Raw genomic sequence first — 72,089 nt, 5'->3', positions numbered from 1 at the left:
TCCATTCAGGATGCCTCTCAAAAGGAGGAGGACACTGAAGTGTGTTGGTGGGCTTTCTTCAAACTAAATTGGTGGATGAAAAATTGGAATGCAAATCCAATTCTGGTTTAATTTTTATAGTCATGCTTTCAATAATAAACAAAAAGCCTTACTTTTTTGCGGGGGGGGGGAAGGGGGTAGTAATCTGTGTTTCTGTTCATGGTATGTAAAGTGACCTTTAGTACACTTCTGAATTATGAGTAGCTCTTTGATATGGTGTACTTTTTAAAAAATGGGAAGGCTCATAACCTAACATTTCAAAACACTTTGGAACTCAGCCTGTGAGAGCAATTGGTGCTGCAAAGGGCATGCATTTTAAGCTTTATGACAGTTAACAATTTTTCAGGGGCCAGCTTGGCTAGCCAGTGCTAGAAGCTGGAAAGTGCATAGATTCCACTGAAACTGAAAATCCCTCAGTTTATATGTAACTCTTCTGCACCTCTGTGATCCCCCCCACCTTGGACACTGAGGATGGAGGGGAGATAATATAAAAGTGTCAGCATAGAAGTTCTTATCTAATCATTTCCCAGCCTTCTGTTTCTTCTGTAAGCTGCATATTTTGTCAACTGCCTGCAACAGTAATTACCCACCTTTCCAGGACAACCCTAGACAGGCCTACTCAGTAGCAAGTACCACTGCCCTTAGTGGGGCTTACTTCTTAGCATGCATGTACAGGATTATGCTGTTAGTGTTTTCTATATAGGTCAGCACAGAGCACGGTATAATGCTGACCCTAAATAACTGAAAAGAACTACTAGGACAATGTACCTTTATCAGGCCAGCCAACATGTTGCAAAACACTGTGCATGCTTTTGAGTTCTCTAGAACTTTTCATCAGACTAGATGGTAACTAAATTGCGGGTGGGGGAGGAGATGGCGGGGGCAGGGAAAAAAGTTGGCTGATGGTGAAGCCATGGAGTCTGCCTCTGGTCGCAGTCTTCATGAGGAATGTGGGAAGAGGTAGAACATGAACAGTTCTTGAGAACTGGAAAGTTGGCACACTATTTTGTGACATTTTTGTTGGTCTAATAAAGATGTTGCCCTACTATGGATTTTAGCATTTTTCTTGTGGGCCAAAACAGCTCCGTTTACTTTTTGTGCTGAGAAGTAGTAACAGCCGTATTCAATCCACTGAAGTGAGTCACCATACAGGATATTGGATACTATTTCAGTTAAGACAGCAGTGGGTGGAGGAATGAATTGGCGCAAGCTAGCCATGGAAAGGGTGGGAATGAGAAGATGATTTCTAACTCTATTAGAAATGTAAGATTCTAGGAGAACCCCTGAGAATTGGGTTTTAAAACAGTGTTGCCCTCTTCCTGTTAACATGATTGTTCTTACCCTTATTAGTACAAAGGCAGCAGCATTCATTAACTTTGTCATATTAATCAGAACAGAGAAGTCGCAAGTCTGTAAATAACCATTTACATGAATTTCAATATTTGTTCCACATATTCCAGAAAATAAACATGGACTTCAGTTAGATCAGTTCAAAACAAAGTTTAGTTGTGGGTTTTTTGTTTTGCTTTGCTTTTGGTCTCTTGTTTAAAATGACTAGTGGTACCAAACATGCAAAACTGAAACCAGATTGCGTGAGCAGTAATTCCTCTCTGGGCAACTTTCTGAGCACCACATGTCAGTGTTGGGCAGGGCCAGAGGCAAATGCGAGAGGGGAGCAAGAAATGTCAATTTTACCTTTGTTTAGTAGGCAGACTCTACACACACTTACCCCTCTCTATCTGCTATCATGAAAATAAAGAGGCTTTATCGAGCAAGAGGCATTATTAGACCTGACAGACACACTCCAGCCAGGCAAAATCATTCGGGTTGCAAAGCAGGCCAGGAGAGGGCTGTGGCCTAGGAAGAGTTCTGAGGGCCATACAGAGAGGCCTGGGAGGCCACATTCGGATCCCAGGTCTGCGGTTCCTCAACCCTGCTGAAATGTTTTGAGGGCTATTTTATTACCATGCAATGTTAATATGGCAATACTGTGGGCTGCCTATGGCACATTTTAATTTGATTAGTATCAATTGCCACACTAAACAAATCATCAACAACTTATGGCAGGGCTTATGCACAAGCACCTAGTAGCAAAAAAAGATAGATTCAGTTTTGCAAAGATATGATTTTATCCTTTCTTATTCTGTTATCAGCTTCTAATAGTCGTCCATAAAAAGGAAGCAGGAATCTAACAGATGCAGGAGACAAATTCATTAGATGGAATGCATGGTTGTAAGGTTTGGTTAGCTACAATTGCAGGGGCCAGAGCTGTTTGTGGAGCTAGTCCAAGCTGACAGATTGTTTTTTAAAAAACGATCAGGACTAACTGTTTATTGTCCCTGATGAAGAACCCAGTGCTTAAAATGCATTGGGACTGGGATTTATGCATTCATTCTCATTCAGCAGTTCTAATAAAGAATCAGAGTGGTGTAGTGGTTAGAGTGCTAAATGAGAACTAATAAGGCCCGGATGCAAATCTCCACTTGGTGAACTTGGATCATTCATCAACTGTCAGCCTAACCTACCTCACAGGGTTATTGTGAATGTAAAATGAAACTGAAGGAAAGGACTATGTATGCTGCCTTGAGCTCCTTGGAGGAAATCTGGGATACAAATATAAGAAATGCAACATAAATAAACTTGTCTCTTGCATCTACTGGTTTTCTGCTCCTTATCCTGTTTTCTTGTGTGTGTGTGTGTGTGTGTGTGTGTGTGTGCTGTTGTTTTGGTGTGTTCTGTAATACTGTTCCATGTAGATTATTTTGCTGATGTCAGCACCACAAGCAAAATGCAAACATTTGCTGTAATGAAACATAGCAACTAGGGAAAGTATCAAAAACTTTAATGAATGGTGGCCAACTGCACAATACAGAACGAGTACAAAGTCCTCCGTTTCAGTCTGTGCCACAATGACCTTGCAACTGACCTTTTTCAAGGTATGCAGTGTTACACTGACAAATCACATACTTGTAACATAATATACACCTCTTTCTGGCTAGCTGGCCTCTGAACAGTTGCAACAAAGGTCAACACCTTTCTTGTTGGGTTGGCAAATGTGTTCCCACAGAGAGACTGCTTCTTATTACCTAATATCCCAAAACAGCTGTATCTTGTTGAATATCAACCTGAGGAGCATTTCCTATAGCAGAAGGAACCAAGATGTTGGATTTCAGAAAGTTCAAATGTTGTAAAACTACCCATAACTCCAAAAGCCTTTATTTTGGGAACCTTTCTTTGTTACATCTGGGAGAGAATAAGCAGAAGGACACAATCAGACTGAATCTACATGGCAGTATCCTATTGCTCTCAGTTCAGGGCTTTTTTTGCTAAATCAAAATGAAAGCATACTAGGAAATGTTCGGTACATCATTTCCCCTGGAAACCCCTTGTGTGGACATCCAGAAGATGATTATACATTACACTAGCCCATGAGATTTCATCGTAGCTTAGCAGCAGAACATCTGTTTTGCATGCAGAAGGTCCCAGGGTCAGTCCTGAGGCATTTCCAGGCATTGCTGGGAGAGACCCCTGCCTGAAACCCTACAGACCGACTGCCAATCAGTGTCAATAATACTGGGCTAGGTGGACGAATGGTCTGACCCAATGTAAGGCAGCTTCCTATGTTCCTCTTGGCCACATGTCTGATAGGGACCACCATAGGGTGCTGTCTCCATGCCTCTGCACTGTGTGATTCAGATGCACACTAGATTATCATCTGAATTGGCAGCTGCCATTGGGATCCAGCAAACCAGGACGTCATGCATGATTGGGGCTATTCCGTTGTTAGCTATGGAAAGCAAAAGTTCACAGTGCACTCACTTATAAGGCACCGGGGTGCTGAAACGGAGGTTACCAGCAAGACCCAGGCACCTTTATTTCCTCACCTCCATGGTAGCTAAGCAATTAAACCAGAGGCAGGGAGCCTCCAGGCTTCTCTGTGTCTCTATCCTCGCTCTCCAGGCCCCGCCCTTCATTGGTCTTGTTGCATATCCTCCTTGAGTGTTTTAGCCTGGCTTGAATGTGTCTTCAGACTCTGATAAATGGCTATTGCTTGGATGAAGGATAGAAAGAGGTGGGTGAGTGTATAGAGAAACTAGTCTAGTATACAAGCGTAAAATTTACATTGTTGCTTTGCCCACTTTTTGCACCTGGCCCCACCTGTGACTGTCATGTGGCCTCCCAAAGGTTACCCAGCAGGGAATGAATCCCTTAGACTGAAAAATGTTCCTCAGCCCTGAGCTAAACAAATGAAGGAACTGATCACCCGCTCTCCACTACACTTCAGCGCCACCATGGCAGATGGCCAGAAAGCGATGCTGCAGCCACCAGCTCAGTGGGGGTCAGGTGATACAAGGGACCAATAGAATTAAAGGCAGCCCTTTCAAGTTGCTGCCCTGCCTCCTCAGTCTAAACTATTATATGGGAATTTAGGTTACACTTGCCTGTCAGTCTGAGTGCCTAGGACACACTATGCTCATCCTTTTTCTCTTATGCCCAACCTACCTCACACAATTGTTGTGAGGCTAAACTGCAGGGAGGGTTGGGAGGCAGAAGAACTAAGTACATTGCCTAAATAAATAATATCTATATCTGAAAAAGTATTGCGTAAAATAGCCCTAAGGAGGATTCTCTCTAATTTAGTAATCTGAAAGCTTGCATGCTAATTTACTAATATTGTATAACGTAGCACAATGTGTTTAGCTCTATACTTTGAAAATGTGCTGTACTTCAAATCTTTTAAATCAAAGCTGTGTGTGGGCTCTCTTGTGCACAAGCACCTGTTTTAGAAAAAAAATAAGCAGATGTGGGTTTTATACTGAAGTGGAGCCAGTTAGCACTCTTCAGTTTCACATTTCAGATCCTTGTTCAACTTGTGCAGTTGTGAGAGGGACAACACTGAGCCATATATTCTACAAGCTAAGATACAGAATGAGGTACACTCGTGCACACAAAAACAAATTCATACAGGTTGTTTAAATGGTGAGCAGCCATTTTGATGTATATGGCAGACAATCCAAAATGGCACCTCTCTCTCTGATGGAAAACGTATAAATTATGAACTTAGTAGTTGACAGTTTGCTGCACTTGCTTCATCATCAAATAGTTCCATATGCTGTCAAGAGCTTTTCTAGATTATCATTTACTGAACAATCAATATGCAGTTGTTACTCAGTTTTATTGCAGGCAATTCAAATGAGTTTCCCCCAGTCACCATATTTTGTTGTCTGGGCAATAGGATTCCCTCTAGTTGCTAGTGTACTCATTGCAATTCCGAGCATCATATGTGCTATGAATGGTATCTATTGGCTAGCGTCCTTGGCATATCTGTGATAATTGACACCTCCATCCCTGCCTCTCATGCCATTTTGATCATTTTTATTCAGGATCATCATATTTAAATATTAATTTTTATGGCTCTTTTAGTGACTAAGCACTCTCCACTATGACATTCCAATAGCAATGTTCATGTTCACTTTTAAAAAGTTGAATAATAGTTTTCAAACTATTTTTAAGGGCAGCCTCTTATCTGTGTAGATCAAGGGTGGGGAACCTATGGTGTAGTTGGACTCCAGCTTCCATTAGCCCCAGCAAGCATGGACAATGGACTCAGGGATGATGGGAGTTGCAGTCCAACAATATCTGGAGGGCCCTTGGTCCTTCACCCATTGGTTCCACAATTGTCCTCATGGGCAGAGCTTGGAAAAGTTACTTTTTTGAACTACAACTCCCATCAGCCCTAGGCAACATGGCCACTGGATTAGGCTGATGGGAGCTGTAGTTCAAAAAAGTAACTTATGTGGTTTAATGAGGGGGTAACATAGGCTCTAGCCCTCAGCATATGTGCTGTGTAAGGACTCTGAGGAAAGGTTGCACTACGTTGGCACATATCTAGTTCCTGAAAATAAATAGATGTGTAGATGTGCTCTTAAATTTACCTGCATGCTTCTATAGTTGATTGTAGATTCATAGAGGGCAGAATTTCATTAGCCTTCTTTAAGACCTGCATAGAAGGCAGGGTTCTATTAGCTATGTCTTTGACCATCATATCCCTACAACTCTTACAATCTCATCCTATGCACATGTGCATAAGAAGTAAGTCCCATTGAGTACAGTGGATCTTACAAGTGCATAGGGGTGCATCCTTAAAGATAATGGAGCCCATCTCAGGGTCTGAATCTTTTATAGACATGTCATGTCATATGACCTGCTTTTTAAAACCTTTGCGGAATAGTGGAAAGAGCTCCATGGAAAAAATGTAGGGTACTTGAGATACCTGCTCCCACAGTTCTTGATTAACTCTTCTTGTCTTTGTGTGGGTTACTGTCTCCTTAAATAGCATTGTGATTCTAACTGGAGACAGGATGAGATATTATTAATGCAGGATCATTGTGAAATTGCGGTCAATTCTATACAAGGAACTCTTCAATGAAAAATAAATATAATATTGCAAGTGAATGTAGTACCTATAGAGTCATCTAAGCTAATGATGAAGCTGGGAGTAAAAATCCAGCTGGGCTGTCTCTGCTCTTGATACGTGCCCATTCCATAACGTAGGAATTTCTCACACAGTAAAAAAGAAAAAAAAGGATATGAAGTTTGAAATCTGAAACTACCATGTTAGTAGTTTTGAATAAGTAATTTTAGCTGTACAGTGAGACATATTATTTAGCTGCCAAAGATTACCCTTGCAGACCTTAAAACAAAGCAAGACACTGCAAACTCATGAGAAAATATTGAACATCTCAAATTGGTTTAGAATGGACTTAGAAGACAAATAACTGTTACACTTATGGAATGGGGTTTCATCAAAATGAAAGTGATATAAAGGTTATATTTTTGTTCTTTCCTTGTCCCCTTTCTCTCTACAAAAGTAGTTTTAGAGGTGAACCAATAGATTTACTTAGACTGATAGCGCTCTTGTTTGGTCTCTTATTAGAATTACATTTTGTTGCTGTCTCATTCCATGCTTATAACTCTCATGATGTACACACATAGGATGGCATTCAGTGTTAGCCCTACTCAGAGCAGACCCATTGCAGTTATACATGGGTAACTTAGATTTATTAATTTCTGTGAGTCTACTGTGAGTAGGATTTAGCTGAATACAACAATTTTGAAAATGTCATGGTAATATATGCTAAAGTTTCAAAATAATATGGACAGTGTAAAAGAACTCTTAAATAATTTTTGCAAACAATGTAATTATTTTTAAACCAATATCATTTTTCCAGCATTGACACAAGAGTGTTTGCATGTCAAGTTAACTGTTCTGGACTAAGAAAATCATACAGTAACTGGGGTTTGCGCATATATGAAGGAGGTGGAGAAAATCATACTATTAAGGAACAAGAAACACACCTGATTCATTTTCTATTCTTATATAGTAACATTTGTATTGTTTTACGATATAAGAAACTATAATTAGTATTTCTCTTCAGTGTATTAAGCAACAAGCTTAGCCATCCTTTCTTTTTCTCCAGAATATTCTAACTTCCAGCACTCACTTGCTTACCTTGCTTGGAAGAAAGAGTTGCCAGACGGAATGGTATCAGAAGCAAATGGGTTACAAATTCTCTTTAGAGTCAGCAAATGATTAGCAGTCTTTAGATGTTTTATTTATTTCATTATATTTATTGCGTTAAATGTGTTTAGATGTTCTAAACATTTTTAATGGTTGTAGATGGTTTTTAATTGTTTTAAATATGTTCTTATTTGATTTTAAATTGTACTGCTTTAACTTTTTGCTGTTTGCCACCCTAGTCTCCTTTGGGAGGAAGAGCGGGATATAAATTTAATAAATAAATTGTTGTTGTTGTTATTTCATTTATATCCTATCCTGCTTCCAAGGAGTTCAAGGTGGCATACAAACATGGTTGTCTCCCTCCTGATTTTATCCTCACAATAACCTTGGGAGGTAGGCTAGGCTGAGAGATAGTGGCTAGCCCAAGGTCACCCAGTGAGCTTTGTAGCCAAGTGGGGATTTGAACCCTGGTCTCCCAGGTCCCAGTCTGACTCTCTATGCCTTTTCTCCAGGAAGGGAGCATACACAGAGTTCACATGTGTTCTTTCATCCAGCAGGCACTGACTAGGCTCAGACCTGCTCAGTTTCATCAAGGTCACTGCCTCATGTGCCTTCAAGCCATGTTTTGTGATGTATTATCTATAGGGCATTGTGTGTTTTATTTTGTTTTGTTTTATTGGTGTGACTTTCTTTGAGAAAGTTTATGTTAAAGGGCAGCATAGATATTTATGAAATAAAATAAACCAGTGGGGTCTGAAAGAAAGTGTTGCAGTGTGAAGTGTTTCTGTTCATGGCTGACTGCTGTGATGGCTGGAACTCTGCCCTCTTCTGGGACACTCCGTTCAATTCTTTCACCACCACCCCCGGGCCCCCAGCAACCAGTCAGCATTTTATGATCACTGGATATGTCACTGAGCTATTTTTTGTGGGGGTTGGAGGGGGCTTTCCCTAAATTTCTTTTTGCACATCTGCAAACCTTTTGTTTCCGCCAGTCTGCTGATGCCTCCCTCTTGTGTATGGATGATGCACAAGGATTGTGTTACAATCACTCTGGTTTAGGAAATGTTCCCACTCAGCTTAATACTAGGCCTTTGTTTTTGTTTTAATCACAGCTATCAAATTCAAATTTATAGAAGAGGACACCTACTGGCAGGATTTGGCACCACTATTTGTTTCAGAGGAAAATGTAAGTGCATATGCATTGACAATTTGTTGGCAAGAGGCTCAGGTTTAAAAGCAGAACTGAATGGCATGAGCTAGCTTTTGAATTCATGCCAACGAAATGTGCTATAACTCAGTGGCCTGGTGAACACCTCACAGTCTGTGATGTCATTTGAGCCATTTCAAGGGAAAACCTTATGGTGTTTGGAAGGAGGTGTTTGTTTAGCTGTGATCTAAGGACTGAATTGCTTGTTTTATGATGCAGTAAAAATCTCATGTGGTAACTTTACCACACTGTTTTCATGTGGTGAATATGTTAAGTGTGAAATATCCTCACATGGAACAATCATCACTTACCATACCAGAACAAATGCTGTGGTAACTGTTGATTTCTCAAAGTGTTGGGTGATTCACACAAACACCTCACCACAAAAAAGGGTGTGGTAAAATCACAGGGTGAACCCATGTTAAAAACAACGACATGTGAATAAGTTCTCCGTTTTCACTTACTATGCTTCAACAGTCAATAACATTCAAGGGATTTATTTCAGAAACTATTTTTTCAGTGCCAGGGCTCAGCCCTGGAATATCCAAAGTAATAATAGAAAGGGTATATTTGAGCATATGCTGAATACATTTACTTCACTAAATAAACACAAGCTATCCCTTCCCAGTTCCATCCCTTTGAATATGAAGAAGACTCCAGATCAGTATGTGAGCTTTCCAGATAGATCTGGAGTCTAACACCTTTCATTTTAGAATTTGAATACTGCTTCTTGTTAATAGCTGAAGGATTTTTTGAAAATGGTTAAAACGTCATAAAAAGACCTCATTTCCCAGTTGACATTCCCAGTTGACATTTTGCTTAATGGGTAAAAGAAAACTAGTGTAAAATCTGTAAGCTCTGTTTTGAAGATCACATGACCAATTTAACACCCAATAATAAAACATAAACTTGGTTTATTTGGACTTTTAGAATCTATAGACAATTGAACCATAATACTGGTTGCATTAATTTTAGGGCGCTATGTTCTCTTTGAACACTAGGTGGCTCTCATAATTTGTGACATTTTATGGCCTACCTTTTACTCTGCTCAGCAAGCTGCCTAGAAAATATAACATGCATGCCTTCTGTTAGCCATAATGAAAATATATAAACCTGGAATTCACATACTTCTTAACACAGAATACTTTAACTGATGACAGTTTGTACTTCAGTGCTTTGGACATTAAAATATAGAGTGTCTACCGCAAACACAGAAGGTAACAGGGAAAGTATTTGTTTGAAGATCAGAATAGCTGTCCCATTGACCTCAGTTGAACTATTAGGTTAAACCTGAATAGTCCATTTGACTTGTTCATAGACAGGGCTGTAAAAACCTTTAAAGTTAATTTTGAAGAATAGACTATGGGCAGACTGACATTGATCATGTATTAAGCTAGTAATGTGACAGAAAAAAACATGTTGACTATTGACACAGATGCTGACCAGCAATCCTTTGTTAGGGAGATTCCTGGTCCAGGACTGCCACTGGTTATTTCCTCAATAGAGTTGATGGATGGGAAATAGTGTCCTGGTAGCTGGGAATTCTTCTGTGAGCCCATCTGAGCCTTGAGAAGGAGATATCCCTGCAGTTTGGGAAAGGGGGCAGAGAAACTGCAAAAGAGCAGTTCAGCAGCATTGCATTTAGAGGCACAGAGAGAAGTTTGCAGAGCAGTGAGTTGGCTGAGGATGAAGATCAAAGTCTCCCCTTAGGGTTCTGATATGTTAGGGATAGGGAACCTTAACCTCAGGGGCTGGAAGTGGCCCTCTGGGTCTCTTCAATTGGCCCTTGAGACTTTCTCCAGGCCACTCACTCTCCCCAGGCTTCAACGTTCACCAGCTCTGCTCCACACCTTCCAGTGTTTTTGCTAGAATGGGTCCTTAAAGTGTGATAACGCCTGGATTTGCTTGGATGAGGGATGGAGAGATGGGCATGTGTCTGACTTTTGCGTGGCTGGAATGTAGCCTGTTTTACAATGGTAAGAGTCACATCCATTGTGCCACCTTCTTTTGGCCCCTGGCCTTAACCCCTCACTGGCATGCAGTACTCAGAAGGTTGCTTATAAGAGAATGTGGTCCTTGGACTGAAGAAGGTTCCCCACCACAGTGGTAAGAGATAGCAGATTTGCTGCCTTGCTTTGACTCCCCTTAACCTCTGCTTGTACATTTGTACACAAAGGAAATATGAATGCTGCTCTGATGTTTTCACCTTTGATGTTTAATTTATGTTTTAAATTTTGTATGTTGCATGTTTTTGGGACCCAGATGGTGAAATTACATTCTGTCACATGTGGCTTGGATTGAGATATCCCACTACATATATCAATTTGCTTACCAATCGTGAGATGTTTGACATCAACACTTCTTGAATAGGTGCTGGAACACGTTTGCAAACTTTTAGGTAATTGTCACAGTTTACACTTTTCCCATCTCATTATCCTTTGACCTCACTCCTCACCATTCCCTCTCCCACTTACAACCATATGCACATACACCTGCAAACTTTGGATAATACTTCATGCATCTGATGAAGTAGAGTGGACTGTTGTCCAGGTGCGGGGAACCTTTGGCCCTCCAGCTTGCTGGGGCTGATGGGAGTTGTGGTTCAGAAATATCTGGAGGACCAAAGGTTACTCATATCTGCTCTGGTCCATGAAAACTTATGCCATAATATGTTACGTCTTTAAGGTTTCTCTGGATCTCTCTCTGTCATCTGCAAGAAACCAAACTCATGTAGTGTTGCCCTTAGAACTTTGTTCAACTTGTAGAAGTGGGGAGCATATAAAGGTCTTTTTTGGTCCTAGAGCAAAGGTGAACTACTAACCTAACCTCACAAACAATTTGCATGTGTCATCTTGGTTTGACCTAGTAGAGATCAAGGTTCTGATCCTTACAAACTTGTTCGGTGTTACAACACTGTTCTACCAAAATAAAAAATAGACAAATTCCAATGTAGCTTTTGATACTACGGCAGAGAACCAGTTGCAGGAGATGGCCCAAAGCACGCACACCCCTTCCCAAAGAACAGCATAGCTTTTAATGTGCTGGGAGTTCCTTTTCTTTCAATAAATCCGTTTTGCCCTTATTGATTCTCTTATTTTTAATCTCCATCGATTGGTTGCCAGAATGGGTTCATAATGATAGCAGAGCTGTAAATTATCCTAATGTAATTTTGGCCAAAACGTATTACGGCTGTGCCAGACAGCTGGCTCTGTGTACGAAACTGCTTATTAATGGACTAGCAACTGGCAGGTAGCGTAATAAGAAAAATACAGTTGCATTGTGTGTGTGCATCTGCAAGAGCAGAAGGTTGCCTCCAACTATGTCATACTCACCCATTGAAATTAATGGACATGACTTACTTAGGGCCAATAATTGCAGTGGGTCTACTCTGAGTATGACATAATTGGATACAACCCAGAGTATTAAATATTGATCTAGCGTTCAAAGGCACTGAATTGCATTTACCATTTTACTGCACATACCCCCAGTTTGGAGGTTTGCAGAGGTTTCTTGATCAGGATCTATCAGTCAAAGCTGTCCAGACCTTCTCTTGACTACTGTTGCATCTTTTAAAAAATGAGGTTTGAATTTGATTCTTTATGTTTCCTATGTGTAGATTTCTGAAATATTTATGATTTCCAGCAGTTTTACTTCTCCCAGATGGAAGATGGTATTTACCGAGCAAGTATCCTTACTAGTTTCATCCACCAAGTGTTACATAACCAGGAATATATCTAAATGTTAAATTATGCTTCGGGGACCTCTGACACAGTTGAGGTAGACATTGAGACTTAAGAATTCAGGTAGTCTGCACTTGCTTATTACAGAAGCTAAAAGACAGAAAAGTTTTTTAGATCAAACAGCTCTTCTTGCTGCTTATGTGGGTTGAAAATATTTGAAGTTGCTCAGGAGGGACTAATTTTGAAACTGAAACTTCTTGGATTAATTCCTGAGTTGTCAACTGAGCCAGAATAAAACCTAGCAGGCTCAACATAATCTCTGTATATGTCAGGCCATGCTTTTATTCAAGCAACTCTGCACTTGGGGCTTAATTTTGTACTGAGCTATTTATGGATAATTTTATGTGCATCATAAGTGCAGAAATGTGCAAAAATGAAGCTTTGCAGTAAGGACCAGCCAGGCAGCCATCTGCAGTGCCAACATTTCAGAGCTCCTGCTTCAGCTATTTAAATATCTTGGAGAAAGCTGCTCTCTATCCTTTTTGGAAAAGGTGAACAGGAAAACCTTAACACAATGTTGTTGTTGTGTAAATTTGTATATTTGTTAAGGAGAGAATGGCAACGGACTGAAATGTGCATGTGCCAGTGTGTGCATTTACCTAAGAAAGCAGACTTTTACCCTGCACTGAGATCACTGAGACTTAAGCCTTAGTAAAATAAGAAAAGCTACTTTATTTATAGAAATACATTGTAGATAGAAAGGCATACCTAGTTCTAACTAACTAAGTTGGAGGCACAATGCCCAGGCTTGGGAGTTGCCCTCATGACTCAGGAGAGAGAGAGCAGAGACAAAGGTGTCTCCTCTCTCTCGGACAGTCGAACAAGAGAAGAAAGGGCGGAAGGAGGAGGGGCAGATGAGCTCCCTAAGACGTATCAGTCTAGCGATGGAAGGAAGTCAGTCAGAGCATCACAGGTAAAGGTAATCAAGTCTATCCATCTGGAGGACCCTAACTCTATCTCCCTTCTGGAACATAAACAAAAGAACAAAACAGGAGTTGCTCTTGCCCCACTTCCAACACCCCTTCTCAACCAGTGCTGGTGCCAGGCTATTTTGTGCCCTAGGCAAGGCTAACTACTTGCACCCCCCCAAAAAAATTGCTAACTTCAATTTTCAAAAACAGCTGTCTTACAGAAAAAATGAAAAGCACAAAACTTGAAACTGCTAAATTTATTTTAGTTGCATTTTTTCCAAGGGTTAAAAAAACTAATCTGTACAAAACTGTGCCTCTCAAAGGTCAGTACTGCACCCCTCTGAGGTCTGCACCCTAGGAGGCTGCCTAGTTGGCCTAATGCTAGCACCGGCCCTGTTCTCAACAAGTGGTTGGTTCAGTCTACGAGGTTCATCTTGTCTCACAGCTTGCAATGTCTGACTTTGCCCAACGCCTTCTTGAGAGCATCTGCAGTCATGTCTTCTGTTGGACAATATTCCATCTTGAGTAGTCCTTTGCATATCCCACTAGTTTGGGATCTCGGGTAGCTGCTAGCTTCAGCTTCATGGTTGTAGTGCCCTTTAGATATCTCACCACTCTCTTTATTGCTTCCCAATCCTTCTTGGTTGGAAAGCTGGTTTTTCTGCAGAGGAATCCCACTCCTACCACTACATTTGGCCTGGTAACAGTATTGATATACAAACATTTTTTGATGGCTTGTCTTGTATCTCTCAGCACTTCCTTTAGCATCTGGCTTTTTGTTGATTTTTTCTCTTGTAGCCTGCAGCTTTGCTTTCTTGAGAAAGTTTGGTCAGTGTCCAAGTTTTACTTTTGTGTAGAGCTTCCAGCTCTTCCTTGGTTGCCTGCCTCCACCTCTCAGCTTCAGCTTTGGATAAGGTTTCAATCTCTTTCCAGGTCTCTGGCTCTGGACGTTCATCTCTCACAAGGTAAGCAAGTCTTTCTGGTGGTACACCTTTGTTGGTGCGTTCAGAGCATCTGGGTGCTGGCGTTTCAGCTGCCCCTTCTGGCTCTGTTGCCTCTTCTGGCTCAGACTCCTCGCCTTCCTCTGCAGGTATATTATTGTTATACCTTCTGTGGTGGAAGAATAACTCAGCTTCTTCCTCCATTTTGCTGTCAGCTTTTTGGTGTGGCGCCACTTCTGGTAGGTGTGCACACTTTCCTTCATCAAAGTTGACAGCTCTGCATACCTCAACTTCGCCAGTTTTGGGATCTATGACTCGGTATCCCTTCTGCATTGAAGAATATCCAATGAATATTACTTTCCTGGCAGTGTTGTCAAGTTTTGACCTCTTTTGTTTTGGGATGTGCACAAAGGCCTTGCACCCAAATACACGAAAGTGAGATACGCTTGGTGTCCTATCATGCCATAGTTCAAATGGTGTTTTGTTGGTTGCAGATGCAGGAAGTTGGTTCTGCAGGTAGGTGGCAGTAACCGCAGCTTCTCCCCAGTACTTTTGTGGTAACTGTGCATCTTCCAGTGAGGAATGAATCATCTGTCCAAGAGTCCAGTTCATGTGTCCTGCAACCCCATTTTGTTCTGGGTTGTAGACAACTGTAGTCTGGTGCTCTATGCCTTCCTCATGGAGAAATTCTTGCATAGCCCTGGACACATATTCCCTATTGTCAGATCTTATGATGTGTGGCTTTCTGCCAAATTGGGTGGACGCAATTCTGACATAGTCCTTCAATTTTTGAAGTACTTGACTGTTCTCTCTTAGCAGGCACATTATAGTATACCTTGAGCAGTCATCTACAAAAGTCAGCATGTAAAAATTTCCACGCTGGGATGGCACTTTCATTGGCCCACAAAGATCTGTGTGAATTAATTCTAGAGGCCTTTTGGTTTTCCTCTCACTTTTCTTAGGAAATTTTGGTTTCACACTCTTTGTTCTTATACAGCATTCGCAACTCTCTTTGCATTTGCAATGTTTCATTTTAATGCCTCTAGCCAAATTCTCTTTCTCTAGAGCACTTACTCTGGCTAAGCTGGCATGTCCCATTATTCTATGCCAAATATGCAAACATTCAGAATTACAGGTTTCCTTGACCATATTTGCATGCATAGCTTCAAGGTATTCTAAATGCCAAAGTCCATCTTTCAATTTTGCAGTGCAACATATTTCTCCTTCATCTAAAACGGGCAAAATTCTCCAGTTGTATAAAGTTCAACCCTCAATTCCATTATCTTAGTAGCACTTATTGTCTTTAAAATCTGGAACATATAGGCAGATTTTAAGTTCAAGCTGTCTTTGGCCTTCTGGCATTTTGCAAAGCAGTTGCACTGAGCCTATTTCTTGACAATAAAAAATATCTTGGGAGGCAGTTTTTATTTCTTGTGTAAAGTTTTTGTAATACTTAAAACAAATTTTTATCCTTTATTAGGTGGCTTGTACATCCTGAATCAATTAAAAATCTGTTTTTATAATCATCTTTCCTTTAATCAGATGCATGGTAACTAGAAGCCTTTGTTTTCGCCTTTTCAGTCTGTCTTTGTTTAAAGTCAGGCTTTGCTCCTGTCTGATTTGGAGTTTTGCATATGAAACCTCTGTTGCTGTGTTTGTCTATGCCCTTTTGTGGATTCGGGCGATGACTCATGTTGCTACCCTTTGTTTGTTTGTTCCTGCCTATAGTAAGGTTTGCCTTCTCCGACAGAGCTTCTTTAAAATCTTGGTCTTTTAAATATGATATGATCTGATGCATGTTTTGTTCGGAATTTTCTAGCACACAGGAAATTAATTTATGACGCTCATGGAGAGATCTCATGAGTAGTGCCTTTTTCATTTCATAATCAGCCAGGCCCCTCCCCCATCTCTGAAGTTCAAACAGCAGTTTTGTGAACCTTTCTATGTGTGTATTCAGACTGTCTGCTTCCTTCTCTTTCAGGGTAAACAATTCCTTGTAAAGGTACATCACATGGTTCTTAGACTTTCTATTATATATTTCTTCTAGCTTCTGCCACATTTGTTTTACATTGTTACATCCTATGCAAACATTTAGTGCCTCATCTGATAATGCAGAAATAAGCAGAGACTTCACTTTTGCATGCTTACATCTCCAGGATGCTGTAGCAGTTTCACCCTCTGCCAGGGGTTCAGGATCGGTCAGGATTCCGTTTAAATCTTCCCTTTCAAGGATTGCAGTGAACCGAAGATTCCACACCACATAATTATCTTTTTCCAGCCTTGGGATGCTCTTAAGTGTTGATTCTTCAGCCATCCTTCCCTATCTTTTGTTCTGCTTTTCTTTCTCTAACTTAAAGTCTCCGTTTTGTTGATTTCTTTTGTAAATCACACACAGTATTTAGCCTTTTTATAGATTCTAGGCACAACTTGCAATTCAACTTAGTTTACTGGGGCAGCATAACCCTTGTTGTCAGTCAGAGCAACACAGGTAAAGGCAATCAAGTCTATCCATCTGGAGGACCCTAACTCTATCTCCCTTCTGGAACATAACAAAAGAATAAAACAGGAGTTGCCCTTGCCCCACTTCCAACAAAATGTCAGTTGGGAGATATTCTCTTACATTCCAGGGGACAATCAAGAGCCATCTTATCTCCATCTGTTTAGACAAGGTTGTAAAGGAAAATAAGTAATGTTATGCATTAAAATAGTATCCTTCTAGTCAGTTCTCAGTCTTCTCATCTGCTGTTATGTTGCTCAGAATAAAATAAGATGCAAAGAACAACAAAACCTTAAGTGGCCTATTTATGCTTCATCAAACATATTAGAAGTGTGTCAGGTGTGTCATGATTATCCTTAACTGAACTAATAACTAACTTCTTACACCATAGTGATTCTCAATTGAAATGTCTGTGTATTGAATTTTCAAGGGAACATCTAAAATGTTGGTATTTGAACCATAGAAAAAAGGGCCAATGCTCCCAGAATGAAGGAACTTCCCACACTTATTGTGTCACAGTGTGCATTTGAATTATTTTCTAGAGACTATGGCCACTGGAGTGCATAGTTAATATGCATTTCTTTTCCACTTGCAGTTTTCCATCAGGTTTGTTGGCTTCCCCCCATTGTTATGCCACGGATACGTATTTCTAAAGAAGATTAAGGCAGGGCATGTCTACATTACAAACATAATTTGAAGACAGTTTAGTCATCACTGTTTCTTCCACAATCACCCATGGGATCTGTAGTTTTTGGCCAGTGCTGTGAATTCTGTATTTTTTTTTTTAAAGTGCAATTTATGTCCCCTGGTTGGGAGCCATGACAACAAAACAGGTTTGAAAATTTATGAAAAAAGAAATGGACTGCCTTCAAGTCGATCACGACTTATGGTTTTCATGGTAAGCGGTATTCAGAGGGGGTTTACCATTGCCTTCCTCTCAAGCTGAGAGGCAGTGACTGGCCCAGGGTCACCCAGTGAGCTTCATGGCTGTGCGGGGATTCGAACCCTGGTCTCCCAGGTCGTAGTCCAGCACCTTAACTACTAGCAAAGATCTATATTGGAAACACTTTTCATACCAATGTATACTGTGCATAACAATCTATATTGTGGATTCTGGTAACAGAAGTAATATTGCCTTTTGGGGTAGTTTTTAGACATCCCAACCTTTTTGCACTAGCTCCTGTCTTGTCAATTCCTGCATAAATTTAGCCTGGCAATTCCATTACCAACATATCAGTGATTTTTTGGAAGCTGCCATGACATTTTTTAAAAACTCTTAAAGGAGGCATATAAATATTGTAAAGAAATAAAAATGTTGTGTTGTATATACAGCTATCAGAGCTAGGGATGGCTAGCAATATGCACAGCAGCTTGTGCCCTTCAGTCATTTAAGATTAACAAAAGAGAAGGTTGCCAAGCATGCCTCCTTTGTCATCATGAGGATTTGGACATAGAAAGTGAACTAGAGAGAGAAATAAAATATCACTTAAAAAACCCTTTTGTCTATTTTGTGACAACATGCCACTCCAGCAATAGTGATCTGAGCTCAAAAATATAGAATGAGTATATACATATTCTTACAAGTACCAAAAAGTTACAAGACACACATCCAAAGTTACACAAGTGCTCTTTCCTTCTGCAAGAGCCTCTAATGCTCTAGTCTCTCCCTTGTAGCAATTCTCATCCTCTTCCTTCCTTCCTTCCCTCCCAGTGGGGTCCTATGATCTCAAAGGACCCCATGCCTGCAAATGCCATCCTACAATTCACCTTGTAAAGATGCAAGCCAATGGCTTCTGAATCTATTTGCATTTACTTTTTAAAAACTGTCAACTGCAACATATGTCTCTATAGCCACAGTTTGGACACTTCAGTATGTCATCAGCTCATTATTTAAGAGTAAACCGGAAGAAACAAGTATTCTGCGTAAATAATTTATTCAACTATAAGATCCAAATTATGTTGATATTCACTACTGAAACATGAGTGACATTTCATTTTATGATATTTTATGCACTGCCATTTTATCAAAATCTTTATTTTCTGGTGGAGTTTGACGTCACAGTATGCTTACTATATAACAACATTTTACAGGGCAGACTATAATTGAGTTTTGTATTAACATAATACAGTGTGTGTGGGTGGTGAAAATAGCTTCTATACACTCAATACTGACATATACCCTTAAATAATATAATTTAAAAGTTAGATATTTCATAAGACACATCACATTTAGTAAGCACAGCAAACTAAAACCTAAAACCAAAATTCCACGCATAAGGTTGGATGACACAGGGGCATAACTCCATTGTCCTGGTTCCAGACGTCACTGAAACAATCCTAAACACAATTTCACAAATTTTTGTTTAGTCTCATATTTTCATAAAAACTTGATCCTAAATCTTATGTCTTCTGGGGTCAAAGAGCTGTGGCTATAATTTAATTTGGTCTTGAACACAACTTTCATAATATTTACAGAAAGTTTGCAGAAAGCATTGTTTGACTTCCCATGAGAGAAAAGGCAAGTTCCTGCATGTGAGTTCATTCATCAGAGCCCCACTGAGCACTGGGCATATTTGTATGGCAGTTCTTCTTTAAGCAGGTATTTTATATCCAGAATGATTCTTGAATCAACTTTATTTCTAAGGAAAATAAACACTCTTAGCAGTCTTTCAACATGACTATTATTTAAATGGTTCTGAAACTACATGTAAATTTTATTTGACATTTTAATTTGATTATTTTCAAGTTCTAAACTGTCACCTAAACTGATTTAGATGGAAGTGCACACATTATAAATTACCCTGATGTTGGTGCAGCAGGTGCTGGCACATCTTTTTATATTTTTGGGTCTCAGAGAGGCTTGCTATGATGATGGCATTTGAAATTAGTGCTGGAGAACTTGCTTTGCATGCATAAGGTCCAATAAATCCCTGGCACTGCCAATTAAAGAATATTTGGTATCAAGGCCGGGAAAGAATCCTGCATGAGACCTAAGGGGGGGTTCCATCAGGGTTCACAGAAAAAGGTATGGGCAGACTGACTTTATGTCTAAGGCATGGGGATGAAAAATCCTTCCCTGACTACCTATCACCAGAGTGAAGCCTGTGCTACACATGCTGTAGAATGAGGTGGTATAATCCTGAGCTGGTAGATCGGACTGTATAGCTTCAGGCTAAAAATAGACGATCTCATTTTTGACTGCTGCTTCATGGTTTTTTTTCCTTAAAACTTCTTGGAAGAAAAAAAACCTCCACGGTGTAATAAAAAATCTGCTCTGTTAGGTGTCTGTTTGAAGGGAATTGCAGGGGGGCATTCAAAAATATGTTGTATCACCTACAGCTTGAGGGGCAGAAATGACCCCAAACATTTTGTCATCTGATGTGAAGAACAAGGTGATCCCCTCTCCCTATTGCACAAAGAAGCCAATTGGACTGGTTGTTGAATCTTACTTCAGTACTGGTGATGGGACAGCATCTTCCACCACACCTGATCGCAGCAGGCTAGCGTAGAGGGTGCAGGGCAAGCCACATGGCCAAACAGTTCTGTCCTTCAAGAGTATGTCACAATTTCCCAATATCTGCTACCTAAGGCAGCCACCTCACTCTGCCCAGTAGTAGGGCCAGCTGGGAGCCAAACTACAACAGATGACATTCATGTAATTAGCAATTTTGGAAATGGCTTTTTAAAAGTTGCAGACATGGACTGGAACCCTGGCATGGGGTTGCAGGGGACTTTAATCTAGTGCCAATGGAAACTTTTCTTCCAATGTAAACAGCAGGCACAGGGTTCCAATTCAAATTGGGAATGCAGACAGTGGCAAAGGGTTAAAGCCCCTTACCCTTCTTGCCAGGGTCCCAATCTGGATTGACCTCATTCTACTTCATTTGTAAATCAGTTTTATGTTGTAATGTTTCAGAAAAAGCTAGTATTATCTTAGCAATCATTTGTGCCTCTTTGGGGAGGCCTGCCTCCCACTATGGTCTAATAATAATACTGATAAAGTATAACACTTTCAAGTGTTCATTGTGCTTCACATGAACTATCTAGTTGTAATCCTTACAACAACCCTGTAAGGCAAATCAGTATTATTATCCCCCAAACTGTAGATGAAGGGACTGAGAGAGACTGATTACCTAAGGCCACCTAGTAAGTTCATAGCAAAAACTGGAGATTTGTAGCTCAGTCTCTTAGCCACTTTTCTAGACTAGCTCTCAACTAAGTGATTTGGAATATTAAACCTAACAACAAAAATGAAATAAAGAATATATTTGAAAAAATACAGAAAATACTGATACCCTGTTATATCTATTTTTTCCAAATGCAGGTTCGTCTCATTAACATTATCTCAAAACATTTGCAATACAGTAGGGGCCCGCTTTTTGGCGTTCCACTTCTTGGCATTCCACTAATGCAGCGGTTTTCAATTACAGTAGGGCCCCACTCATCCGGTGCTTGTTCCGCTTTTTCGGCATTCTTCGGGCATCGGGCGCCATTTTATTGTCGGTGTTCCACTTTTTGGCACTTTTCGGCGGGGGTCTGGAACCTAACCCACTGTATGAGTGGGCCCCTACTGTATACAGTAAGTACAGATCCTACTTCTGGAACACGTACATTTTGACGAATATATGTGTGTGGATGTGGATGTATAATATATATATATTTATTATATTATATCATATATATCTTATAAATATACTGTATACTCCATTATAGATTTCTGGATAATTATATATAGTAGATATACTAGCAATATCTATATTTAAAAATACAGTTCAAGGGTCCTCTAGTCTTACTACTAACAAAAGACAGAATTAAACCTGCTCAATAGAATATATGAATACACCAAGAGTAAAAATGCATTTACCAATAAAATTCTGTATAAATTAGGGCTGTCAATTAATTAAGGAAAGTTTAGTTGGTTAATCAATTGATCAAATCTGCATAAATTTTGCATATGGCGCATAGTGCAACACTATACATGTCTACATGGAAGTAAGCTCCATTGTGTTCAGTGGGACTTACTCCCAGGTACATGGTTACAGTCCTATGCCCGCTTACCCGGGCCTTACTCCTGAGTAGACATGTATAGCACTGCACTATAAGGCTCCATAGTTCCATATAGGTTCACAATTATAGTTGAGGGGGAGGATCCTCTGTTGTTTATAGGTGATTCAAGTATGTGGTGCAGCAGTTACAATCTCAGAAGAGCCACTCCTTCCTATCATGGTGAGAAGGAGGAATACCCCTTCTAAGAAGGAACCTATGAATTTATAAGCACCTGCATTAAAAATAATTAACAATTCAAAAACAAAACAAAAGTAAACCAGGAGCATATTTTTCATCAAGTAAAAATATTCAGATTTATATCCAAGTGATTAACCAATTCAACACTGCAGCCCTAGTATAAATATTGTAAAATAACTTCCAGGAAGAAGAAAGTAGAGAACTATTACAAATTGGATTTCAGATTAAAACAGCTGTACAAGATTGTGATGTGAAGATGTTATGCAAGATGTACAAGTGGCAAGACTTTTATAACTGATGCAATTTTCCCTCATATTGTTACATCTTGAACACGGTCCTCAATCCAGATAAGGAGTTTTGTACATGAAAGCTGGCTCCCTCCCATGTATCACTTACTGGATAAGGAACCGTGGACATAAAAGGGATGGCATCTAAATGTGAATGTGTCTATCCATACTGCATTGCTTTCAGTGTGCAGTCTAGAGCACTTTCCCATCTACAATCTGAATCAACTCGTTCTGATTCTACATAAATACCTTTTAAAAGCATGACTTGAGCTAGATCTGGGCCACGAATGCTGGACAGTCTTCACTCTCAGCAGTGGTTCATCTTGCATCCATCTAACAAATTCACATTGAAGTGTTGTAAAGACAGCAGGACTGGATTGCACACACATTCATTCATTCAGAAGATATTAAAACACTCAATTTCACAGAGTGTTCGTTTTCTGGTTTTTTAAAAACAACTTTTTCTTTTTTAAAAACCTTACCATACAACAGGAGTAGAGTCTAAGAAACCTTTCATCTTAGGACTTCAGTAGACTGAAAAACCTCACTGGAAGGATTTATTATGTTGGCTTGCCAAACACGTCTGGCAATCTTTCAGAGTTTGCTGGTGACTGCAGGTGTATTGTCATTGCTGCTGCTCTTTTACTGCATGTTGACATACGAAACACAGCTTTGCTGCTAAATTGCTGAATTCTTGATTTAGAATTTCTTCCTTGAGAACAATCTACAATTGAACGACAACAACAACAGAAACCTTAAGGAATTAACCAACATGACTCCCTTCTGTTGATTTCTGCACTACCCTTTTTTATCTACAGTCTTATCTTACAGCTGCTAGGGAGTCACTACACTAGTATTTTGCCAGCATTAAATAGCCTGGGGCCATTAATAGCCCCAGCTTCAATAAAGTGAGACCATTAATAGCTTCCCTAGCAGCTTGGTATCTTAAGGGCCATTCAGTTGGTCCAGCAGTTGAATGTTAAATGCAGTTTGCTCTTTTTGCTATGTATTTGAATCAGTAGTAACGAAGTGGTGGGGTGGCTCCAGTTGGTTGCATTGCTGCTGCTTCCTGAAGGTAGAGGGGGAGGTGTGGAAGTGATGGTAAGGTCAGCAGAATGCAAATGGACCAGTGAGAGCACTGGATTGGCTCTGCTGGTGCATCTGACTTGCCAATGTTGCCCCTCTCTCTCCCAGTAAGCAGCAGCAACATGACCAACCAGAGTTCAGATGCATGGTGGTACCCCACCATACCGTCCATTACTGATTTGAATGTTAAGGAGCTTTTCATGGCAAGTGTAATAATGCTGGATGGGCCTACTATATCTTTCTGTGTTGGTGCTTAAGCTGCCATGGAGCCAAACCACTGTCTGATAACAAAAGAAACTGTATTGATAACAGGGTGTCTTACGGAGCACTCCTATTCCGGGTGCAGCTGAGGGGCGCAGACTGGGCCCGTTAGGGTGATGGAACAGCTTTGGTTCCACAGCTAGTTCTGCTCCGCACTGCCCATATTGGGGACATACACTTGCTATCATTGGTGAGAACACTGCTGATGGTAGCTTCTCAGCCCCAGTGCTTTCAGCAGGAATAGTGAGCTCCCTTATCTCCTGCAGAAGTCAGTGATCAGACACTGCTGCCATATCCTAACTTCTGCTAGCAGCACAGATCATCAGGTTAGGATTGCTCTGTTAATTCTAAATGACTGAGTCTGTATTCCTGAATTTTGAACTCGAGCTTTTATTTGAGACTGCTACATAAACTCTAAATTATGAAATAATCACCTGCTACTCTAATACCAATCAAGAGGATCTCAGGGTATGGCATGTCAAAGCAAATTCTGGATTACTGAAGTTGGGCCTGCAAAATGAGAAGCAGGATATGGATCATATGAACAGTCATAAACAAGAAGTAGTATGATTTCCGTTAACTTCTAATATTCCATGAAAAAAAATGGGATGGATCATAGCTCTGCTATAGAGCATCTGCTTTGTTTTGTATGCAGACGGTCCCAGATTCAGTCCTCAGTCTCTCCAGAGCAGGGATAGAATCCTGCCTGAAATGCTGGAGTGCCACTTCCAGTCAGTGTGGACAATACTAAGCCAGAAGTACCAATGGTCTGACTTGGTATAAGGCAGTGTCCTATGGAAGATTGGCTGAAAAGAAAAATATTATAGTGCCATTAGGCAGAGACAACACCAAATCATGCTTATGACTGAGAACCAGCTAACTTCACTTGATTGTTTTTGAAATGAACAAAGCTGGACTCGGAAATTGATTGTTTGCCTCTTCCTTCCAGTCTCCCTTCTTCCTTTTGTGTTTATTCTAGTAAACTCTATTCCTACTGTATTAGAGTTGTATTGGTAGCAAGAAGCGGTCAGCAGGGCAGGGTGCTGTTGCTTACTTGGCTTCCCAATGTGGAGGTTGCTGCCAGTAACCAATTAACAGAGGCTAAAATTACAATCGGGGGTGTGTGTCACACAATTTTGTGAGCTTATAAAGGGGCTCCTGTTCTCATGAAGGTTGGGAACCACAGACCTAGAGGCTTCCATGAGGTGACAGCAACTATGCCACTTTCCGTAACATGCAAAGCAAGCCTTACATGTAACAAATACTCATGGCATGCCAAGCCTTTTCTGATAGCAGGCTAAAAGCCAGACCAATGGATTCTCTCACCTATGACATATGGTTTTGTTGTGAATTTTGCTGCTGCTGTTGCTGCTGAATCAGCAACTGCTGCTGCTGCCTGCGTCGTGCTGTCCTCAGCTTCTCAAAGCGAGCCTCCATCTCATCCAACACTTTGGGAGTATAGCGTACCACCAGCTTGACACAGTCCTTAGCAGCTTTCAGAAGCTCCACAGCTTTTTCATGGTGTTCTCCTTCCACACTCTGATTATGAAAAGAATAGTTAACATCACAAATGGCAAGAGATGCCTCTGACCCCTTTGGGTTTGGAAGCAGTACCTGCACCAACGGAGGGTGTCCAAGGGAGAGTGAAAAGGCAAGAGAGTGAGAAGGCAAGATAGCAGAGCCCAGTATCAGGGCAGGAAACACTATTCCTGAAGCTTAATAATATGAAGGGACATGTCCTATTGTGATGCAGCACCACTGAAGAAGCAGACAGGCAACACCAAGATCCAAGAGTATTGCCGCTAGCAAATAATATACACTGTGTAAATGCAGCTGTGCACATGAACAGTTAATACATTTATTTGCCGACAACTTCCACTGTTTTCAATGGGACTTGCTTCCATGAAAAGGAATGTTCAAATGAATTCTCCCTCAAGGCCTGTTGGGAAAGTGCCAGCTGGGCATGCCCCTTTCACACTGATGTGCCCACTTGCCACATGTCTTAGCATCTGTGCATTTGGAATGAGTGGGGAAAGGGCTCTATACATGTGCAGCTCAGGCTGGCATCATCGGTTGGCATCATCAGGCACGTGCCATGATCCATGTCCCACTAGAGAACAAGATGCCAATCCCTGGGTTCTTGTAGCCTGTTGCTGCTCCACCTGACCATTGCTACCTGGTCACCTGACCTCTCCAAGTGAATGAGCAAGCACTAAGAGGAATGAAGAAAAGGAGCAGTTGTCTCTATGTGCCTTGCCCTCTCTCTCTGGGAAGTGATGCAGCTTGGGCCAAGGGAAAGAGAAAAGCAAATAGGCATGTGCATAGACACGCATACACACAAAGGTATATAGAGAATAAGTTGTAAACTGGAGATAAGGGGGCATGAAATGCAAAAAGTACAGCCTGATATATTTCTATGCAAAGCTCAAATAAAAAAAGTACATACAGCCTGCTGGATCAGGCCAGTGGCTCATCTAGTCCAGCATCCTGTTCTCACACTGGCCAACCAGATGCCCATGGGAAGCCTGCAAGCAGAAACTGTTTGCAAGAGCTTCCTGTGGCTTCCTGTAAGTGGTTTTCAGAAACATATGCCACTGACTCTGCTGGCAGAGCATAGCCATCATGGCTAGTAGCTCAGCGACCAATCACAACAGCAGAAACTGGTGAAAACACAACTCCTGTTCACATGATATACATATTAGGTATGGAAAGGGAATTGGGGCCATGGTGCTGGCTCCATCTCAAAGTTGCGTGCCTTCCTGCCCACCTCCCATGCACTGAGCATGAAAACCAATGCATGTACAGCTCTATGGAGGTAGGTATTCCATGTGGTCAGGAACCATGAATAATTGTGTTTCAAATACACAATTTATGTGCATAGACTTTCCTACTCAGACATCGATGCTCAATGCTTGGACATTGGGGGGTTGGGTTGGGAGGAATGTGACATTGGGGATGGGGCAGCAGTGCTGCTCTCTCTATGTGTGGAGCTCTCTTCATGCATACAATGCACAAAGGAGATTAGTCTTCCTAGCTTTGCTATGCTAATTTAACTTCTATACTGGGCGAAACCCCCACAAACCATGGTTTCACCTGAGTCCTAAACAAATAGAATCAAATATTGATACATGCTACTTCAGCAATTTCATGTTGGAGTCTCCTTCTGAATTTCTTGTTTAAGAATGGTGACATTCAGAGCAGTGCAGAATGCTTTGGGAAAATGAAATGTTCTCTCCTGGTTATTATTTTTTGTAGTGTTAAGATTTGTTTCCATTTATTCTTTTGCTGCCTGGTTCATGTGCTACTACCAAAAGAGCTTCAGTTCTCAAATCAGAGGAACTTACAATCTCCCCCCCCCCCAAATAAATAAAATATATCTCAAGATATGGCTACACAGGACATCCATTTCTCAATTGGTGTATCTGAAATGTGATATTATGACTAGCTGTTTATTTTTTAAATATTGGCTCTTTTTAATATTAATAATTGACTTACAAGCTTTGTTATTTTTTGAAAACTGGTTTGTAATTTGCATTTGGACCAACTAGGACTCAGGAAGTATATATAATGATTTGGATCCAGATTTTGCTGCCACCAGTGGGAGCAACCTCAGAGTTCTGCTCATGGAACAGTATCGGAAGTGGCACTGGTGGCCGCAGTGGGGAGAGGGAATTGACAAAAGTCAACAAGGAATGGATTAAAAACCTTTTCATCAACAGAAGGTAAAGTTTGGATGCAACCCATAGCATTCCCAGTACTTCCAGTATGGGATATGAAACTTCTTGAAAAAGCAGTTTATAAAAATAAACATAAACATAATGTGTTCACATACCACTCCATTAACAGAAAGCAGCTGGTCTCCCCGTTTGAGTCCTCCATGTCTCTCAGCTACTCCTCCAGGAATTATGCGAGAAATATAAATAGGAGAATTTTGTTCCTTTCCTCCCATTACATTAAAGCCAAGGCCTTCATCAGTCTTTGGCAGTTCTACCACTCGAGGGTGAGAATGGCCTTCACTTGCTGCAAAAGCAGCAACTGTTGCCTGGAAGAAAGTGCAGCTCTTCAGCATATAGTGAGCACAATTACAAGCACTGATGCTGATTTGGTTTAATATTAAGTTGCACAAAGCAGTTCTTAATTTTTCAAACAAATACTTCATCCTCCTTTTGAATAGAAAGCAAAGAGGTGTCCATGGCCCTCAAGCACAATTATGTGCTAGCTAAGTTGCTATTAGGACTACCGTGCATGAATCCTGAGACTGGAGTTTCATATGTGCTCAAACGTTCACATGAAGCTCCAGCACATGTGGGGATCCCCATTCCCACTGATGCAATCCATACACACAAAGGAAAATATGAAGATCACCTCTGTGAAATACATGGGGAAGCTTTTCTGGGAGGTGGAACACATTGAGTTCATTAGAGTTTCTAAATCTGTAAACAGCTTTCACAGTGGAGTTGTCTTCTGCGTTCTCTAGAATGTGACTTCAGTAGTAAACCTGAATATTTATAATGCAAACTCAGTAAGACTACTGTGAATAAAAGAAAAATGTAAATGCTGCCAGACTACAAAAAAGGTTTTTTTTTCTTAAATAGATTTACATTATATTTTCAAAGAAACATTGAAAAAAAGTTTTAAAAACAGTTTATAAAAAACTGATTCACAATCCAAAGCATTGCAGGGCTTTTGTGCACACACAAAATACATACATGCTAGCAGGGGCATGTATGCAACATCCCTCAGCAGTGGAGTGAGATCTGCATGCCAGAGTGTTTACATGTGCAGTGGAGCCACTGGATTCTAGTGGTAGTAAGGAGCTGAAGTAAAATATTTCAGTTAAGGCAGTTTAGTTTAATAACTGTCTCATACAATTTTAAGATGCCTAAAATTCTGATAGTAGCTGAAATAAGAACAGCAGGAGACCAGGAATGCATTGCTTAAAAAAATAGAAATATACCTTAACATTAAACATAAACCAGTAAGTTTGCATTATAAAAACAGATGTTTTCCTACTAGCAACTGTCTTTCAAAGTGTTTTGCATGATACTTTGACATATTAAAATATAGGGCAGAATCTAGGCGGAATATGGAAAATGGACTGCCTTCAAGTCGATCCCGACTTATGGCGACCCTATGAATAGGGTTTTCACGGTAAGCGATATTCAGAGATGCTTTATCATTGCCTTCGTCTGAGGCTGAGAGGCAGTGACTGGCCCAAGGTCACCTAGTGAGCTTCATGGCTGTGTGGGGATTCGAACCCTGGTCTCCCAGGTCATAGTCCGACCTCTACACCACACTGATTCTCAGGCGGAATATAGTTCCATTAATTTCAGTAGCAGAGATGTACACCATAATCCTGTATTTGTCTACTCAGAAGGAAGTCCTACTGAGCTCAGTAGGATTTAGTCCCAGTATAGGATTGCAGCCTCTAGCACATACTGAACTGTCCTACTGAAATAAATGCACACAATTCTTAAAGTTCTGATAGTGAGAGGGCAGTAAACATTCCATCAGAGATTGTTCTATTAGGGATGTTTAATGGATGGAACTAGGTAACATGAGTACGATTCCTGCATTGAGCAGGGTACGATTCCTGCACTGAGCAGGGGGCTGGACTTGATGGCCTTATAGGCCCCTTCCAACTCTACTATTCTATGATTTCTTAGTTGCATAAACAACATTTGTTATCACGCAAAAATTGTAATCATGCACACATTAAATGCCAGACATAAATGCACAAGAAAAATGCAATGCAGACAGCCCAGAAATAACCAGGAAATATTGTGATATTGAAACATTTTTCTACAATCCTGCTGTTCTATATGAATAAGAAATGAGAATGGCAAACCTTCTGGAGAGTTTTTCACCTTTAACTATACTTATTCATCCACAGCAAATATAATCTACAACACACCTTTCTTGGATCAGTAGTTAAGAAGCTTAATAACTGCAATGCTCACCTAGGGTCAAGCTCAAACCACTCTAGGATAAAGGCAGTGTTCTAGTTGATAACAAAATGGAGGAATTATACTTAAATCTACATTTAGCTTAATTAACGTTAGAAGTATTGCATGGCTCAGAATGTTTTTCTTTAAAAACTCTTAATAATTTAATGGCACACTATTTTAATGTCTTTAATAATATATTTAAAACAACGTTTTCCCTTCATCAAACCTTGGCTTACCTCCATTTCAAATCAACAAGATTCTTATATTGGAAGTGTGGAAGCAAGATCAGCATTTATTGCTCTGATTTGCAAACAATGCTTTTAAGTTGTGCATATATGCTTTGTAGAAGTTCTACAATTTTCTTAGTTTTCTTTCCCTTGCCTCACTAATAGAGAGAAAAAATCATTCAAGTTTTATCAACAGCATAGGAAGAAATTTTTCCATGAGGAAATATATTTTATTGCAAACATTTATTCCTGTACAATTCAAACACAAAAGCACATTTCAGATTTAGCTACAAAAGCAATGGGATGGTTTGGACATAATGCTAAACAACAGTTTAGTATTGCAAGAATGAGTCTAGCCTTCCACTGGGCTTGCCCTTGCCCTTCCTTTCCCACACAGAATTCCTGAGGAGTTCTGAAGCTTTCACTTCTGTTTTTGATCAAGTGCTGCACAAACTGTGGGTAATATTAACAATGGTTAGTGGAAACAAGCTAACTTCAACCCATAGTTTATGAAGTTGACTTATTTATAATAACCATAGTTAGGATTAACCACAGTTCAGGATTTGGATGCTAAATTTTGTTTTATCTAATGTGGAAGAAAAAGCTCCCAATCTCTTCCTTGCTGTTGCACCAGAGGGGGACAAGGAGGGGTCAAGCCTGGAGGAAGCTAGACCATGTTAAACCATGGTTTAGTGTTGTGACTTAATGAAGCAATTTTTTAAATGCAGGAAGCATACACAGATTTGTAAGGAATCTTCATGAAATTTCATCAAAGACCCTACTTTTCAGGAATGATGAAAACACAAGCTCCTGGTGTTTTCTGTTGAAGTCTCTTGAAGTCTCTACTGTTCTGAAGGTAGGCCTGCTATGTACTGTGAAGAAAAACTGTTATAGAACTTAGCTAAAGAAGCACTAATGGTCAGTGTATTGCTCTATACAATGAAATAATAATTTGATTTGAAGCTGCCCCCCACCTTGCAAGCCTGTTAATTCTATAAAGCATTCTCTTTTCTTAAGCTACAGAAGCAGCAGCACAAAGGTTGAATTTGCCATTATGGTTGTTACCTGGAAAGTAGCACTGGTTCTAGACTCTGGGCTGCCACTGATGTCTAAATTTTCTTACAGTGTACACACGAATACCTGAAACATACACGCGCACAGTCAATTACTAGGCCACTTTAGGAGTACATATTTTAAAGCTGCAAGTATCCTACCTTTGCAGTTGCTCTTGCACGGAATTCTGGGCAGCCATTAACATTTATGGTTTCATGCATATATTGATATACCTGAAGTGATTGAAGCAGAAGAAAAACAGAAGCAAAATAAATAATCCAGAGTTTCTACAAAGTCAGAAACTTTGAACAGAATTTACTTCTTCTTGCCCTAGCGGTTTTTATTGTCCTTAAAGCTTCTAATTTCACAGTACAATACTACCTCCAAGAGCCTTTCTGTACTATAAACTTAATAATGCACATCTATCTCTTGGCTGGCATACACAATCCACATGCCTCCCCTCAAGTCCACTCAGAGGATACTGCCATGATACAAGTGCTCAAACAGCAATATTTTATACATGGGAAAAATGTAATACTTCCTCAGATTGCCATACATGAAACACCTGAGTGGGCTAGGGACCCCAGATACATGTAAACAGGTGTACTTCATCCACACTTTACATATATCTTGTAAGAAACATGAGTGTAACACTGGTGTGTGCAAAGCAAATACGTCTGCCACATAAAGTGGGCAGCTGCCTGGAATGCTTCATAGTAACATTTTCCCATTCAGTCACACTTCCATTCAAAACATCCCTCTCCTGGTTTTGCCTGTCTTTTTGTCAAGAAGCTGAACATGTTGGCAATGCTAACTCTGGAAATAAGACATCAACAAGAGCAAAGAACAAAGCACTGTCTTCCAAACACCACTTTCCTTTTTTCACACACAGCCTTTTTACTGTCCAGTACCTGGATGGGTGAATACTTGGGAACTGTATATATATCACCTTGGATTCCATGGGATTTAAATGTAAGAAAATAAATAAATAAATAAGCTGCACTATTAATTTACAGTAGAATCTTGTACATCTCTGTGCAGAAGTAAGTCCCATCCAGTTCAATGGAACTTACTCCCAGGTAAATGGGAATAAGGTTGCTCTGTAAAGCAACAAATGGCCCTTTAGATCAGGGTTGGAGAACTATTGGCCCTCCATCTGTTGCTGGATTGTTGTTGTTATGTGCCTACAAGTCGATTATGGCTTATGGCGACCCTATGAATCAGTGACCTCCAAGGGCATCTGTCATGAACCACCCTGTTCAGATCTTGTAAGTTCACGTCTGTGGATTCCTTTATGGAATCAATCCATCTCTTGTTTGGCCTTCCTCTTTTTTCTACTCCCTTCTGTTTTCCCCAACATTATTGTCTTTTCTAGTGAATCATGTCTTCTCATTATGTGTCCAAAGTATGATAACCTCACTTTCATTATTTTAGCTTCTAGTGATAGTTCTGGATTAATTGGTTCTAACACCCAAGTATTTGTCTTTTTCGCAGTCCACGGTATGCGCAAAGCTCTCCTCCAACACCACATTTCAAATGAGTTGATTTTTCTCTCATCCGCTTTTTTCACTGTCCAACTTTCACATCCATACTTGGAAATCGGGAATACCATGGTCTGAATGATCCTGACTTTAGTGTTCAGTAATACATCTTTGCATTTGAGGACCTTTTGTAGTTCTCTCATAGCTGCCCTCCCCAGTCCTAGCCTTCTTCTGATTTCTTGACTATTCTCTCCATTTTGTTTAATGACTGTGCCGAGGTATTGATAATTCTTGACAAGTTCAATGTCCTCATTGTCAACTTTAAAGTTACATAAATCTTCTGTTGTCATTACTTTAGTCTTTTTGACATTCAGATGTAGTCCTGCTTTGTGCTTTCCTCTTTCACTTTCATTAGTATTCATTTCAAATCCTTACTGGTTTCTGTTAGTAGTATGGTATCGTCTGCATATCTTAAATTATTGATATTTCTCCCTCCAACTTTCACACCTCCTTCATCTTGGTCCAATCCTGTTTTCCGTATGATATGTTCTGCGTACAGATTAAACAAATAGGGTGATAAAATACACCCCTGCCTCACACCCTTTCCTATTGGGAACCAATCGGTTTCTCCATATTCTGTCCTTACAGTAGCTTCTTGTCCAGAGTATAGGTTGTGCATCAGGACAATCAGATGCTGTGGCACCCCCATTTCTTTTAAAGCATTCCATAGTTTTTCAGGATCTACACAGTCAAAGGCTTTGCCGTAATCTATAAAGCACAGGGTGATTTTCTTCTGAAATTCCTTGGTCCATTCCATTATCCAATGTATGTTTGCGATATGATCTCTGGTGCCTCTTCCTTTTCTAAATCCAGCTTGGACATCTGGCATTTCTCGTTCCATATATGGTAAGAGCCTTTGTTGTAGAATCTTGAGCATTACTTTACTTGCATGGATATTAAGGCAATAGTTTGATAATTACTGCGTTGCCTGGGATCCCCTTTCTTTGGAAATTGGGATATATATTGAACGCTTCCAGTCTGTGGGCCAGTTTAGTTTTCCATATTTGTTGACAAATGTTTGTCAAAATTTGGATAGATTCAGTCTCAGTAGCATGTAGCAACTCTATTGGTATGCCATCTGTTCCTGGTGATTTGTTTCTTCCAAGTATTTTAAGAGCAGTTTTCACCTCACATTCTTAAATTTTTGGTTCTTCATTATACGTTTCCTCCATGAATGAATGTCATCCTGGCATCTCTTTTATAGAGTTCCTCAGTGTATTGTTTCCATCTTCCTTTTATTTCATCTCGGTCAGTCAGTGTGTTCCCGTGTTGATCATTCAACACTCCTACTCTTGGTTTAAATTTTCCTTTCATTTCTCTAATCTTTTGGAATAGGGCTCTTGTTCTTCGCTTTTTGTTGTCCTCTTCTATTTCTATACAATAACTATTGTAACAGTTCTCTTTGTCCCTATGTACTAGTTGCTGGATTGTAGCTCCCATAATCACTGACCATGCTGGTTGATGGGAGTTGGATTTTCCCCATCCCTTCTTTAGATAATGTGGAAAGAACCATTAGCCATCTCATTTCATACCAATGGTTAAAATCACTTTGTATATGCATTGGATTTCACTTCTATATATTAGGTTAAAAGTACAGGTGTACGCTGTTAAATATGAAACAGAAATGTCTAATGCCTTCTGTGATGCTTTAACAAATTCACTATATTTTCCCAAAAGAATGAGAAAAATACTGTCTTAGCATGTGGACCTTTCTATTTTTTGTCTTGGCACAATAACCAAGAACACCCATTTTCTTTTCTTTTTTTAAAAAAAGTTTACAATGTAGTGTGGGCATGAAGTTGACATATCAGTAATGACACTACTGACAACCCAAAGCATTATTCCTTGTTCTATGCTTGCACATCAGAACAGAGGATCATTCTGTTTTGATATCTCTAAATTTCTATAATCTTATGGAGCTGAACTACACTAAAACAAGTGGTAGTGTGGATACATAGTGTATTGGAGATACCTACTGACATATTTATTGAATCTGAAATTTTAGTCCTGTGGTTCTAATCAAATACTCTATCATTAAGACATCCTTAATAATCTCAGGTCTAATTTAATGTACCATGACTTATTGGTGTGATAAGTAATCAAGTTATAATTGCTTTCACTTGAATGTTCACCCCAAGTGAAAAATGCTGACGTTTAAATAATTTAAGAGGCCACCAATTAATTTTTGAAGCATTTCAGAGTCTGCCTGATACTATGCTGTGCTGCTCAGTAGCAATAAATACAAAGTGGGTACTGTGTTTGCAGTACAAGTGCAGAGGAGCATATCTTTCTGCATCTGCTCTGGAAGCCATCATTGCTTTTTACACTGGAACAATAGCAGTTAGTATTGTACTCAGGAGACATCTGAAAAATGTATTCTTGTGGGGGTAGTACTTGTGTAAAGTACATTTGGTACTTTATTCCATGTGCAGTATAACAGCAATGTTGCACAACCAACAACACAAAACGTAGTTGTGTGAACATGTGTTTTATTTTGTTTTTTGAAGGCATGGAGAACATAACTTGGTATTGCAATTAGTTCACAACTGCATGCAAGAAGTGAGGAATAATTGGCTATAAGACATACCCTCACAACAAAAGTGAACACCTACTATATTTTTTCTTATTTCAAGGAGGTGGAATGGAGGATGCAAGTTAGTGTGGTTTGTCCATTTGACTGTCCGTGAAAATGGATGAAACTGAGTCATCAAAAAAAACTTTAAAATAATGCTACCAGTTTTTAAAAAATGATTATAGGTTGTACAACCAAGTCATATCCAGCGAATACCCATTAAAACCTGTAGACAAGTTAGTCACATTAACTGATTTCAATAGGTCTGCTCTGAGTATGAGTCTTAGTTGGGCTCAACCCTCTGATTTTTGATGAGACAAATGGATCTTTGGGAAATTCACTCCAATGTGGTTTAAATAGTGAACAGAATGATGTTTTGGATCACGGTTGACTTACACTGAACTCCTAGGACTTTGAGCCCTTTCACAGTTTCTCAGCCTAACCTACCTTGCAAGAGTTGTTATGAGGAGAAAAAGGGAAGGGGAACATTTATGCTGCATTGAGCTCCTTCAAAGGAGGGCAGGATAAAAATGGATAATAAATAAATAAATGCTACTTTGTGTGATGGCAAATAGAAAACAAAGCTTACAGTCCTCCTCGTTATTTCAGCTGCCTCCATGTGTACAGAATTTAAGCAATTACTAAAAGAACTATGGTATAACAAGGAGTGGACCAAGGCAGGGGTTGAGCAACATAGAATATAAATGTTTACTCTTTGTCTTAGTCTTGTACCTCTCAGAGGAAAGTGGTAATGAGAAATTTAAAAAGAATCAGGTGGATAGGACCTGGGGCAATTGGTTGGCAGGGTTTTTGATCTATATGGGGTAATGATCCAGCACCAGCCTATGAGGGCTGCGGCCTTGGTGAAGTACCTTGATATAATTTTTAGAGCGCATACGGAATTTATGGGATCAGCATTGCTGGCCTATGATGAATGTTTTAGGATGAGGGCAGCAGTGGGTTTTCACCTGCACTGGGACAGGAAGGACCCAGAATTGTGGTTGCAGTTTATGACTACAGTCAACCTGTGCCGGGTGACAGGGCAGATAGCGGTCATTTGTTTGGTAAGTCTGCCAGCATGGCTCCTATCCGTGGGTCCACAGAGCAGGGGGTTCAACTCCACCTGCTCTGTTGGGAGTTCAGCGCTAAGGGCTTTTGTAACAGGAACCCGTGTAAATTTAAACACAAGTGTTCCATTTGTGCTGGCTCCCATCCCTTCACCAGTTGCCCTAGGGCTTGGGGATTTAAGGGTTTTCAGAGGGGGAAAAGATCCAGGGCTGGAGGACAGCCTTAAGGAAAGGGGCCCCACATCGATTAAAATTCCTCAGCTTATGCATTTGCTCTGGTATTATCCCAGAAGGGCAGATGCAGCTTATTTGGGGGGAGGTTTTCGTTCTGGTTTAGGGATTCTGGTTGTTGGGAAGCATAGGCCTTACATGACAGGGAATCTTAAGTCTGTGGTGGGAATGGCGTCAGTGGTGCAGGAGAAAAGTAACAAGGGGGTGGCTGAGGGACGGGTCTTGGGCCCATTTGATCACCCTTCCATGCCCACGCTAAGGGTTTTCCCCTTGGGCATCATTTCTAAGAAAGATTCTGGACAGTTTAGGTTCATTCATCACTTGTCTTACCCTGGGGGCAGTTGGTGAATGATGCTAGTCCCAAACATTTATGTTTGGTGCATTACGCTTCCTTTGACAGCGTAGTTTTGATAGTTTGACCAGGGCGCTCTCATGGGTAAGTGTGATATTAAGTGAGCATTTTGCCTTTTGCCAGTCCAAACTTTGGTCTTTGATTTGTTGGGGTTTTCTTTCAAGGGTTTGTTTTATGTGGATCGAGCTTTACTCACGGGGTGTTCTATTTCATGTTCAGCTTTTGAATGTTTTAGTGCATTCCTTGAGTGGGATCTTGGGAGGCGAGCTGGCTGTGATGCAGTAGTGCATTATTTAGATGAGGTTCTGTTTGCTGGTCCTGCTGGTTCACAGCAGTGCAGCCAGCTGATGGGGACGTTTGGGCAGTTGACAGAGGAGTTAGGTGTGCCTTTGGCCAAGGAAAAACTGAGGGCCCATCACCTGTGCTTACCTTTTGGGATATTGAGCTTGACTCGGTGGCACAGGCTTGTCGTTTACTGGCAGTCAAATTAGGGGATTTGAAGTGCAGGGTTGACAGCATGTGGGAAGCTAGGAAGGTTACCCTCACGGAGCTTCAGGAGTTGGTAGGGCATTTGAACTTTGCATGCAGAGGCATAGCACTTGGCAGAGTGTTTCTGTGAAGGATTTGTGACCTGATGAAGGGCCTAAGCAGGCTTCATCATCGGGTTAGTTACTAGGGACATCAGGGAGGATTTGCTAGTTTGGTCGCATTTTTGGAGCAGTTTAATGGGGTTTCATTTTGGCATAGGGATTTGCTGTTGGAGGCAGAGTTGCAAGTTCACTTGGATGCCTCTGGGGGCTTTAGGCTTTGGGATTGTTTTATGGGATAGATGGTGTGCTGAGGCATGGCCTGTGGCATGGGCAGACAGTGAGTTGACAGGGATGGTCCATCTTCCAGACTGGTATCAGGAGTAGCAAACACCCCTGAGAAGTACGACTTCACACATGGTGCATTGTGTCCAAGACTGTGGTGGCCATGCTTTCTTGGTGATCATTTCATCATTTTAAGAAAGGCATAGTCCTGAGGGCACATGGGGCCATCATGTTGCTGATGCTAAGCAGGTCTGTGTGTGGTCAGTGCCGGGATGGGGACTGCCTGGGAACCACATGTAGGCTGCCTTGGGTTTCTTGAGGAAAGAAAGGCAGGATATTTACTCTACATTTGGAATATTCCATAACTAATCCCAACTGCTTTAATGTTACACTGAGCAAGTAAAAGCTGCTCTGATAATAAAGTGGCAGATTACCCAGTATGGGACATTATGGAAACTACTATTCGCATTACAATAAAGTGCAGTGACCGCTCTCTGCCTTTGAGAGGCTGACTACAGATTTTAATTACTGTCATATTTGGGGTTGGATCCCAACCAGTTCGGTATGCACTCTTTCAAGATTGGTGTGGCTTCCACAGCAGCTATGTTGGGTTTGGGAGCACAGCCATGCAGGCAGTGGAGCACTGGCAATTGGGTGCTTCCCAGGCCTGTGTCAGGCCAATCGAGGGCTCATGTGGGCCGTTGCGCTGAAGAGCATACTGTTAATTGTTGTTTCTGTTTTAACAGGTTGGAGGGTGCTGGAGAGAGTCAAGGTACTCATGTGTGGCCACAGATGGAGTTCTGGGCCAAAAGGAGGGCATTGCAGATTGGGCATGGAACCCATTTGGGGCTCAGCCATTGCACTTTGGTCCAGTGGCTGGGTAGACGTGGCATGCTGTGGGAATGCCTCCTACCAATGCTGATGCATCATTGGTGCAGCACCCTCCACAGGTTTTGGTTATCCATTAGGAAGGCAATGACCTGGGAATGTTGAAGGGGAAAAGCCCTTATCATTCAGGTTTGCCTGGACTTTGAGGCCATATGTAGAGGGTGGCCTGGGACCATGACCGTTTGGTCCAATATCCTCCCCAGGAGGATTTGGTGGGGTGGGATTGACCCCAGGAGCCTGAACAAGGCTAGCTGAAAGGTAAATAAGGAAGTCCGGGTCACCCTTGCTGATAAGCAGGGTGAGGTAATACATCATCCGGAGATGAAGTGTGCCAGGGCTGATCTTTACCGACCAGACGGTGTTCATATGTCTGACCTGGGTAACAGTCTGTTTCTTTCTGATCTGCAGAGTGCCCTGCGTGAAATAATTTGTCACAGGTAGGGGAAGAGGGACTAAGCTGAGGCTTGTCTTCTTCCATTGCGGATATGTGCAGAATTTCACAAGGTAGGGTTTGGTGACCACCCTTAGGCACCTTTAAGGTGATCGGTGGGTTCTGAGGCCTGCCTTCCAGGTTGTGCAGCCTGTTGGCAGGATAAGGCTCACCTTTGGGGTTAACACCCACTCAGAGTTGTGCAGCCCTGAGGGAGGATGAAGCAGGAAGGCCTCCCTAACCACCCTGGGGGGATGAGGCCCGGAGAAGGGGATTGGGCTTGGACCACCCCCTTTCCCATGGTAGGGTGTCCTCACCCAACTGGGTATGAGATAGGTTCTGCACTTGTCTCTGCAGATCATTTTATTATGCAATCAAGCATGTAACTGGCTTTATTCCAATAAACGTGGCCCTTGATTTACACACACTTCATCTTGTCTTGCCTCTTCATTTCCCGGCTATGCGCTGCAAAATGCAGCTGTCATGATGCTTATAAGGGACCAAGCATTTGGATCAATTCTATACAAGTTGCACTGGTTGCCTATTTGCTTCTGGTCTCAATTTGAAGCACTTGTTTTGATTTTAATCAACTAACACATTTCACTAATAACTCATGTGCTCTTATTAACAACACGCGTACCTCAGTGCTTTTGAGAATTGGGTCAAATTCATAGATCTAAATAATTGAAAATTAGCAGGTTGTTTATTACTATTATTATAAACTGGCAAAAATATCCCAATTATTTAGAACTGGGGATAGCCAAGACTATAGTTTTTTTACCACACTGCCACTTGGCGATAATGGGAATGCCAAAATTATCAGTCTTTGGAACCTAGTAATTTAAATTTTGTTTATGTATTGAGCTATCAGCTTAAAAATATAAGAATATCATTGCTCAATTTGATCAATGATTCATCCAGTCCAGCATTTCTGTTTCCTCGGTGGCCAATTAGATGCTTGTGGGAAGCTTATGCGCTGGACATGCTCAAGAGGCCTAACCTGTTGTTCATACCAATATCTTGTATTCACTGCCTGTTTCATTTTTCTGTCATGGCTGATAGCTGTTGACAGAATGATTGGCCATCACCTGTGTACTGCATCATCTGGTAGCAAGTTATTGTGGTTTTATACAAAAAGGTCTGGCAGCCAGCAAGGATAACTAAGGCTGCATTCCAGTGGGGGTGGGGAAGATGGTTGAACATCAGGATGGAAGTGAAATCAGAAAAGTACTCTTGTGATCATCCTTTTAATGCCTCCCATTTTTTCCCTCTCATTGTGAACAATGCAGGCAGGAGGGGGGGAATTCATCCTGAGCTAGTCTAAATCTACACTGATTTAAGGGCATGTCAGGGGACGGGGACGGGATTTTGGATTCTTTGTATCCAAGATGTTTTCTGGTCCTTTTCTGGCACACACCCGGCAGGGTCCTCCTGATGTTTTTAGCCTATTGATGTTGGAGCTCCAACATCATTTGTGCCAGGACATCAAATATTTCCATAGTGGTGGTGAGTGGGGATCCATAATTACATCCCTCTCTTCAGCACTGGAAGGAGATATCCAACATATCCTTGGGCCCCTGAGATGCCCTCTCAGGGGTCATGGGATCATACCCTAAGTTTAGTATCTGGTTCTGAACTGTTATATTCAAGGTCATGAAAAACATCCATTGCGTTCACATCACATCGTTCATCACATCAGTGATGAATACTGAAAACAGAACTACCCAACTCATAGACATGACATACATGAATGCACTAAAGTAAGGAAATGCATATTTATTATGGTTGTCAACCACATCAAAAATTAAGTTGATTAATCATAGGAGTTTTTGCAAACTAATTGTCACCCACATCAAAAGTTAAGTTGATTAATCATAGGAGTTTTTGCAAACTAATTAATCACTACAATTATCATAAATTATCATTTGCATAATAAAACCATTTCAAAGACAAAATGAAGTTGATTTGCAAAAAACAAGAGCCAACAACTATGGAGTCAACCTGGAGGATCACAGGTTTATTGATCTACATAAACCATTGATATGATACCCACAAGGAGGATTCTAGCAAAGCCAATGATTCTTTGGTACTGGATTTACTTAAACAACTGTTTTGTCAGAAGAAAGCAAGTGGCAACAAACCCTTTTTATAAAATGAAAATGAAAACCTCTTGTGAGAACAGCAAAATCAAGCACAGAGAAAAGTTTTAAGGAAAAACAAAAATAAGTCTAAGTTCTTTCCTATCACTGTTAATCAGGAAGGCACTACTGGTCAGTGTTGGAACATATGCTTTGCATACAGAAAACACAGACATCTCCAGCAAAGAAGACTTCAGCTTGCAGAACAGGCCTCTGTCTGAAACATTATAGTACTGCTAACAGCTGAAGTCTACTGGAGTGAGCTAGATGCACCAATGGTCTAATTCAGCATAAGGCATGTTCATAATCTCCACCAATGTATAGAAACTGCTCAATACTTAACACAGTTTCTATTCTGATATTTAAACTGTATAAGGATTGTACAATATATGAGCTTATCCGTATATTAAGATATTCTATTAAGGGCCTTTTTCAGATGCCCCCACTGTTTGAGACAAGATGGGCAACTATTGGGTGATTTCCCAGTGGTGGTGCCCCAATTAGGGAATGTTTTCTCAAAAAAGGTCCTCCCGGCATCTTCTTTGTTGTTCTTTTGACAGCAAACATGTTTTTTATTTTCCCAGGACTTTTAAACTCAGTTTCAGCCCTGATGGTTGTTTTATTTGGCTCTTATGATCTTGTTACCTATTTAATTTTGTGCTTTGTAATTGTTCTGATTTGTTTTACCTGTATTCTACTCATTTTTCTATTTTGTTTTATTTTTAAAAAAGCCCTTTTATGTAAACATTTCTATTGAACCATGTATAGAAATTTCTAGAATGAACAAACAATAAAGGCCATCTCTCAGTGGTACAGCACATGCTCCACATTAGGGATGTTGTTATGGGGTGGCCCAGGGGACCTGAGCCCTGTTTTTTTTTTACAGCAGGTTCCAGATCTCCTGTCCCTGGCTCACCCTTTTTATAAACTAAAAAAAAAAAAAAAAAGAGTGGGGTGTTTCTTACATTGCTTACAGGGCAGCTTTCACTCTGAAAGCCAGCCTAAATTTGCACCTATACATTTAAATTAACATGTGCAAATTTGTGTCATGGGTCTGTGCCCCATGTCTTTTAAGGGCCTAGCAACACCCCCACTTTGTATGCAGTAGGTCCCTGATATCTCCTGTTAAAAAAGGATCAAGCAGTATCTGATGGGAAAGACCTCTTTCTGAGACCTGCGAAAGCTACTACCAGTCAGAACAGACAATACTGAGCAAGATGGACCAATAGCCTGACTCAATATACAGCAGCTTCATGTGATGATTTCAATAAATATAAAATTGGTTATTTTATCTTTCTAGAGCTTTGTTATGAAACTCTTATTAATCTGAAAGAAGTCATGTGTTTCCATCAGGACAGTGTTAGCAGGCTTTTCTTAGAGACAAACATCTGCATCATTACACCAGCTGTCAGAACAATTGGATGCCATGCAGTAAAACTATGTGTCATTTTGCCTCATGCAGTGGGGGTGATGAGTCATTAACAATCCCAAACCTGCAATGAACTAAATCTCATTTAACTCTCTGTGGAGCTACATCATTTTTAATTACAAACATATCACAAGAATGTATGAAAAATGTAAAGGTCATCTAATAAAATATTTCTTTGAAGATAAAAAGAAGGAAATATATTTATGTTACTGTAGTAGAAAAAGTGAGTATTTAATGATTTGATAGTTACTTTCCAAACCTTATGTTTGAATTAAATATCCTGAAAAAGGATTGCCTTTTAACAAAGGGGATATTAAATGCTTCCAAATGTAAGGGTTTTAGTTTAGTTTAGTTTAAATGTAAGGGTTTAGTTTAGTGGATTTTGGCACTGCACACCAGCCTACCTGCACCCATTTCGGTGTGCTTTTGATATCAGATCTGTACTTCGCCCACTGACTTCACTATGAGCTGTGAATGAAGGGAGAAGCAGGGTGATGATGGATGAAGTGTTACAGAGCATTTCACTTAAACTACTGATATGTTATGAGGAAGGAGGCATCAGAACTGACTCGTTCCTTCCCCTTTACCCAGCTCCTGTTCTCCCATGAACCATGACTTAGTGTGAATGAGTGGTCCGCTAGTGCACACATCCCAATTTCTCCTACTTTACTCTGAACACAAGCAACAAGCCACAGATTATGGCTTCCCATCTGATCTGGAATTGTGGTTTGTTTCTCTGTAAACCAGAAGTGAATAACCTCAGGACTAGGGACAGAATGTAGTCCTCTAGGCTTTGCTATCTGGCCTTCTGGATTCTCCCCAGGCCATACACCCTCACTGTAGGCCACAGTCTTCACTGTACCAGTTCCATGTCCTCCTCAACTGCCATGAACTGTGATAATGCCACTTGCTTGCTGGACCTCTGCCTTTTATCTGGCTGGCTGGAAACCTACCACCAACAATTAAGAGTCACATCCATTACCTTGAACACTTTTTTTTTCCTCTGACCATGCCAACCACTGGCATGAAGCTCCCAAAAGGGAACGCTCATGACATGAGGGAATGTGGTCATCAGGCTGACAAAGGATCCTCACTCCTGTTCTAAACAAACTCCCCTTCTGGCCGTGGTTTGTTTAGGGAGAAATAAACAAATATCCTGGTTTGGACAAAACTCAAGGTTTGTGGTTTGTTGTTCCTGCTTGCACTAAGGGAGGAGTGAAGTAGGAGCAATTGAGAAGTATTCTGCTTGTCCACAGTTATCCAGGGTTTATGGCTTATTGTGACATGCAAACATTGCCTACCAGTGCAATCCTATGCATATCTACTCAGAAACAAGTCTCATTGAGCTCAATGAGGCTTACTTCTAGGTAAGTGTGTATAAAATTGCAGCCTATGGCCAGTGCACATCTTCTATACAACTAGGGTTGCCAGGTTCAGGGCCTGAGACTGATCCTGTATCTTTAGGAGAAGAGAAAGTCAGCCAAGTGCAGATGTTCTTGCAACACTGTAATGGGAAAAACCACAAGATGGGATTCTCCCCCCTGCACAACTTTTAAACATACAGAAGACCTCTTGATTGCCAGGCCCAGCCTCCAAGAGGTCTTCTGTATCTTTAAAAGTTGTGGAGGGGGGAGGGAGAATTCCACCTTGTGGTTTTTCCCATTACAGTGTTGCAAGAACACCTGCACTTGGCTGACTTTCTCTTCTCCTAAAGATACAGGATCAGTCTCAGGCCCTGAACCTGGCAACAACACCTATTCACTTTAATGGGCTTTTTTTCAAGAGAAGTTTTCCAGTGGACTATGCAAACAGCAGGAATATAAATGTGGAGAATGATAGTGCACTGTAAACCCTCTCCAGGTCAACTGCTATTTTTCTCAGTAGTGGATGAAGATGAACAGCATCAAGCACTTTAACTCTAGGATTTTACAGAACTAGCTATAGTAAAGTACGACTAAGCAGCAATTTGTAACAACCTGCAAGCAAAGGAAACAGGTAGGCAAGGTACATAAACAAGCCTTGCATAACAAACACACCTTACATAACAATAAGTAATTGTGGCAATATCTGAACTGAATTAGCACTTCCAAAAGAGGATTATTTATTAGAAACTACTCTGAAAGGAAGCACCAGGAGTACATTTAAAGGACTGACAAGAGAAGCACGTCAATATTTTACCATTAGCTAGTCAGGCTTTTTGTACTAGTATTTTCATTAGTTTTCTCTTCCCCTCCCAGGGGTCATCAAAGCAATTGAGCAGAGCTGAAAGTATGTACATTCCTGGTGGCCCAACATCTCCCCCTACAATCAATTGTTATGTTGAAGTCAATAGGGAAGCTCTGATTAAACACCAGTCCTTTGATGTGACCCTGGATTCTGGAGTATTGCATTTATAACATCCATGAAAGCAGCACAGAACTGTGTATCACTAGCAGTCATTTTAGTTCTCCTGTAGTGGAGTCATCAGGCTGTTGTAACTGAAAATAGGCTTAACAAAGCTGCTTCTCCAGTAAATCTTGAGTTGCCTAGCCCACTCATGTTATTTGCAATTAATGAGAGCAATCTGATGCATGAAAAAGGCAATCATTTCTAAAAGTTCTGATTCATGCTATTCAGGGCTTTGTGGCAGCAAAGGTGGGGAAGCACTGGTTGTGAAAGAAAATAATACCTTCCCCCATCAAGTTTGTCATTTGTCATTTCTGCTTGGTGCCCTACTTAAGCTATAGAAAATGTATCATTATACTAAATGTACAGAGAAAAAACATTTTGTGCAGTTTTTTTATACCAGTTTATTGTAGCTGCCAAAACCCATGTGGTGGTGATGATGATGATGTACAAAGAGGACAGCACAGAGTTTTCCATTTTTTTCCTAATTCCAATTTCCAGTCATGGAATGGAAATGATCTGCCTTCAAGTTGATCCCGACTTATGGCTACCCTATGAATAGGGTTTTCATGGTAAGCGGTATTCAGAGGGGGTTCGTCATTGTCTCCCTCTGAGGCTAGTCCTCCCCAGCTGGCTAGGGCCTGCTTAGCTTGCCACAGCTGCATAAGCCAGCCCCTTCCTTGTCCACAACTGCCAACTCCCATGGCTGTAACTAATTCAAGAAAAAAAAGTAGGAGATGTCATTGCACACAAAAAGTATAACATGTACTTTTGTTCCTTAAACACTATAGAATGCATCGGTGATACAAGATCAGAGCTATATCAGGGCTTAGGAGAGTTACGGCCTAATTGGAATTCTAGAAAAACTAGCACACATATCTAAGGAAGATTTATGTTATTAAAACAAATACAGGCACAAAATATAGGGAAATAAAAACAGTACAGCAAGCTTTGGTGCCATTTGTTAATGCTGAGGCTCTCACCATTTAAGCTATCTTTTACAAGAGGTTGCATATCTAGAGTCCCTAAACTCTGCCCAGGAGCAGGTGGCTTCCAAGCGGCACATGCAAGATATAAGGCACATTCACCTGTAAAGCTAAACCATGGTTTAGTGCTACATGCATCAGTAGGAATAAAGCCTGAGCAAATGTTCCTTTCAATCTCCTTCTGCACAGCTGAGGAGGACTTTGCAAGCATTAACCATCCATTTTTCCTGATACTGGCTTGTCATAATGTATGAACCAGGGTTTACAGCCAAATACAGTTTGAAGTTGCCTTGTTCAGAAACTGACCAGGGTTTGGTGCAAAGTTTATTATAAACTGTTGTCTTTGGCTCACACACAATGACTGGAGATTAGGGAAAAAGTGAAAATAAACATTAGTGAAGCCCTTCTCTTAGCCGCATGGGAGGAAGAGACAAGGGAGAGCATGTGAGCCTGAGGCTTCACTTGGGCTTATTCTGGCAATACATGCAGTTGCTTTGAACCAGAGGTTCAAAGAGCAGCACAGTGCTGTTTGAAAGTCATTTTGCGAACAGCCCTATGTTGCTCTTTGAACCTCTGGTTTTGGGAGGTTTAAAGAGCAGTGTGGGGCTGTTTCCAAAAGCACTTTTAAACAGCCCCGCACTGAGCTTTGAAGTCCCAGCAACTGGGGCTTCAAACCATAGTATCACCTGGTATCATAGTGATATCAGGTGACTGACAAATGCGCAGCCCCACTGACCTGTCAAATTTGGCATGCCCAGGGGTAGGGAGATAAGGATCTCAATCACCAGCCAGAAAAGGTTCCCTATCCTTGATGTACTAACCATTATTTAGCATTACATGCAAACATAATCGTATAGTCATAGGTGTACCTAGCTATCCTCCTAGTCAGAAGTGATTTCAAGATGAAGGCAATAGTCCAAAGACCAAGATACAAACCAATCCTATTGATTTTTTAAAACTATGGATGGAACTGAATTGATGCCCTAGGACTTGCAGAAGGCCTTCTGATCCAATTGAGATGTCCACTACAGAAGAGGAAGGAAAGGGATGTTTACCGGTCTCCTTTCTCCCTACAACTCTCCATACCACCTTCTACCCTTGTGGACTTCCCAACTCTTTGGAGTCTACCAAAGAGTTTTTGATACCAGAGGCTGCAGGGGAAAACCAGCAAGACACCTGCTGTACTCTTCAGTCAGTGAATTAATTGGCTAGGACATGCTAGAAATTGTGATAACATAACTGACAGTGAATTCAAATATCTTTCTTTAGGAGTTCATTGCAAATTACCTCCTATCCTGAAATGCCTTAATTTAATTCTTACACAAATCACACAATCAGGACAATTATAATTCTAACAGAAAATTAATGACAGGATGTCACATAGCTTTGAACTAACTGGGTCATTAAGATGAGTGGAGGTGTCTATCTTAGCCAGGAGATGATACACCATGCAATGGAAAAACATCAAAAGGGGAAATCTATACACAGAAAGAAAGATATCCATGTTGCTTAAATTCAGATTTCCTATTGCTGTGCCTTTACCTTATTACCTGGTAGGGAAACTTGTAAACCCTTATTACCTGGTAGGGAAACTTGTAAACCTTTTTACTCTAAGCCGATTGGTCATGCCTTCTATTTTTACAGTCATGCAAGTATATTGTTGAGGTTCCTGTGTGTATCAGGCATCTTAATGTCATCATTTCAGTATAGTTGAATCATTACATTTAATTAGAGGGTGAAGAAATTTTGCCAGGGAATACCTGCCATGCTGGAGGAAGTTGTATTGAATGGACCCTGAGATATTTTACAAATGTACTTTTCATATGACAACCTATGAACAGCTATCTCTGCATACAAACATCATGGAGAAGGGACATAAAGTAAACTAGCAATGTGAAGCCACTTAGGGTAGATTAAGACATTCATGTGTTTATTACATTCTGTTCTAGGCATGGAAGCTCCCATACATTTAATCAAAATAAATCTGCATGCTGGTCTCCTTCTGGGAGGAAGGACAGGATATAAATTTAATAAATAAATAATGTTCCCTCAGAGACCTAGCCTTTCACCATATACAACATTTTGGGCAGTAGCAGAGTGCGACTCTTTAATAGGACTCCAAAAAGCAGGGAGAGAGAGAACCAAAGGCAGACATGCTACCTTTTCCTATTCCCTGCTGGGCTCATGTTGGCAGGGCAGAAGGTGTCAGGACATGCTTTTTTTCTTTTTGTCTATTCTGAGATTATTTTTTTAAAGGGTCTCTCCCACTGCAATCAATGAGAAAAAATGTGATGTAATAAATGGGTTGGTTTAGCTTATCCCCTGCTCTGGGAGCATCCACTGCCTCTCCTGACACTCTCCCCAAATGCATCTTTTTTGCCTTCTCAAGGCACCGGCTGCAGAACTTTCTACAGCCTCCCAGAAGAGTCGTAGGAGGTCAAATCTTCCTCCCCAAAACTGAATCTCAGAGAGGAAACTGCAGTGAGTCCTATGGTCCCCCAGACACCCTCCCTGGGACCATAGGATTGCAGCCTAAAGCTTTATTCATTCAGGAATAGTAACAGCCCACTGATTTGATAAATTTCAAGATATAAGATACTAGGATGAAACTGTTTCTTAAGACTGCAAACATGAAGAAGAGGGGTACTTCATTTCACCTTTTGTAAATGACTCAAAGTCTGTATTCATAAGACATATTAACATCATAAGTAAAGCAGTTTATTTAACACAGAGATCTTCAGGGGCTGAGATCTGTATAGCATGTGATGTACATTTTCTGATGTTACCTCCTAAACATTCCTTCACCATGACTGAAATTATTGTAAGACACTAATCAAGGCCTTAGTAAGCCTCGATATCTGAAAAAAGTGAAAGCACCCTTGATTTCAACACGTGGTTTTTCTCCATCCTTAGTTTAAACTAGGGATGGGGTTCACTCTTTCGATTCTGGTCCGTATTTTGGTTTTGCAACTGGCTTGTGGTGCCAATCCACAACATTTTCCCCCTGATTTTTTAAATTTTATTTTTTTGCTATTTCTGATTTGCTTGAAGAGCTAATGAAAATGCTGTTGGCAATCTTTCTATCAATGGTCTCTTGGGTTTTCTACATTGCAACACTTCAGAGCAAAGCTGTTTACATTAATAATGATGTAAAATTAGCCAAAGATTTGTTTTTTTAAAAAGCCCGTGTCACTGACAGTCATAAGCATTAGTCAAACCGATCTGAAGACATACAGGATTTACGGATTCGGACAGAATTCTGTAACAAATCCAAAAATGCCAAAATTCGCCCCCATCTCTAGTTCAAACCCTTACCATTTTCTTGTGGTGGGACAGGAGTGAATGAACTTCAAAAAATCATGATCTTCTCATGATGTAACAGTCACTTAACAGTCATACTAATCAAGGATTGATAGTCCCAGCATATTTTAGTACAACCATGCAATCCCTTCAGATGTTTATTTATTTATTTTATTTCATTTCATTCCATTTCTATACCGCCCTTAGCCTATGGCTCTCTGGGCGGTTCACAGCAAGGAATAAAATACAATACAGTAAAACAAAAATCAGATAAAATACTAAAAACATACAACTTGAGCATATAACAACTTGGTATAAAATTAACTTAACAATAAAGATTAACATTAAAATGCCTGGGAGAATAAAAAGGTTTTAACCTGGCGCCAAAAAGATAGAAGAGTAGGAGCCAGGCGCACCTCATCGGGGAGACTGTTCCATAATTCGGGGGCCACCACTGAAAAGGCCCTGGATCTAGTAACAGCCCTCCGAGCTTCCCTATGGGACGGGACTCGGAGGAGGGCCTTAGATGTTGAACGTAGTGAGCGGGTAGGTTCATAGCGGGAGAGGCGTTCCGCAAGGTATTGTGGTCCCGCACCGTATAAGGCTTTATAAGTCAAAACTAGCACTTTCAATCTACCCTGGAAACAAATAGGTAGCCAGTGCAAACGCGCCAGAACAGGTGTTATATGTGCGGACCGTCTGGTCCCTGTCAGCAGTCTGGCTGCTGTGTTTTGCACTAGCTGTAGTTTCCGAATTGTCTTCAAAGGCAGTCCCACGTAGAGTGCATTTCAGTAGTCCAATCTCGATGTTTCCTCACTGTGAGCTAATTTTCTTTCTTTCTTTCTTTCTTTAACTGGAGATGTTTTTAAAGACATACAAGACTAATGAGAGAGGTCACATCAGCTAACTAGCATAAATATCAATCTATTTCTTCAGAATTCAACAATAACTGGGTAAACATATAATTATAAGTTTCTTAGGCTGCTGTCTTATACCCAATTATCTGAGAGTTAGGCCCACTGAACTCAATTAGACTTACTTCTGAGTAGGCATATACGGGATTTTTTTGTTAAAGTGCAACTTAATTTTCTTGCTACTAACAGGGGGCAGGGCAGGGAAACCAGCTGTCACTGAACAATAGCTTTTTGGAGCTATTATACACTATCTTGTCAAAATCCAGTTAGATAGCTTTTAGTTCATTCAACCAATAGCGAATCATAGTCTAAGTAATTTTCTGCTTTCCTGGATTTTGCACCTGTTACAAAGGGCTGCATGTTGGCTGCTGTTCAGAACACTTTTCACAGATGAGTATAAATGTAATAAGCCTTTTGTAGTAGGGTTACAGAGATACAAATCTAAACTACATAAAAGCAAACCTATAGTAATCATGTCATCAATTAGAAGCTTTCAGTTGGTCAAATTAAAAGCCTTCTTCATAACAACTGCAAATCATAGAAAGTGCCCTTGTTTTATAAGAAGAGAACAATATCCCCTTTAAAATAATTTGAAGACATGGCACATTAAACTACGGTACACTGTGTTTGCTGTTTCTTTTAGCCATCATGCGATTTCTTCATTTAAAAACAGTGTTTCATTCTATATACTGTTATTGCCGTGGAAATAAAGTGGTTTTGTTTGTTTGTTTTGCTATTGCTTAAATAAGTAACAGAGTTCCCACTGAAATCAGAATAGTGGAGGGTAGCCATTACAGACCAAGGAAGAAAACAGAGATATTATATTTCAGTATAAAATGCATTTAAGAAGGAAAAGCATAAATGGTTTTCTAATGAGTAAGAGTAAGAGAGAATGGTTGTGAAGATGTCCATAGCACCTTCTGCTATAGAACACAAAGTGATAAATACATAGGGCTGTAACTAATCTATTAATTTAGTTGAAGTTATATTAGTCAATTTAAAATATTTCGATAAAAAGGTGCCCCTGAATAATCAGTCAGAATATTTTTTTAAAAAAATATTGTTTTTAAAACAATGATGTACAAAAGCTTAATAAGGCACTTGCTTCTTTTAAAATGGTGCTTGTTGTGATATGCACAGGCATTATCTATTTTAAAAACTGAGTTTTTCCCTTCAGCAGATTTATTTATTTATTTATTTATTTATTAGATTTATATCCCGCTGTTCCTCCCTGTAGGAGCCCAGTATTGTTTATTCACAGGAAAAATATGCATATTTAAACTGATTAGTCAAAAGTCCTATACTGTACACGCACGTACCTGGAAGTAAGCCCCATTGAACTCAGAGCATCTCACTTCTAAGAAGATATGCATAGGATTATGCCCATAAATCAAACAAATATTTCTTTAATCAGATAGCAGCTTTATAAATTACCTCTCCTCACAAAGTTCTCCCCATGTTATATGACAGAAGTTACTACAACATTGAAACATTCGTTATGAATTGCCTGTGTGCCTTAAAACCCGGAAATCTCTGGCTGGATACAGATGATCAGATCTCACGTGGGTCTTGTGGTAATGCAAACATTCATTTTTCTTATTGTGGCAGTGAGTCTCTGGACACAAGCCAATGACACTTATGGAAACTCAGAGTAATTCTCACTTATTTGCATGGTACAGAAGCATTTCCTGGTGCCCTTTGTGTGCATTTAATAGTAGCAGCCTCCTCATTAATAAATATGACCATACATTCATTACCATACCTCTCTGATAGCTGTACAAAACTCACTCTGCAGTACTTTTTTAAGTGACTGCAGCTTGTGTCCCGGTACTTCTCCAGATTCTTGTAGTTTCTCCAGCAGTTCAATTGCTCTGGCAATATCTGAATAGATAAAAATAAGGCAAAAGGTCAGGGAGGGACACATTTTGACTTGTATTGCTTCTGTTCCAACTATAGTCAATTTTTAGTCTATTTTTTTAGTCCGGTACACAACGGATTGTATGCTGGAACTTTTAAAATGCACACTGAGATTTTGCCATCTCACTTTTTTTCTGTCTGTACTAACAAGATCAAGTTCAATTCTGCATTTTCACTTACTTTAAAAATATGGTTATTGTTTCAGGCTGCAATCCTAGGCAGCCATATGTGTAGGCAATGGAGAAGAGCAAATATAGCCTGAGGAGTTTTGAAAGTTTTTCCTGCAGTCAATCATCTAGTTAACCAGGTAAGCCCACTTCTGCAGATCTTATGACCCACTAAGCTGAATAAAGCACAGCAAACTCCAAGGTACTTGACAACACATCCCTCTCTGGTCTTGGGAGGTGGGCAGAGCAATCCAAAGTATAGGAAGCCAGTGGAATCTATGCTTGCTTAAGTTAAATTGGTGCAAATTACCCCTATTCCAAACTCAATTTAGGAGTGGGGCTGCTGCTCCCTAAGCCAGCCAAGCCTGGCAAAGGGAAAACAAGCCTTTAAAATAGAGTTTGACTTACATGATCCTTTTTGCCAGTGCAAGTTCTGTCAGGTTGTCAGGTTACATGACTGAACTGAAAGAGGTGTAAATCTCTCCTTGTCCCATCCTGCCCCTGGAGCACCTCTTATTTGGGATTTACCCCTATCTAAATTGCCGCGGCATATGTTTCACCAGCTGAGCCCTGGCTGAGCCAGCATAGCTCCAGCTTAGCCAATGTATCCTTGACTGAGCCAGGATGAGGGAGTTACACTGACATAGCCCCACTGAACAGGGATAGCCAAGATCCAAACTTACTTATCCCGGTGGATCCTGGGTTTGAATTGTGCTGTTAGTCAAGAAGAACAGAGGTGGGGACTACCATACAGTACTTGCAAGGTGGAATGCATTTGAATGTTCAACATTGGAACAGACCACCTCTTGGAAAGTGGTGTACTCTCCTTTGCTGGAAGTATTTAAACAAGCAGTGGCCCAACAGCCATCTGTAAAGGATGCTGTAATTCATGTGTTGGGAAACTTTGGCCCTCTAGATGCTGCTGAACTACAACTTCCATCAGCCCCTGCAAGCATGACCAATGGCCAGGGATTATGGGAGCTTTAGTTCAACAACATCTGGAGGGCCAAAGGTTTCCCAAACTTGTTGAACTTGCATCCTGCACTGTAAATGTTGCACTGAACATGGTTTAGACTAAATTACCTTCAAGAACCCTTCCAACTCCCAAAACTCTATTATTCAACCTAGCAGATTTCAAGTTGTACAGGCCCACTTTAAATAATAATTTTGAAAGAAAGGGGTTTTTTTTAACTGGCATGTTCTGCTTTAGTTGCAACTTTTTAAAGAGTAAAACAGTCAAAGACTAGGGATTATGAATGTATCCTTGCTACTAATTCTTCTCCATCCAATAAGTCCTATGCAGCAGTTCTGACGAGGTTATAGTGCACCTGTATGTGGTAAAAGCACCTGTACTCTTGGTGAGGCAGAAGCAACATTGGGAAGCAGAAATAGCATATAGTGGTTGCCCACAAATTTTTGTGCCATTCAGAAATGGTAGGGGAGAACATTGTTAATTCTTCCCAACCCCACTGTCAAGCATAGATATTTGGCCAGCTGGAGATTTCCAGTGTTGGAAGTGACTGTAGGGACTGTGCATCCAACAGCTCGTTGTTGTTGTTTAAGTGAAGTCTTTTCACTGTTAAAGAAATAAGTGTGGATTTTTAAAAGGTAAAACGGAGAATTCCTCTTAAAAACAAAATCAGCAACTGCACCAATCTTCAATGTTTGCTAGATAGCCTCCCTGGCTTTGCATGCCTCAGTTGAAGCTCAGGTGAAGATAATCATGTGGCAACTTCCCCCATGGGTCTTTTTCAGATCCAGAAGTGCAAACAGCCCAGGAGGCTGCAAAACACTGGAGAAACGTTTAATGGAAAGAAAGACACACAAACTACACATGGTCATCTTGCAATGAAAAATTAAGCTCAACTTTGCACCCATTGAACTTCTAAAGAAAAGCGTCACGAGAGAGAGGCGGAAAAAAGAAAACATTTTTCACACTAGAAGAAAACTTCTGAGCAATTGGTGGCCAGGTTTCAGCACAGCACTAATTAAAACCAACAGTCCCTCTTTACAAGTATGGCTATATACATGCACTGAGCAAGACAGAGATCCCTGGCTATTCTAGAGACTATGATATAAGGAAGAGCAAATGCTGATAAGAGTATGGCTCTGCTGAAATGAGATATTATACTTAAGTATAACTTTTATTATGTATCTGAAGCTACTCCTGAACTGTTGTAGCTGGAGTGTTCTAAATAATAATTATTCCTACTTACCAACCACAAGTAACATGGAAGTATGAAAATCACCAAAGCTTATCCTACATCAACACATAAGAAGGTGCCAAACATCTCACTTATTCTATTGTGCTTATGTGGAAAATTAAAGTACATATAAAGTACATGGGAGCAATGTTTCTTAATCTCTTGCAGTATAATTTTTTTATTTATTATTTTTAAATATAAAATACAAATAAAATACAAAAGAAAGATAAAGAGAAAAAAATGCAAAAACAGGTGACTTCCGATTTATCTTCGATCAGCTATAACAGATACATATAAAGATACCTTGTTCACTCATAAATTACATAATCTCCTTTTTTCTCAATTAAATAAAATTGAGATTATTTAATTGATTATTTAATGTTTCTTAATCTCTAATCCCAGGGCTGTCCAGCAATGTAATGTGTTACCAAGACTAAACATTTATCTCCCCAGGAATATGTCTGTTCCACGGTGTGTTTATTTCTAATCTGAGTTTCATTCAAGGATCTCTGTGATTGTAGTTTACCTCAGGGGATCTAAGTTTGAGTCACTATACATGGTCACAGCACTAATGAACAAGACTTAAAGTAATAAACATTATAAATATCTTGCTTTTATTCCATACAATGAAATGGCTGGAGATTTTTTTATAATTTTCCTGCAGAATTCTAATGTATTCCTAGTATGGTATAAACTTAATAAAAAAACAAAAACTCATGTCTGCACTTGAATTAAGATTCAGTGCTTAAAAGTAAACAAATAACCTATGAAAAGGGGGAAGGAGGAAATAAAAGGGGGAAATGAAGAATTAGGATATGAAAACCAGAAATGTTTGTTATATTCCAGCTTGGCGGTTGTAGTTATAGGATTCTGTCATTTTCTTGTTTTGAATGTTCATATTTTAATACTCATTCAGGTCTCTCTCTTTATTCTTTGTGACTAGGTTTTGACACATCCATCCCATTCATAAGTTATTTGCATTTAGACAGAGGAAGAAAACTGAGTTGAACTATGGGAATTTTAGGGTGAAAAGCCTTTCAAATATCTTAGGATAGATTTGACAACAAGATGAATTATTGCCAGCAAGTTTGCATTATTCTGATGTCACACTCTCGTGTATTAATGCCTGGATGATTTTAGATTAAATCTACCTCCATTTCTCATTTGCTTTTTTTACAGCTATCAGTTTTGATGAAAGATTAATAGACAATGTAGTAGTATGTGCATCTGTAGAAAAAGTGGTACTGCGCTTTTACATATCAAAGGAGTGAGATCTTAATACAAGCAAGAAATAGATCAATAGATCAGATCTGTAATTTGCTAAAACTAACAAACTATCCATACGATGATATCCCAGGCCATCCACAGTGTGATCATGTGTGTTTTATTTAATCAGGCTCACTGCCACCTGCATTAGCCTCTGGAAGAAAAGAGGAGCCTCGCTCACTCCTTTCAGTGGCCAATGCAGACAACAATTGCAAAGGTATCTTAAGGAATTTGGCTACCTCTCCTGGCAAGGAAGAATCCCTGGGTGCCCTCACTACAACTCTCAGCTACTGCTGAGAAAAGCTAGCTTCAACATCAGAAGCATAATCTCATGTTAGGGAGCAAGCCTGCAAATGAGACAGTTAAGATTCAGGCAGTCATCCTTTTTCTCTGCCTCTTCTTTCTCCCCTCTCCCCCCACTACATATTAATAATTGTTTAATGTTTGTTTGGATGTTGCAATTATGAGATTATTACCTTACTCTGTACATTAACTGCCTTCAGATTCTGCCTGGAAAAACAAGCCTATTTAATTGCTCTCCTGAAACGTCTCAAAATATTCCATGCTAGGCCCAGCCAACTCACAAATGAACCACATATATTTACAAATCAGTAGTACCTATATCTGTATTTTATGACACTAATGTTTACTATGCATAATGAAGTTATTATGTATTGGCACTTAATGAATTTACTGGCAGTGACTAGTGGCTAATTATACATTTCATTTCTATCCTTTCACTCTGCTATGCATCTCTCCATTCTCAGTTTCTTTCTTACTATGCTCATCATTCAGCCTTACCCACTATGCCACATGATCTTCTGCCTTCCAAATCCCTTAAACCCTGGAACATCTGCAATTCAATCTCCTGGTTAGTAGCACGGCAGCATGTTCCTTGTTCTGCCAGCACAGCTCCATGCAAGCTAAATGGCAATGCCTATGAGATTACTCTGCAAAGTGATTAAAATTTTCCATTATTTTGGAAATGTATTCTACCTAGCAGAGAAGTTCTACAAGACAGTTTTGCAGGCAGAAAGACATACGCAGACAGCAATTAAAGAAAGTAATTCCTGTGCTTGTGATTCAAGTAATCTACTACTATTAAGATAGCCATAAGGCATTTACCTCCACGGAAAAAAGGCTTTTAAACTGTACATTGCTTTATGATGTTTCATACAGGATATGTATGAATTGTCACTCTTGTGTTCATGAAAAAAGTCATGGTTTTATCTTATTATGGTCCAGGGAAAATAAATCTTCTCCAGTGACTGGTAATATTGTACATTGCAATCCTATACTTGCATTAACAGTAGCTAAAAGAGGGTAGAATTGCAGGCAAATTCTATGCATTATCTGTCTACTCCTAAGTTAGCCCCATTGAGTTAAATAGGATTTACTCTGGTGCAGATAATTTAGACTGCAATCTTGTATATGCTTACCTGGGAGTAGTAACTCCAGGTTACAATGGCACAGTGATGGTGTTACACTGTGGTAACCTTAAGACAGTGTAAATGTTGTGCTGGGGTATAACTACCACTGTACAAGCAAAGAAATTGGTAGATTTGAGGGAATGACCAGAGGAGCGGTCACCTTAGTCCAGATCTTATCCTAACCCACTGCAAAGTCCTCCCTCTCCCACCAGTGTAAACTTATGACAGTAAAACAACTATCATAAATTTAAAAGGTAACCAAAAAGGTCAAAGCACTTTTACTCCAGAGACAACATGGGTAAGTATACTGTTTGCACAAAGGAGGCCCCAGTTGCCACAACTTCCAAAATGTAGATACTTCCCCCCCCCCATGCACTAGGAAGTACTATGGGGAGCTCAGCCAACTTTTATTGGTGAGCATGAAGCATTCTTCTCTAAATGCTGAGCAGACAACTATCCCTGGCATTTACATCTTTGCAAGATAAAACCAAGGAACCATGCACCACAACAGATAGAGCTGCTCACATTTTCCATATTGCACGGGTGACTAAATGACTGCATATTTACCTTATCCTGTGGATCTCCCCATGGAGACATCAACTGGAATGCCAGATATATGCACATTCAGATGGAGAGTGGGGAACTGGGCTGAAGCATGAAGAATGGAAAAGCATCTAGGTGGCAGAACCTCTTCTCTGTTACTCAGTTTCCCATCCCCATCTTCTGCTATATGGATCTCCAGTGGGAAATCAGAAAGTTTTGTAAGACTCCAGTGCTTGAAAGATGCATCCTAGACACTTGTGTAATGAATGCAGCACAGTTATACCCAACATGAGGCTGCACATTTTACTCTACAGCAGATATGAGGAACCTGTGGCTAGCCCTCCAGATGTTGTTTGACTCCAAATCCTATCATCTGGCAGGCCACCTAACTTCTGAAGCTGTTTTTTAAAAATCTCTTTTATTATTCATATCTCTGTTCTAATGAAAATTAGTACATAGAACTTTACCCTGCCCTGTTTGTTACTCATTTCAGCTGTCTTTAGGATGAGACACACAACAAGAGAAGAAGAGCCCAGGGTGTTCTGAACTACCACACCCCAACAGGAGAAGCATCTGCATTTTATCCATTGTCTAACCATTTATTTGTTGTTTAACCACTAGCACATCAGCAAGGCTCCCAGCAGGTCACAATTCCTCTTGATAATACTCATGTGATAAACCATGACAGAATGGTGAATGATGAAAGGAGGACAAGGTCCATTGGGGCAAATAGTCAACAGCTTCAGGCAATCAACTAACATGGAGGCAGCAGTATGGGAGTAAAAGGACTAGATACCACTAAAACACAAGGGATCAACTGTGATAGGCAGTTATCTATATGAGGCCATTTGCTCTTTCACCCTCTCACTCATCAGCAAGGTATACTCCTATAGGTGTTTGCATGCATCTACTCGCAACCATTTCTTACAGGAGATTGTGGGCTGCAAGTGAACATAGGGTACATTGTCTCCTGAGCTTGTGCTATTCCACTGAGCTGTAGGTCCACATAGGGGCCCTTAGTAGAAGGCTAGATAGGTGGGATTATTTTATACAAGGGGCTGTGGCATCATAGCAGATGGTCAGGCATCTAGGAGGTTCCATCAAAAGCTGCTTTCCGATTTCCTTCTGTGGCTGTGTGGTAGGTGTTGCTACTCCACAGAGTAGCATGTGCACATTCTATTCCTACTGCCTACTTTTTCCCACCCAAACACTATTGTAGCTGACCAGACCTGAAAAAGATTTACCTGGTAGGAGCTGCAGCTGTATCCCTGCTCTGTTTTCTGTTACAGTGTTTTCTACTGAACCATCAGGTTTCTCCTGCTAAGTTTATTTATTTATTTATTTTATTTAATTTATATACCGCCCTAAGCCCAAAGGCTCTCTGGGCGGTGTACAAAAAGATAAAAAACAAGCAATATATAAATACAATAAATACCATAAATCAAAAACAAAACAAACAACAATAAAAGAACCAAACAACATCCAAAAATACAAATAATGATAAAAATACCATTAAAACACACTTTAAAATGCCTGGGAGTATAAAAAGGTTTTCACCTGGCGCCGAAAAGATAGTAGCGTCGGCGCCAGGCGCACCTCATCGGTGAGGCTGTTCCACAGTTCAGGGGCCACCACAGAAAAGGCCCTGGTTCTAGTCATCACCCTCCGAGCTTCTCGATGGGATGGCACTCGGAGGAGGGCCTTAGATGTTGAGCGCAGTGTCCGGGTAGGTTCATATTGGGAGAGGCGGTCCACCAGGTATTGCGGTCCCATGCCGTGTAGGGCTTTATAGGTCAAAACCAGCACTTTGAATCTAGCCCGGAAACAAACAGGAAGCCAGTGCAGACGGGCCAGAACAGGTGTTATATGAGCGGACCTTCTGGTCCGCGTCAGCAATCTGGCCGCTGCATTCTGGACTAGTTGTAGTTTCCGAACAGTCTTCAAGGGCACTGTCCAGATAGGGACGTAGCTGGGCTACCAGGCGAAGATGGTAGAAAGCATTCCGTGCCACCGAGGCCACCTGGGCCTCAAGTGACAAGGAAGGATCAAAAAGAACCCCCAAGCTACGCACCTGTTCCTTCAAGGGGAGTGTAACCCCATCAAGAACAGGATGAACATCCTCCATCTGGGCAGAGAAGGCACTCACCAACAGCGTCTCGGTCTTGTCTGGATTGAGCTTCAGTCTGTTAGCTCCCATCCAGTCCATTATCGCGGCCAGGCAGCGGTTTAGCACGTTAACAGCCTCACCTGAAGAGGATGAAAAGGAGAAATAGAGCTGCGTGTCATCAGCGTACTGATGGCAACGCACCCCAAAACTCCTGATGACCGCACCCAGCGGCTTCATGTAGATGTTGAAAAGCATGGGGGACAGTACCGATCCCTGCAGGACTCCACAATGGAGAGTCCAGGGCATCAAGCAGTGTTCCCCAAGCACTACCTTCTGGTGGCGACCCACCAAGTAGGAGCGGAGCCACTGCCAAGCAGTACCCCCAACTCCCAACTCCGTGAGTCTTCCCAGAAGGATACCATGGTCGATGGTATCAAAAGCAGCTGAGAGATCAAGGAGAATCAACAGAGTCACACTCCCCCTGTCCCTCTCCCCACAAAGGTCATCATACAGGGCGACCAAGGCTGTTTCAGTGCCAAAACTGGGCCTGAAACCGGATTGAAATGGATCAAGATAATCAGTGTCATCCAAGAGCCCCTGGAGCTGGCCGGCAACCACCCATTCTAGCACCTTGCCCAGGAACGGAACATTCGCCACAGGCCTATAATTGTTCAGGTTATCTGGGTCCAAAGAGGGTTTCTTCAGGAGCGGTCTCACAACCGCCTCTTTTAGGCAGTCAGGGACCACTCCCTCTCTCAGAGAGGCGTTTATTATCTCCTTGGCCCAGCCAGCGGTTCCGGTCCTGCCAGCTTTCACCAGCCAAGAGGGGCAAGGGTCCAGCACAGATGTGGTCGCCCGCACCAGTCCAAAGATCTTGTCAACATCCTCAAGCTGTACAGACTGAAACTCATCCAATAAACAAGGACAAGACCGTGTTCTGGATGCTTCATTAGATCCCACTGCCATAATATTGGAGTCTAAGTCCTGGCGAATGCATGCGATCTTATCCTGGAAGTGCCTCGCGAACTCATCACAGCGGCTACAGATGAATCTATGATGTCCCGAGGGCCAGAATGTAAAAGCCCTCGTACGATTTTAAAAAGCTCCGCCGGGCGGGAGAGAGATGCCTTAACTGTGGCAGCAAAATATCTCTTTTTTGCTGCCCTCACCGCTACTATATACCACTTAGAAGAGGCACTCACCAAGGCATAATTGCATTCGTCAGGAGTTCGCCTCCATCTGCACTCAAGCCTCCTCCTTTCTTGCTTCATCACTCTCAGCTCCACAGTATACCATGGAGCTGTATGAGCTCTACATAGGAGGGGGCGCATGGGAGCGATCGTGTCAACCGCCCGGGTCATCTCCGTATTCCACAATCCGACCAGGGCTTCGACAGGAGCACCGGTCTTCTCAGTCGGAAAATCCCCCAGAGCCCTTTGGAAACCCTCAGGATCCATTAGTCTCCGGGGGCGGACCAATTTAATAGGTCCCCCACCCTTGCAGAGGGAAAGGGTCGCTGTGAGCCTAAACTTCAGCAAGCGGTGATCTATCCATGACAATGGGGTAGATGAAAAACCCCCAACCACCAGATCACCATCTCCATGTCCAGTGGCGAAGATCAAATCAAGAGTATGTCCCGACACATGCGTTGGGCCAGTAACAACCTGAGACAGCCCCATGGTTGTCATGGAGGCCATGAAGTCCTGAGCCGCCCCAGATAGAGCAGTCTCGGCATGGATGTTGAAGTCCCCCAGTACCAATAGTCTAGGGGACCGCAGCAATACCTCCGAGACTACCTCTGTCAGCTCAGTTAGGGAATTTGTTGGGCAGCAGGGTGGGCGGTACACCAGCAAAATTCCCAGTCTGTCTCTCTGGCCCAGCACAAGGTGGAGACACTCCAAACCAGTTGGCTGTTATAGCCTCGATTCTTCCTTATCCAACTGATTCCCTTTTAAAAAAGTTTATTACCTTCACACATGCACTAATACAACTGTGTTGCATGAAGTGTGTCTATGGGGAAGCACTGGTCCCACAGCAGAACATGAACACTTCTTTTGGGGAGTGCATAGGTGCTGCATAAATGCATCCAACTCATGGAGCTATGGAGGCTGCTGCTTCTATTATTGTTACAGCAGCCTTCCCCAGTCTTTGCCCTAGCAAAAGGATGGTTGTTTGTAGGTTGCCTGCATTTGTTCTGCCAGTAGATTCAAACTGTTGTCTGCGAGAGCCCTGGTATATGTGGTTGTACAGCTAACATCTTAGCTCAATGAAGAGGAGAGCAGTAACTCGCCACTGAGTTCCTGCTCTCTTTTCCACTAACCCAGAGTTAGCTATACTGAAGGAGAACAGCTATTTGTGGCAAGATGCTTCAGCATGAAAAAGAGTATAAAAATGTGCCAAGGGATATAATCATGCTGCTTCCAACTTTGCCATATGTTGATTGTTGACTTTGAAGCACAGTTAATAAGGGGCAGTGCAGGTGGTTGCGCCATGTCAGTGTGGCAGTGGAACCTGCTCTGGGTTTTAGGCTGAACTCCAAGCACCTTGACAGTTCAGACTAAAACCTGGATCCGATTCCACTGCCCCACTAACATGGAGTCACCAGCTGCCACTGATAAGGGGTCAGCTCTAAAAGAAACATTGTGATTGCTGAGTGGCACCTATGTTGTTAAAATTCCTTGGGAATGACAGTCACTGTAATACTAGCTCTGTTTTCTGCTACTGTTATTGTAATTTTAGTGTTGCTGGGAGAGCACTAGATTGCTTTCCCCCAGCCTGGTGCCTTCCAAATGATTCCCACCATCCCTAACCATTGGCCATGCTGGCTGGGGCTGATGGATGTTCCAGTCTAAGGGCACCAGCAACTATTTTAGCTGGCCCATATAATTGCCTTGTTCACCAGCAATCTTAAACACATTTACTAGGAGTAAGTCCCATTGGGCTGTATTTAACTAAATCCTACTCAGAGCAGACCCAACAAAACTAATCAATCAAAGTTAGTCATGTCTATTAACATCAATGGGTCTATTCTAATAGGACTATCACTGAATGCCATCCATTGAATTCAATGGGTTCTATTGAATAAAGGCTCATAAGTGGGCAGTTATTGTGTCTCATTACTAATTGATCAATATAGCATGAGAGAACTTCACACAGGTAATTTCTCATCCTGGTAATGGTTCATCCCTCTACATAAGGGGTGAAGAACATGCCGCCCCAGATGTTGTTGGGGACACCACTCCTGAAAAAGTCCACCCTGGACCCAGTAGTTTGTGACAACTACTGCCCAGTTGCAAATACCCCGTTCTTAGGGAAGGTGATTGAGAGAGTTGTGGCGCTGCATTTGCAAATACTCTTGGATGAAACAGATTATCTTGACCCATTCCAGTCTGGGTTCAGGCCTGTTTATGGGACTGAATTGGCCTTGGTCACCCTCAGAGGGAGGCAATGGTAAACCCCCTCTGAATACCGCTTACCATGAAAACCCTATTCATAGGGTCGCCATAAGTCGGGATCGACTTGAAGGCAGTCCATACATACATATAAATATTACACAGGCACCATCTCTGTTATCTTTTCAACACCTACTGAAGACCTTCCTCTTTCAACAAGCCTTTTAAGTAGAGACCTTATCCCAGTCTGCATCTGAGCTGGAACTGCTTTTTAATATATTTTTAAACCTTCTTTTAAAAAAAAATGTTTTCAAGCTTTTTAAAACGTTTTTAAATCTGTTTTGTTTTAATATGTTTTAATGGTTGTTTTGTTTTATTATATTTTAAAGTCTGTTCTTACGATGTTTTAAAGCGTTAGTGCTTTTGTTTGCTGCCCTGGGCTCCTACTGGGGGAAAGGGTGGGATATCTAATAAATAGTTAAATAAATAAAATAATTAACCCCAGCTGACATGGTTAACAGTTATGAATGATGGAGTTACAGTCCAGCAACATCTGGACAGCTAGAGGTTCTCCTCCTCCCTGCTGAGCAAAAGGCCGAAAAGCAAGCATTTTGGGTTTCTTTCCTCAACATTTAGTAGGCATTTTTCTGATGCAAATACTTGACAAAATTGTCAGCCTTACTACTAGTTTAGTTAATGTTGTTTTGGCAGGGATGGCTAGCATTAATCCAGGAACATGACTCTTGCTATTTCCTTGGTGTTTGTCTAGAAACCACAATTTACCCTGGGTAGTGTCACATCATGCAGTGTCAAAACTCTGAATACTAGTACAACATGAAGTTCTTAGGTTCATTTATGTGTTTAGGCAAACATGCAGACTGTCACTGTTACTAAATTTTATTTAATTTAACTTGAAATTGTCATTTGCAAAATTCAAAACAATGGAAAGTTCAGACTGTTTGCTAGAATATCAATATTCATTATATATTGATCTATCTCTACAAATATTTTGAAGTGTGAGCAAATTTTTCAACTATGTTCTCAAATTTATGTAAGTGGTGATACTTCAGACACCTCCCTACCCACCCCATATTTTATTTGTTTGAGTACACACACACACACACACACACCTTTCTCTCTCTCTCTCTCTCTCTCTCTCTCTCTCTCATATTTTTGTAAGCATTACGCTACCCATGAACACTTCTGCACGAGGCACCTGGTGGCAGTGTCGGCATGCAAGGAGCCTGGGGCACCCAGTGGCACATGGGTGAGTGAGTAAGGGGTGGAAGTGGCTGTGCTGGCTGGGCCTGGCCTTGGTGCATGGGAGGGAGGCTGGGGGGGAAGCTGGCAACCCATGGAGGAAGGGGGAGCACTGGTGACCTGTGGAGGGGTTGACAAGCAAAGCAAGCTGGGGGGAGCCCCAGTGTGTGTGTGTGTGTGTGTGTGTGTGTGTGTGTGTGTGTGTGTGTGTGTGTGTGTGTGTGTGTGTGAGAGAGAGAGAGAGAGAGAGAGAGAGAGAGAGAGAGAGAAATGACAGTAGCTCAGTGGTAGAGCATCTGCCTTGCATGCAGTAGGGCTGGGAGAGAACCCTGCCTGAAACCCTGGAGAGACCGTACCAATCAGTGTTGACGGTAATGAACTAGATGGACCAATGGTCTGATTCAGTACAAGGCAGCTTCCTATGTTCCTATACACCCTCATGAAAATTCCAGCTGCAACATAAATGTAAAAAGAACTATAATTACACCTAACTTTAGTTATCCAGCCTTTTAAAATATTGATTAATAGAAATGTAAAGGGTCATCATTGTGTGATGGTAATACTTTCCTTTGAAAAGCTGTTTTTCCTTATGGATTGCCATCTGTGCAACCTTTTGCCAGGAAATATTTATCCTGCTTAATGTGGTCACCATGGAGGTGAAGCTGTGGAATACACACTGATCTTCTGAACACCAAGAAGAAAACACACATTCTTTCTCCTAATCAATGCTCTCCCTTTTCTTTATCAAACACTTTATCTAAGCTTTTCTTTCTTTGATTTGTGTGCCTTAAATTACACATTTTAGAAATCAATTTTAAGTGACCTAATTACGGGAATCGCATTACAAATTCCTCTGGATTAGAATCCAACAATCTCTACATTTTAAAATGAGATCAGCATTTCATTTTACACTGAATGTACAGCTTGGTTTTGGGGCCCACTGTAATCTACAGAGCATATAATTATAACCAAGACACTGACTTTAATCATTCTCAAATCAAGTACTTTAAAATTCTACACAGATCAAGATTTTAAAAAGAAATGCTTTAAGACTCTTGAAACCACATGGACAGAATTTTATTTAATTCACTAGAATGCACAAACAAGCAGTGTTAAACAGCAAATACAAAAGCAAATTATTTTTCCTACCTGTATTAAGGTAAGCACAACATCCCTTTGGGCCAAAATGTATTAAGGGTGACACCAATGAGTTCAGATTACATATTTTGCTAACAAATTTTTAAAGTACTAATGTAATGTAGTGCTGGGTTTGCAATGCAAAACTTAATTTTAAAAATAAACACAGCATCAATGTTTCTGCCTTGTAATTTAATTATAGAAATGAAGAGTGCAACAGGGTTCTTCAGTTGCAGTCTCAAGGATGACAGTGATATCAACAGGCATTCAACTGAGAGAGTGCATTATAGTGACTGTTAGAGTGTCAGACCTGATGGGTGTTCAAATCCAGCCATTAAGTTCTCTGAGTGAGCTTGGGCCAGTCACTGTGTCTCAGCCTAGTCCACATCACAGGTTCAGGGGATGGTCTGTATCTTGGTGCCTGTAGCTCATCTACCGTGCATGCACAAGGTTCCCAGCATCTCCAGGTAGGGCTGGAAGAGACTCCTGCCTGAAACCCTGGAGAGTCGCTGCCACTCATTGTAGACAATACTGAGCTGGTTGAACTAATGGTCTGACTCAGTATAAGGCCGCTTCCAATGTTCCTATGTTGTTGTGAGGGCATAAGGGAAGAACCATATACACTATCCTGTGCTCCTTGAAGGAAAGGTGAAGTAGAAATGTAACTAATAATCAGTGCCATGAAGAATTAGTTGTCGTTAGGGATATACTGTCCTCCCAATACAAACAGCTGTAATTCAAAATAAGTCTACAAGAAAGGAACTGAATCTGAAGTTTAAATCAAGGTCACAAGACAGGAGCCACAGTTGTTGAATTTCCTATTATATGTAATTCTTAAAGGCACAGGTCTCTCTAAGACTGCACACACACCATACACTTAAAGCTCTTCTTCCGTTCTCCCAAGAAACCTGGGACCTGTAGTTTGTTAAGGGTGCTGGGCATTGTAGCTCTGTCAGGGATAAACTATAGTTCCCAAGACTCCTTAGCAGGAAAAATGTTCTCTAAATGCATGGTGGGTACGTGGGGTAAGGTTATAGATCTGGCAGCCATATCTCCACACTGGCTCCATAGTCTTCAGTCCCCATAGTCTTCTTTTAAGAGCTGCCTCTTCTGTTTTATCTCACTCCATTGTTTAATATGTTTCTTTACGCCTGGGCTTTCTCCTCCTCAGTTTCCCTAGACTTCGGGACCTCCTCCCAGTAAGCTTTCCATTCCATAGTACAGGGCAAAGAACGTGGGGCTCTCCAGATGTTATGAGACTTCAGCTCCCATCATCCCCAGCTAGCAAGGACAACAATCAGGGATTATGTGAGTTTTAGTTCAGCAACTGGCGGGCCACCTATTTCTCACCCCTGGCTTAGTATGATCTTCCTTCCATAAGGTCTGTGTGAGGGTTTACTCTCGGTCAAATTGCCAGCTTTTTCTTTTCTCATGGAAACCAGATTGCAAACATTCTGACAGTTTGGGATGTGTTTGATTATTCCATGGCATTACACCAGCTCAATCAGTCAGTATCAGAAACTTTCACCACTGCAGCACAATGAAATATAGATTGCTATTACAAGAACAGCAGCTTTCAAATCAGAGTTGGTTTGGTACATGTGTACGCGCCTTTTCTCATCTTGCCAGAGCCTGTGTTGTAGTGGAAGCTTTATGGGGAAGGGAGGAGGGTCAAGAGCCACCAAAAAGTAATCCACAGCACCTCTGCCACTGTCAGTGTAGACAGTATCCATCAGTAAGGAGCAGTCAAAAGCAACACATAGGAGACATTAGCAGCTGTATTGGTAACGCTAGACAGCTAAATAAGTAAATAGCAATGAAGACTGAATACTCCAGATCACAATAACCTTTTCGCGCTGGAATAGTCAAACTGTGACAAAGGAGCAGATCCCCACCCCCGCTTCTAATGCTTGCTTAATCTCCACACTGATGGCTGGTCTGGAATGTGGGGGCTGCATATTTATTTGTGGCGAGAGTGGTCTACCTTTAAAACCTGCCATTTTGGTGTAGTTACCTCGCGTCCCTGATCGCCAGGCAATGGGATCCTGACGACCTTTATACCGTGCTAATCCTGCTCCTCGGTCTCCTCAAAGCGGCAGAGAAGCCCACACGCTCTCGCACAAAGTTTCCATCCTCCCCTTCTTTCCTGCACCTCCCCAAACCCCCACTCGCTGCTTCAAGTCTACCTCCGCGCTAATATGGAGCGCTCGTGGGCTCCATTCGTTGCCCTTTCAGGTGCAGTAATAGCAGCCGAACACGGAACATCAAGAGTTCAAGGTGCTGCCCGCACGTCGCTGCTGCTGCTCCTTTGGCGAGTTGCTTGCCTCCTCTGCGTGGGACCCTGCGTGGGCTAAAATAGCCCCTTCGGCCAAAGGCAGAGGACAAGCAGGGAGGCTCTCGGGGATGGGTTTGCCTCCAGGACAGGCGCGCTCTCTGCAGCCTTCCGTGGAAGCAGCAGGGCTGAAATGGCAACGGGCAGAGAGGGCATCCTCCGAGGCTGCCGCTGCGAGGAAGGCAAGGCAGGGGACGCTGGGCCTGAGGCGGTGGAGCCGCTGGGCCTGGGGCGCTTACCTCTGTCCAAAGTGAGTGGCTGGACCACTGTCAGCGTCGTCGCCATATCTGCAGAGCCGCCGAGGCTGAAATGACGCTCGGCTCCAGCATCGGGAGTGTGATTGGAAGCGGGAGGGGGGGACGAGGGTGGGGCTGCGGGAGGAGGGGTGGGCAGAGGGGAGGCGCGCGTGGTGTGCGTGTGTGAGAGAGGGGGGGCAGTGAGGATGGCGCGAGCGAGCGAGCTGGCGCACAAGGGCGATGCTAGGAGACGCCGCCGAACAGCCGTGCTGCTGCCAACCGGGCAGGAATAGGGCTTGCTGGGAAAGAGCGGCTGTTAGGGGTCATCCCGAGGCCAGTTGTATCCCTGGGCAACAGCTAGGGCGTTAGCTGAGTTTGAGGTAGACATGCGAAGACTCCCTGGAGCAGCTTGAAGAAACCCAGCGCTTAGAATCCGCTTCTCTTCTCCCTTCCAGCTTCTTAGCAATGGTGGTTTTAGACCCTGGACAGTGGTCTTTCGGATGCCACCCCTTTGGACGGCCGTGTGAACATAAGAACATAAGAAGAGCCTGCTGGATCAGGCCAGTGGCCCATCTAGTCCAGCATCCTGTTCTCACAGTGGCCAACCAGGTGCCTGGGGGAAGCCCGCAAGCAGGACCCGAGTGCAAGAACACTCTCCCCTCCTGAGGCTTTCGGCAACTGGTTTTCAGAAGCATGCCGGCTCTGACTAGGGTGGCAGAGCACAGCCATCACGGCTAGTAGCCATTGATAGCCCTGTCCTCCATGAATTTGTCTAATCTTCTTTTAAAGCCATCCAAGCTGGTGGCCATTACTGCATCTTGTGGGAGCAAATTCCATAGTTTAACTATGTGCTGAGTAAAGAAGTACTTCCTTTTGTCTGTCCTGAATCTTCCAACGTTCAGCTTCTTTGAATGTCCACGAGTTCTAGTATTATGAGAGAGGGAGAAGAACTTTTCTCTATCCACTTTCTCAATGCCATGCATAATTTTATACCCTTCTATCATGTCTCCTCTGACCCGCCTTTTCTCTAAACTAAAAAGCCCCAAATGCTGCAACCTTTCCTCGTAAGGGAGTCGCTCCATCCCCTTGATCATTCTGGTTGCCCTCTTCTGAACCTTTTCCAACTCTATAATATCCTTTTAGAGATGAGGCGACCAGAACTGTACACAGTATTCCAAATGCGGCCGCACCATAGATTTATACAACGGCATTATGATATCGGCTGTTTTATTTTCAATACCTTTCCTAATTATCCCTAGCATGGAATTTGCCTTTTTCACAGCTGCCGCACACTGGGTCGACATTTTCATCGTGCTGTCCACTACAACCCCGAGGTCTCTCTCCTGGTCGGTCACCACCAGTTCAGACCCCATGAGCGTATATGTGAAATTCAGATTTTTTGCTCCAATATGCATAATTTTACACTTGTTTATATTGAATTGCATTTGCCATTTTTCCGCCCATTCACTCAGTTTGGAGAGGTCTTTTTGGAGCTCTTCGCAATCCCTTTTTGTTTTAACAACCCTGAACAATTTAGTGTCGTCAGCAAACTTGGCCACTTCACTGCTCACTCCTAATTCTAGGTCATTAATGAACAAGTTGAAAAGTACAGGTCCCAATACCGATCCTTGAGGGACTCCACTTTCTACAGCCCTCCATTGGGAGGACTGTCCGTTTATTCCTACTCTCTGCTTTCTGCTTCTTAACCAATTCCTTATCCACAAGAGGACCTCTCCTCTTATTCCATGACTGCTGAGCTTCCTCAGAAGTCTTTGGTGAGGTACCTTGTCAAACACTTTTTGAAAGTCTAAGTACACTATGTCCACTGGATCACCTCTATCTATATGCTTGTTGACACTCTCAAAGAATTCTAATAGGTTACTGAGACAGGACTTTCCCTTGCAGAAGCCATGCTGGCTCTGCTTCAGCAAGGCTTGTTCTTCTATGTGCTTAGTTAATCTAGTTTTAATAATACTTTCTACCAGTTTTCCAGGGACAGAAGTTAAGCTAACTGGCCTGTAATTTCCGGGATCCCCTCTGGATCCCTTTTTGAAGATTGGCATTACATTTGCCACTTTCCAGTCCTCAGGCACGGAGGAGGACCCGAGGGACAAGTTACGTATTTTAGTTAGCAGATCAGCAATTTCACATTTGAGTTCTTTGAGAACTCTCGGGTGGATGCCATCCGGGCCCGGTGATTTGTCAGTTTTTATATTGTCCATTAAGCTTAGAACTTCCTCTCTCGTTACCACTATTTGTCTCAGTTCCTCAGAATCCCTTCCTTTAAACATTAGTTCAGGTTCAGGGATTTGCCCTATATCTTCCACTGTGAAGACAGATGCAAAGAATTCATTTAGCTTCTCTGCAATCTCCTTATCGTCCTTTAGTACACCTTTGACTCCCTTATCATCCAAGGGTCCAATCGCCTCCCTAGATGGTCTCCTGCTTTGAATGTATTTATAGAAGTTTTTGTTGTTGGTTTTTATGTTCTTAGCAATGTGCTCCTCAAATTCTTTTTTAGCATCCCTTATTGTCTTCTTGCATTTCTTTTGCCAGAGTTTGTGTTCTTTTTTATTTTCTTCATTCGGACAAGACTTCCATTTTCTGAAGGAAGACTTTTTGCCTCTAAGAGCTTCCTTGACTTTGCTCGTTAACCATGCTGGCATCTTCTTGGCCCTGGCGGTACCTTTTCTGATCTGCGGTATGCACTCCAGTTGAGCTTCTAATATAGTTTTTTTAAACAACTTCCAAGCATTTTTGAGTGATGTGACCCTCTGGACTTTGTTTTTCAGCTTTCTTTTTACCAGTCCCCTCATTTCTGTGAAGTTTCCTCTTTTGAAGTCAAATGTGACTGTGTTGGATTTTCTTGGCAATTGGCCATTTACATGTATGTTTAATTTAATAGCACTGTGGTTACTGCTCCCAATCGGTTCAACAACACTTACATCTCGCACCAGGTCCCGGTCCCCACTGAGGATTAAGTCCAGGGTTGCCGTCCCTCTGGTCGGTTCCATGACCAACTGGTCTAGGGAACAGTCATTTAGAATATCTAGAAACTTGTATTGTATTACTTCAGTTGCAGAGCGCAGAATTAACACTTCACCACCACCATTCCATGCTTTATAACTGCTTCTACATTCCTGCCAAACCTGCTTTTTAAAAAGAAATACTCTGAGCATGTGTAGTTTTTCACTTTAAACTCATTTATATCATAGCTCGATGACTACAGTAATAAAATGGGGGGAGTGCTTCTGCTGCCCTGATGCTGAAACAGGTTTAAGCACCAATTTGTTGTAGAAATTATTAAAATAGCCTACCTCTTGACTATAAAATGTTTTTTAAAAAGCGTAAAAAGGATGTTGCCATCATCACCTCCAATGGGCCCTGGGGCCATGCCCATGCCAGCCTAGATGCAGACACAGGATATATTTGCTGCTGTTGCCATCATCTGGCATGGTCATCTGGATGGCCATGGGGAGGAGGGACAGGGTTTTGGAGGCCTAGACTTTGGCTCCGTCACTGCCCTTATCACAAGCCACATTAGGTCAGATGCCACAATGTCCCTCAAACATGGGCAAACAAAGCTACTAGACCATATGACAACTAGAAACCACTTGGAGCATGACCATGTGAATCAAAGAATCACAGAAGGTTGTCCTTGCCAACAAGTCCACCTGTGACACTTTAGCACTGACAGATCAAGTAACTCACATCATGCAGACTGCCGGGAATACCACAAGCAGGAAGCAGTAATGAACATTGCAAAGCAGCATGCCCGTGTGCTTATGCAGAGCAGAGATAAACCCAGATGACTCAACCAAATCTACAAAGCAACATATACAGGGAAAGCTCTGTCCTCTGCAAACGCTAGATGTGATTACAAGAATGGAACAAATCCCAGTGGATCAGATCTTCATATATATAGTGCCTTGCAAAAGTAATCTGACCCCTGACCAATGCTCTCATATTACTGAATTACAAATGGTATATTGTAATTTCATTCTGTATGATACTTATTTTATTTATTTACTGAAATTCAAAATCAATTATTGTAACATGACATTGGTTTTATGTTGGGAAATGTTTCTAA

At 41.4% G+C, this 72,089-nt stretch overlaps 2 protein-coding genes across 3 annotated transcripts in view; one reads left to right on the top strand and one right to left on the bottom strand.

Moving 5' to 3' along the window:
* MYF5 (myogenic factor 5) overlaps positions 1–8,722 on the top strand; it is a 16,966-nt gene extending 8,244 nt beyond the window's left edge. The window contains exon 4 of one of the 2 annotated variants that reach the window (XR_009764240.1): positions 8,674–8,722. The gene's annotated coding sequence lies outside the window, so the exon portion shown is untranslated. Of the gene's footprint in view, positions 144–8,673 lie in introns of those variants that run through there. The other variant, XM_061637804.1, reaches the window with a different exon arrangement.
* Positions 8,723–22,319: 13,597 nt separating this feature from the next.
* On the bottom strand, positions 22,320–68,134 carry LIN7A (lin-7 homolog A, crumbs cell polarity complex component). The gene is made up of 6 exons (XM_061637803.1): positions 68,003–68,134; positions 51,771–51,889; positions 31,125–31,196; positions 27,568–27,777; positions 25,062–25,274; positions 22,320–23,112 (listed from the first exon to the last, which is right to left on the bottom strand). Exons 1-5 carry the CDS (start codon positions 68,046–68,048, stop codon positions 25,062–25,064), a joined length of 660 nt encoding a protein of 219 aa, XP_061493787.1. The 5' UTR covers positions 68,049–68,134; the 3' UTR covers positions 22,320–23,112.
* Between the last annotated feature and the right edge of the window lie 3,955 nt (positions 68,135–72,089).

The sequence above is a fragment of the Rhineura floridana genome, chromosome 8 (genome assembly GCF_030035675.1).
Source record: "Rhineura floridana isolate rRhiFlo1 chromosome 8, rRhiFlo1.hap2, whole genome shotgun sequence".
In the NCBI taxonomy this organism is placed as follows: domain Eukaryota; kingdom Metazoa; phylum Chordata; class Lepidosauria; order Squamata; family Rhineuridae; genus Rhineura; species Rhineura floridana.
This window is presented reverse-complemented; position numbering and strand designations above follow the sequence as displayed.

Bases quoted from the DNA above. Each gene is read 5' to 3' on its own strand.
- LIN7A (XM_061637803.1), bottom strand. From the start codon at position 68,048: ATGGCGACGACGCTGACAGTGGTCCAGCCACTCACTTTGGACAGAG. The intron at 31,197-51,770 runs GTATGGTAATGA...CAATCACTTCAG, and splicing joins TTTGTACAGCTATCAGAGAG to GTATATCAATATATGCATGA. The intron at 27,778-31,124 runs GTAGGATACTTG...ACTTTCTTCCAG, and splicing joins GTGCAAGAGCAACTGCAAAG to GCAACAGTTGCTGCTTTTGC.